The sequence below is a fragment of the Phocoena phocoena genome, chromosome 8, assembly GCF_963924675.1.
Source record: "Phocoena phocoena chromosome 8, mPhoPho1.1, whole genome shotgun sequence".
NCBI lineage: Eukaryota > Metazoa > Chordata > Mammalia > Artiodactyla > Phocoenidae > Phocoena > Phocoena phocoena.
Window position 1 is genome coordinate 101,575,552 of NC_089226.1, and position 60,948 is coordinate 101,636,499.

The window sequence follows — 60,948 nt, forward strand, 5'->3', positions numbered from 1 at the left end:
TACACAGAATCTTTTACATAAATCTTTTACATGTTGTCTGTGAAAAGGGGCAATTTTACTTCTTCCTTTCCAATCTATAAGGCTTTATTTTTCCTGTCTTATTATGCTGGCTAAGAATTCTAGTGCAATGTTGAGTAGGACGAATGAGAGTAGACTTCTGTGCCTTGTTCCCAATATTAGGGAGGAAGCCTTATAATATTAACTATAGATTTTTTGTAGATGCCCCTTATCAAGTTAAGGACATACCCTTCTATTTTAGTTTACTGAGAGTTTTTATTATTATTACTATTATTACGAATTTATCACAAATTATTATGAATGGATGTTGAATTTTGTCAAAGGTTTTTTTCTGCATCAAATGATATGAACATTTGTTTTTTATTCTTTAGGCTATAAATATGGTGTATTACATAGTGGATAATCAGGTATTCAACCAGACTTGCATTTCTGTGATAAACTCTACTTTGCCGTGGTGTATTATTCATTTTGAAAATATAGACATACCTCATTTTACCGTGCTTCACAGATACTGCATTTTTTAACAGATTCGAGGTTTATGGCAACCCTGTGTCATACAAGTCTACCAGTGCCATTTTTCCCAACAGCATTATTTTTTAATTAAGGCACGTATGTTGTTTTTTAGATAGAATGCTATTGTATGCTTAATAGACTACAGTACCGTGCAAACATAACTTTCACGTGCACTGGAATACCAAAAAGTTCCTGTGACTCTCTTTATTGTGATATTCGCTTTATTGTGGTGATGTGGAACCAAACCCACAATAGCTCTGAGGTATGCCTGTAGCTGGATTTGATTTTCTAAAATATTTTTGAGGATTTTAACATCTGGTTTATGAAGGATAATGATCTCTAATATTACTTTCCTGCACTATCATTGTCTGTCTTTGGTATCAGGGTAATGCTGTCCCCTCCTCTATTTTCTGGAAGAGTTTGTAAAAATTGGGGATATTTCTTTAATCTTTCATAGAATTTGCCAGGGAAGCTATCTAGACCTGGATATTTCCATTTGGAAGATTTTTAATTAAAAATTCAATTCCTGTAATAGGACATAGAAATAGGCTATGTACCCATTTCATCTTGGGTTGGTTTTGGTAGTTTGTGTTTTTCAAGAAATTGGTCCATTTAATCTTAGTCATCAAATGTATATATGTAGGTAGAGTGCATAATATTATTTTCTTATTTTAATGTCTGGGGGATCTTTAGTGAAAGCCCTTTTTTCACTTCTGATGTTGGTAATTTGAATCTTTTTCCCTTTTTTTAATTGACCTTTTCAGAAAAACAGCTTTGGCCCTATTGATTTCCTCTTCTGTTTTCGGTTTCCAATTTTATAGATTTCCACTCTTATCTTTATTATTTCCTTCTTTCTGCTTGCTTTGGTTTATTTTGCTCTTTTTTTCTAATTTCTTCAGTTGGAAGCTCAGAATACTGATTTTAAACTTTTCTTCTTTTCTAGTATAAGCATTTAATACAATAAATTTCTTCTCGGCACTTTAGCTATAACACACAAATTTTGATATTTTGGGTTTACATTTTGTTCATTTTAAAATATTTGCTAATGTCCATTGAGACTTCCTCTTTGGCCAATGGATTATTTAGAAGTATGTCATTTAATTCCAAGTGTTGTAGGTCATTCTGATATCTTTCCATTATTGAGCTGTAGTTTAACTCACACTTTGTATAATTTCAATTATTTAAAAAATTTTAATATTTTCTTATGATCCAGAATATAAGCTTTAGTGAATGTTCTGTGGACCCTTGAAAAGAATGTGTACTCTGATGTTGAGTTGAGTGTTCAGTAAATGTCAATTAGATCCAATTTGTTGATGGTGTTTTTCAGTTCTTCTCTATTATTGCTGGTTTTCTGGTCTACAGGTCCTATCAGGTTTTCAGAGAGGAATGTGAAAGTCTTCAGCTACCATTGCATATTTATCTATTTCTCCTTTCAGTTCTGTCTGGTTTTGCTTCCTTTATTTTGAAGCTCTATTGTTCGGTGCATATCAAAGTGTGTTTTAGACATGATACTGTTTCTCCAGGGAAGTGGAGATATTTTGTATATTAATCATGTAGAATAAAAAAAATACGTCGTGCAGAAAAAAAATTACCATGCTAGTCCTGAAACAGCGGTTCTTAGAAAAGCCTGCTTGCAAGGTTGGCTCTTGGCTAGTATCTGGGAATTTAACTGGTAGACAATTCCCTATACTGACATAAAACATTCCTAACTATTAAGAGTGGCTCACTGCGCCTAAACTGTTTATATAAAAATATAGTTTATGCTGAATACCCAGTTTCCTTCTGGGAATCTAGAATTTTGGTACATGCTAGGCAGAGGGTGCCTATATTACTTACCCTTTATAAAAGCCTGAATTTCTAGACTCAGAGAACTTCCCTGGTAGACAACACTGCACATGTCACAACTCATCAGTGGAAGAATTAAGCACATCCCGTGTGAATGCACTGGAGAGAACTTTGGAAGTTTGCCTTTGGTTTTCTTCTGGACATCACCCCATGTGCCTTTTCCCTTGGCTGATTTCACTTTGTATCCATTACTGTAATAAATCTTAGCTGGAAGTATGACTATATGATAAGTCCTATGAGTCCTTCTAGTGAATCAGTGAACCTGGGGTGGTCTTGGGGATCCCCAACACATATGTCTTCTTCTTAATGAATTGACTCTTTTGTCATTTTGCAAAGTCCCTAGTTATCCCTTTACTCTGAAGTCCACTTTGTCTGATATCAGTATAGTCACTCCAGCTTTCTTTGATTAGTGTGTGTATGTTGTATCTTTTTGGCATCCTTTTACTTCTTTTGTTTTTAACTGGAGTATAATTGCTTTACAATGTTGTGTTAGTTTCTGCTGTTTGTGGATCAGCTATATGTATACGTATATCCCCCCCCTCTTGGACCTCCCTCCCACCCCATCCACCATCCCAGCCATCTAGATCATCACAGAGCACCGTTTTACTTTTAACCTATCTGTATCGTTATACTTGAACTGAGTTTTGTGTATATAGCACATAGTTGGGTCATGGTTTTAGTTTTTGTTGGTTGGTTGGTTGGTTTTTTTAATCCATTCTGACAATATCTTTCTTTTAATTGGTGTGTTTAGACCATTTACATTTAAAGTAGTCATTGATAGGTTTGGTTTTAGGTGTACCATTTTATTGGTTTTTTTCTATTTGTTCCCACTGTTTTTTAGTCCTCTGTTTTTCCCTTTCCTGCCTTTTTTTGGGAATACTTGAACAGTTTTAGCATCCAATTTCAATTAACCTATTGTCTTTTCTTACTATATCTCTTTGCATAACTATTTTAGTGCTACCTCTAGGAATTATAATATACATACTTAAATTTTTAAAAATTGTATTAAGATATAATTGACATATAACATGATATTAGTTTCAGGTGTACAACATAATGATTCAATATATGTATATATTGTGAAATGATCCCCACAATAAGTCTAGTTAACACCCACCCCCATACATAGTTACAATTGGTTTCTTGTGATAAGAACTTATAAGATTTACTCTCTTGGGACTTCCCTGGTAGCGCAGTGTTTAAGAATCCACCCGCTAACGCAGGAGACACAGGTCCAGGAAGATCACACATGCCACGGAGCAAATAAGCCCACGCGCCACAACTGCTGAGCCTGCGCTCTAGAGCTTGCTGTCTCGTTTCATCCCTCCCCTATCCCAAAGGGTTACAAGTATTATCATCTCCCCTTAAGAAGTTGTCTCTTGAGCCTCAGGGAGATGATTAGCACCCAAGGACTCTGCTGCGATACGGTGGAGCCAGGATTTGGAAGCAGGACTTGCAAGCTCCGAAGGCCCTGCCCTCTCCTTGGAGCCAGACTGACGCTGTGTGGATCTTTTGCAAACAAGCTCCTCTGGGGACATGTGAGAGGAGTTACCAAACAGTGCAGCGCAAGTTGAAGGGATCTTAATGTGACCCAACAGGCAATTCAGCCAGGGACCAGGACCTTGTGGGATCAAACAGCTGTGTCTGCAGTGGGGTGGACACCTGCCATGTGGCGCTCAAGGGCGATGACCTGCTCAAGGTCACTTGTGTGAAGAGTTCGAGCTGGGTCTTTCCTCTGCCCACATCTCTCACTAGGCACCCCATGGTCCTGACTTTCTTCCCTTCCTCACGCCATTCCTCACCGTCCATGTTCCACCCCAGGGCACCCCAGCTGCAAGAACTAATACTTTTTCTATTCCCTCTACATTCCTGATCTGGGGAATGACATCCCCCCTTCAACCCCTCCTCCAGGTTTCCCAGTCCCAAAAGAGGACCATCCTAAGCCTTCCATCTCCCTAGCACATCCTTTCCCTCTGCCCCTCCTTCACCCCAACTCCTGCCACCTGCATCCAATCACGAAGTCCAGTCAATGCCAACCCTGGAAGTTTCTCCTGAATTCACTGCCTCGTCCATCTCCCATCCACTGACTTGGTCCAGGGCAGCCCCGTCCCTGCCTCTGTGACCCCGTCGGCCCCCTGACTGTGCCCCCCCGCTCCCATCACTCCACATCCAGTGTCCCCAAGACTCTCTGTGACCTGCCTCCTAAGGGCACGTCTGCCCATGACTTTCCTCTGACGTCAGACCACAGGGAAGGTCCTTTGGGCAGCTCACAGCACTTCCTGACCTGCCCTCCGCACCTCTCCTCGCCCTTCCTGCTCCACCCAGGCTGACTGGATGACTTGCCCTTTCCCTGACCCACTGCTTGTCGTTGCCTCTGCTCCTGTGTGCATCCAGTTCTCTCTGACCTCACACCCTGCTCCACACCCCCCTTCCTCTTCTTCCCCATCAGACACCCCACATCTGAGAAGCTGCCCTGCAGGCCCCAGCCTGGTCCCTCACACCCTGCTCCACACCCCCCTTCCTCTTCTTCCCCTTCAGACACCCCACATCTGAGAAGCTGCCCTGCAGGCCCCAGCCTGGTCAGCTGCCATCCTCTGGGTCCCCAGGCGCCCAGGACCTCCCCGTCTCCCCCATGGTTGTGTCGTGCTGTGATTCCCTGTTCCTGTCTGCACCCCTCTGGACTTGCAGCTCCATTCAGGCAGGATTCTGTGTGCTCGTCCCTCCCTCTCTGCATCTCCAGCATCCACTGAGGGGCTTGGCTTGGGAGAGAAGCAAAGCAATTGTGCAAGCAGGAGGGCTGGAGGCTCCGCGGGGCCAGGACTCCTACGCAGCTCCTCTGCTGTCTCATCCCAAGGCACCTTGTCAGCCAGGGCAGGGCCAGAGATGGTCTCCATCTGGAGGACATGTAGGGACTATTCACTCCATCCCTAAATGTCCCCAGATGTCTAAGACCATGGCCAGGGCACTGTCAATAGCAATGCTGAGCTGAAGTCTACACTTGGCCCCCATCTGGATGAAGAAACAGGGAATGGTCACGAGGGGTGGGGAAGTTCCCTCCTGGAACTAGGCCAGACAAGCTCCTTTTTTTAAGATTATGATACATGCCTTCCTGGAATTGTTCCGTTTCCTGGAATAAATGTATGAACGCAACTTATCTTTTTCAGCTGCATACCCCTGAGCTGAATCCGACCCCGCCTAGAACTTCAATCACACAGAAAATCAACGCTGCTGGACATTGCACAGCTTAAACTAGAATGGTCTTGAGCTGGGAGGAAAAGACTGTGAAAGGAAACGGGGGACAGAGGTGCTGTTTGGGGGCTGAGAAGGGTCTAAACCCTCACCAGCAGCAGAGGGAGGCAAGACAGGGATTAGTTCACCTCCCAGAGACCCAAGGTTTTCCCCACAGACTCAGTATCGAGGCTCCTCTGTGAACTGGGCGTGAACAAGCTGGGCCCCGAGACCCAGACAGACGCAGCTTCTAGAACAAGGACCAGATCCCCGCCTGTATCACTCACAGTGCCTCCCCCTCCCCATGTGCCAGACATGTAGTCTGTGGTCACAGAAAAGAGATATCCACTCTGCAAAGACCTCATGGTCCCCCAGGGAAAAGAGGCTCTTATGTAATAACAGAATCCTTATACAAGTTTTCAAACTAGCAGCTGGCGCCCGCTCTTCCCAAGACCAGCAGAGGGAAATGAGGGGGCCAATCCACTAGGGATTTTCCCTTATCAGTCAAGAGGACATAGCGTAGACATCATGGAGCCCAGGCCGAGTGTGCTCTCCTGCCCGGCCTTCTGGATGGATTCCAGCCCCTCACTCTTGGTTTCATCTGCACTGCTCAGTCTATGACTCACTGACCAAACTTTGATCAAAACTCCAAAGCCTGAGAAGGGGACCACAGTATGCAGTTGGCCCATCACACATGGAAGCAGGAAATTAAATTTATGTTCACATAAATACCTGGACACGATTGTTCGTGGCAGCTTTATTTGGAATAGCCCAAAACTAAATACAACCAAAGTTATCCTACAACAAGAGAACTGTTACACAAACAGTGATACATCCACATCAAGGAATATTACTCAACAATGAAAAAGGAACACACTGTTGATGCAGGCAACAACCTGGATGGATATCGAGGGAAATATGTAGAGTGAAAAAAGCCAATCTCAAAACTTCACAGGTGTGATTTATACAGCATTCTCAAGAAAGACAAAATTATAAAGGACAGATAGGCATTTTCCAGGGGTTAGCCATGGTAGGAGGGAGAGGAAGAGCTGTGATTATAAAGAGGTGGCTCGAGGGAGAGCTTTGTTGTAACGGAACCGTCTGTCTTCTGGTGGTTATGGTGGTTACATGAATCTACACCTGTGATAAAATCACATAAAACTGTACACACACTTATGCCGATGCCAATTTCCTGGTTCTGTCATTGTACTATAGTTTTGTTCGATGTAACTATTGGGGGAAACTGGCTAAAGATAACAGGACTTTCTGTGTTATCTTTGCAACTTCCTGTGAATCTCTGAACTATTTTCAAAAGGGTTTGTAGCCACTGGACAGCAACAAAGATCCTGTATAGAAGGGACGTGATGGAGGCAGGGCTCACATGCGCCCAGACTTATGCCTGAGGGTATTTCCCAAACCTTGGTGCAGCTAAACAGCGTCAGACGTCAGACGTAGACTCACAGTCTCATTAAGTGCAGGAAGCAGATCAGAGTTCAGGGATTTTCTAAGACCACTGGGATTCAAGGAGCAGGGGACCAGAGAACAGGGAGCTGCAGAGAAAGAGGCCCCCAAAACTGCATAAAAATGTCCCTTGGAAGAGTGAATGTGAACGTAAACTATACATGTCAGGTGATAATGATCTGCCAATGTGGGCTCATCGATTATAACGATAATATAATACCTAGAGCAACCACCCAAGAAATCTACAAAAACACTATAGATCATAGAATTCTAAACATGTTCAGGTAAGACATACAAAGGCAAGAAAAGTGAGGCAGAAGAACAAATACAGAAGGAACAGAGAAAGTGTTCAAAACAGTGTAATGGCAGACCCATGCCCCTAACATATCAACCATTACATAAAATACAGATGGCTTAATAAATCAATTGAAAGAGAGATCGAGGGCTTCCCTGGGGGCGCAGTGGTTGAGAGTCCGCCTGCCGATGCAGCGGACGCGGGTTCGTGCCCCGGTCCAGGAAGATCCCACATGCCGCAGAGCGGCTGGGCCCGTGAGCCATGGCCGCTGAGCCTGCGCTCCGCAACGGGAGAGGCCACAGCAGTGAGAGGCCCGCGTACCGCAAAAAAAAAAAAGAGAGATCGATAGAATGGATTTTTAAAAAAGCATGTTGTCTACAAGAAACTCACTTCAAGTATTGATATAATGATATGCGTAGGTCAAACGTAAACAGAGAGAAAAATATACACACACAAACATTACTCAGAAGAGAGCAGGGAGACCATAATAATATCAGAAAAAGTAGACTTCAGAGCAAAGAAAATGACCAGGGACAGAGAGGAACATTTTATAATAATACAGGGGTCAATCCACCAAGAATATTTACCAATCGCAAATATGAATGTACCAAACAACAGAGCTTCAAATGCATGAGGTGAAAACTGATTGAGGTGAAAGAGGAAATATATCTCTTATAGTGCAAGAGTGCTGGCAATGAAGTCTCCTACGTGTTATTTATCAGAATACATTTTTCTTTCACTTTTGCTCTTGAAAAATATTTTAGCTGGATACGTACTCTGATTTCTCATTTTATTTTTCATCACTCTACAGATGCTTAATTGTCTTCTGGCCTATTCTGTTTCTGGTGATAAACTGTTCTACTGTGTTTTGTTTTGTTTTTTGCGGTACGCGGGCCTCTCACCGTTGTGGCCTCTCCCGTTGCGGAGCACGGGCTCCGGACGCCCAGGCTCAGCGGCCATGGCTCACGGGCCCAGCCGCTCCGCGGCATGTGGGATCTTCCCGGACCGGGGCACGAACCCGTGTCCCCTGCATCGGCAGGCGGACTCTCAATCACTGCGCCACCAGGGAAGCCCTGTTCTACTGTTTTTAATGTGTCTTTTTCTCTAGCTGATTCTAAGGCTTTTCTCTTTAACGTTTTGCTTTTCAACAATTTGGTTGTGCTGTTGACTTCGTGTGATTTTCTTTGTTTTTGTCCTGCTTGGGACTTGTTGAACTTTGCAAACTTTGAATTTATATTTTTCCTCAGATCTGTAAAATGATTGGGTCCTTGGTGGCCTTGGTGAGCTGCTGGACTGAATCTGAGTCACCTGCCTCTGTCTTTTTGTTACGGAGACACCGACTATCCAGGCTGTCAAAACCCCCTTTAGTTAAGTTCTGCTTCTTGCAGCCCAATGTGTCCTCCAGGGGCAATGAACTCCTGGATCCACGTGCTCCAAGGCCCCCACCTCCTGAAGCCTTGCCCTGTGGAGCGCAGCACCCCATTTGGCCTCCCCCATGGCTTCTGACCTAATATTTCCTGGAGTTTTTATGATGGCCTAGGTAAGTGCACTCGGGGTTGGCACCTCTGTGCCTCTAAAGGCCCCCCTTCCTGGAGCAGGAATAGTTGTCCAGGTTTTTGTTGAAAGAGACCTTGGTTTTCTCAAGCAGGAGCACATCATAAGGTCTCCCTCCTACTCTGACTGCTTTTAGGTGGCTTTGAAGCCTCGGTGATTCCGTGTTTTGATGTAGGTAACTATTGACCTTTCCAATTAAAGCAAATCTTTAGTCTCCCTTAAAAGAAAAGTTTCGTGTTTAAAGCTTTTTAACAGTGTCAGAAGGAAAGTGAAAGCAAAATTCTTAACTTTAACATAAAACTGAGTTCAGGAACAGCTGAACCCCAGACACAGCCCTGGCTTCCAGATGGCTTCGGTAAGTGCCCTGAAAGTTCCCATCACTGACTCTGTGGTGAGAGGGCAGCTCCGCTCATATTAAGGCCTCAGTCTGGCTGCCAGAGCCTGTCTTGAGAAGGCTTTCATGCGAAAATACAGTTGGTGTTTGAAAGTCCCTTTTCCTGTAGGACCGTGAGGTCTTTGGGCAGAGAGAGCCTCCTCTCTGCATCCAGCTCAGTGAGGGGCAGGGACCTCCGCGGGGAGGAGCGGCGGGTGCTGTGGGCGACGTGTCGGGGGGTTGAGGGGGGTACCCTGGGACTTGGGGAGTGAGCGCATCCCACCAATTCTGCCTCAGCCACTGGCTGGAGTTTGGTGCCTCCTCCATCCCCCAAGGCATTTGTCCTGCCCTGGAAAGCACATTTGCATTTCAGTATTCTGACTCTGAAATCTCCCCTCCCAAGTAGCCCAATGTTTCTGAATGAGAGAAGTTTCAGTGGGCGGCAGGCTCCTTTTGCGTGTGCAGCTGGAAAGGAACACGCTCGATTCCTGCCATTACTGAAAATCAACCAGTTCCGGGGAGAGGTGTCTCGGATTTCACAGGAAGGGGGAAGCGGGCAGCATCTAGCCTTGCTCTGTGCTGCTCTGTGCCTACGTCCTGCTCCATTTCCTTTCAAAGCAGAGACACAGCTGAAGTCTTGCCTTTCCACTGGCTGCTGTTGTCAGTGCCCTGGCCATGGTCTTAGACATCTGCGGACATCTAGGGATGAGTCCTTACATGGCCCCTTCAGCCTCCAGCCCTCCCGCCTGCACAATTGCTTTGCTCCTGTTCCAAGCCAGGCCCCTCACTGGATGCTGGAGATGCGGGGAGGGAGGGACGAGCACGTAGGATCCTGCCTGAGATCTAGTCCTCACTCCTCTGGGACTACCAGATGGAATGACACTATCTTTCTATGCCCAGATTGGCCATGGCTCAGCTGCCCCTGGGTTGAATGCTGAAAATTAGCCACCTCGATTGTTAGGTCAGTGAAACTACTCTGCGTGATACTATAACGGCAGGTACATGTCATCACACGTGTCCAAATCCGTAGAACGTACAACACCAAGAGTGACCCATAAGGTGAACTATGGACTCCGGGTGTTTATGATGTGTCTATATAGATTCATCAGTTGTAACTGTAAGGTCGGATCTTAACAAACGGCACCGCGGAACAGAGGAAAGCTTCAAGTCAGCTTTATTAGGGAGCGCTCCCGGGCGAGGTTCACTGGTCCGAGAGAAAGGGGCCAGAAAAGTCGCGCCCGGGCGAGGGTTTGGGCAGAATTTATAGGGGAAGAAGGGAAAGCGGTGTGGTGAATCCGGGAGGGCGCAGGGTATTCCTTATTTGGTGGTCTTTTCCGGTATCGTGGCAATATCTGGTGCCGGTTGCATCAGTCTTGGGACCGTTAGTCCCGCCCCTCGAAAGGCGGGAAGGCTGGGCCGGGTGGAAAGTCCCCAGGTCAGTTCCTGGAACTGGGTGGTCCGGAAAGTCTCCAGGTCAGTTTCTGGAACTGGGTGGTCCGGAAAGTTTCGGTCTGATGCAACCTGTGAGTCTGATTGCGTTCTGCTGCCTCGGGCCAGTTGGCCTTACAGTAACCAAATGTACCATTCTGGCCTGGCATGCTGATAACGGGGGAGGCTCTGCATGCTGTGGGCGTGGACAGGGGATGAACAGAAATCTCTGTACCTTCTCAGTTTTGCTGTGAATCTAAACTGCTCTTACAAAGTAAAGTTGTTTTGGGGTTTTTTTTGGTTTTTTAAAATTAGCTGACTCGGACTATTCCTCTGCTAATTCCCGGCATGTGCTGGGTGTGGCCTCAGAAGGGCCCGATCCCCATGTGCTCCTGCTTCCCCAGTGGCCTCTGCCACCAGGGACCCTCCTGAATGGCCACTCTATCTGGCCGTCCTCCATGGTGTCACCACAGCCACTACCACTCTGGCTTGAGGATTAGGGACATCACCCTCTGCTGGGCTCTACCTTCCCAAGCCTGCAAAAGCTGGTGGGTCCCTTGATCCCCCAGTGCAGTGGAGACTAGGCTGGAACAATTCCCAAGACTCCTCTGGAAGCTCAGGGCTATAAGAAGGTTGAAGAACAAGGAGAGTCACTTACAATTGCTGCTTATCAAGTGGGGCCCTGCTCAGATCCCCAGGCTGAAATGTCAGCCTCCATTTGGGGGTTCCAGAAAGGTCCGTGCCTACCTTGTTTCAGGACTCCCTTTGGCTCAGCGGGCCCTGCTGCTCTATGCAGAGCCCAGGCCCAATAACCAGACGAAGGAGAGAGAGGAGGAGGCCTTCTCGTTTCTTACAGTCTAAGGCTCCCCTCCCCAGACCTCATTTCCAGTCCAGGACCTATGGCTCCAGAGTCATGGACAGTGTGTGCTTGGTCTGCACGACCAGGTCACATTCCCATGAAGAGTCTCAAGTGTCCATGTATCTGCCCTTCGTGGGGATTCTCACAGTTACAATTGAACGTTGATCCATGCGGTTATTTTACTAATATCCCACTCCCCGCTACAACTACAGGGGTCCCAAGAGCTGGGACTGTCTAAGCTTGTTACCATCAGACAGCAGCATCAGTCGCAATGTCTGGCCTACTATAGGTGCTCAATAAACAGTTGTTTCCCTTATTAATAAATTTACTAACCGATACATTAAAAACACAACGATTCTCTGCAACTGTGAGAAAAATTTTGATATGAAAATTTTAAAAATTGAAGCCATCGTTATACAGGTTACCATCCACCAGATGTGTGTTGCTGTGAAGCTTAAAAATATGCTGGACTGGTTCCAGGGCGCTGCCCTCTGGACTGACTTCTATGAACTGGATTCCGCTAAAATGTGAAAAGTATATGTGTACATATAAGTAATAAGAAGCATGCTTTACTTTTTCATAATAAATTCATAAAACGGCTGAGCTATCTCTGGGCAATCCTTGGTCTCAGCAAAACTTGTTTTTAGGACTATAACTTGCTTTCAAGAGCGTGCATATATTTCCACAGCCTGATTTTTACGTCAAGAAAAGTTTAAGAACATGGTGATTGGTGCTGGAGAAATAGGAACCTTGGGGCCTGCACGGTATGACTAGGGTTGCCCTTCTGACGTCATTCTGTCACTTTTGTAAGACAGCATGTCCGTCCCCACTCTGGGGACTGTGGGACAGCTGGCAGGTCACAGGGAAGTCCTCGATGCTGCCCCTCCTGCCTCGTGGATGTCTGGGTGTTTCCCTCCGTGTGCGTCCACCAGAGTGTTCTTTTTTTTTTTTTTTTTTTCCCATGGAAAGGCATTTGATTTTAAATATAGCAGCGTGTAGATGTCAATCCCAAACTCCCAATCTATCCCTCCCCCCGACCCTTCCCCCCTGGTAACCATAAGTTTGTTCTCTAAGTCGGAGAATCATCAGATCATTCCGAAGGTTGTTGAGATCTGAGTCAACAGGGACATAGGAGGATTATGGGAACTCTCAGGGCTGCCAGCTGACTGGATGTACCACAGAGCCATCCTCCAGGGTGAGACCCTATGCTCCCTGGGCTTGGAGGACAGGTACTTGGGGGAGTCACTTGCCAGGGTGACAGGAGTGCTGAGGCCATCTGGAGATCCATGGCAGTCTCGCCTGCTGCAGGGAAAGGACCATCGTCCTCACAGCCAGGTCACGTGGAGAGCTGCCAAGGTCATCACCAGACACTGCCATCAGTTTCCCTGCAGGTTTTGGGGGAAGGCCCCCAACCCTGGGGCCTGAATTTGCCATACTGAATTCAGTTTTCAGCATTTTGTCCCATTCGAGGTGCTGTTCCAAACAACATTGGCATTCAATCTCTTTTAAAGCATTTTAGTAAAAATTAGTCCTGCCATGGCTTTCAGCTCTCTGGGAGGGCATGGAAGAAATGGAGCTTGGGATGGGTAAGTCTTGGTGTGAGTGTGTTTGTGTGAGAGGGCGTGTGTAGGTGGGATCCTGGGTTGTTGGCTGGTGCCGGGGGTGGCCGCGGTGGATGGGCTCTTTGGAAGAACTGGTCAGAGTGGGAATGGGGGAAGCAGTAGGAGGTCAGGACAGGGATGCTGAAGTGGGACGTGGGGGACTTGCAAACGAAGGCCAAGGGGGTCAGCTTTCCTGGGAGCTTTGGGAAGGCTTGGGGGACGGAGGGCTCTGTGCCCAGCCTCAGGGCAGATGTTGCCACCACCAGACTCTCTCTCCACACCCTTCCTCTTGGCTTTGCTCTCTGGGCAACTCTAGCCAGCCTCTTTCTTTGAGATTTTCCAGAAGAGAGTCATGCTCGGTCCTATCCACATTCTCCTGCTGCTCGAAAAACAAAAGGGACAGAAGGTAGGGTCTCCCAAGAATTCCCCAGGTTCCGCAAGCTCTCTAAGCAGGAAACCACACCCTGGGGCAGTAGGCTGGCACCACGTCTGAAAGAGGTGGCTGCTCTTACCTATCTTTAACTCTAATCAAGAGATGTTTTTCAAATTAGCAAACTGAATGCTGGAACTGGTTTTCCCTTGGAAAAATTAAGGACTTAATAATCAGGATAACAGGGGCTAGACAAGATCTCTCATTGGTGAAACGAGTGCCATTCAGGAGATGTACGCTGGCTAAAATATGTTAGAGTCACTCTCCACCCTGGCAGGTGCAGAGGGTGAGAGAGGAAACTGTTTCTCTAGGGGTGCCACCTGGAGCTTGATTCCCAGCCTGCCTATGCCAGGCTCTGGATTGGATTCTGGTTGCCTGATGCTATCTGGGCACCCGAACCCTGCCTTGAGTGAGCCTGTCATACAGCGTGTGGTCACAGCTCCTGAAAGGACGAGGGCTGTGTCTTCATTCTGCCTTCAGAACAGGCTGGACGGATGGCTCAGTGCTTCTTTGGTGAACACATGTTTAATAAATGCCTAGGTGTGTGACGGAATTTGGTCTGAGATTTGCTTTCATCATAACCTGAGGGGGAGGCTTGGGAGAGTATCTAACGTGAGCTCATGTGAACGTTCCAGTGGTTTCCGCTATTGACCAAACAGAAGCCCAAGAGCTGTGCCTGAGCTGATGGCTCAGCTGGATTTGCTCAGAGAGCTGGTTCTGCACCCACCCTGGGCCCCTCACAGATGCTGGAGCTCTTCCTCTTCATCCTGTGGGCCCTCAGTGCAGACAGGACATCTGGCCTGGTGAGGGGTGGAGGTGGAGGGGACAGAACCCTCTTCTCTCTCCCTACTCCTGATGGCTTCTAAAGAAACAGGCATCTGAGACATGAAAAAAATAAATGAAAAGTTTGGATTCAAAGATTTTATTTTCCAAATAGTAGTGGTAGACTGGAGAATCAGATCTTATGAGAGATGTGAGTTCCAGTCTCTAATGCCAGTCAATGAATGTCCTCTGGGACAAGACCCAGGATCTCAGCAGCTTTCCAGGGGCCAAAGCTTGGTGCTGGCCCTGCCCCCTCCCCTGGGTGCCCTGAACCAATCACGCTTGTCTCACCCACAAATCCCTCCGAGTGAAACTGCCTCTCCTGTCAGGTTTGAACTATGTGACCATGCTGCCTCCCGCAGAGCTGATTGGCCTAGTGGGATCCCCTGACCCAAGGACAGCCAATACGTAGGCGGAGATAGGATGCGACGAGCTGAACCAATCAGATTCTCTCTCGTGAACTTGCACTGGGAGCCGAAGGCAGCTTGAGAGATGGAAGTGAGTGGATGCAGGAAGAGTAGCCTCTAGAGGGCATGTGCAATAAGACCTTGGGGGTAGATGGCTAACCCAAGTGGTGAGGAAGCAGGAGCGGGGGCGTGAAAGTAACAAGGCACATGAAAGATGTGGAGAGCAGAGGGAGGTCATGACGCTAATGGTTCCTGGAATCCAGAGGAACAGGAACAGGGAGTTACTGGAGGAACTGGAAGCCAGCAGTCACTGGTGGCTGAGTCATGTTTGTGGTTGAGAATCTTCAACACAATTCCAGCTGCTGAGGTCCCGGGCTCTGGCAGGCAGATGGTTCTGGTTCTTATCCATCACAGGTGTGTCTCCCCTGCCCCTCCTGTACCCTCACACCATGAAAAGAACACAGCCCTCCAAGAGGAAACCTGACAATAGCAGTGAACAGCCCAGACGCACCTCAGTGTAGCTGGGAAGGAGCCTGTATTAGTCAGCTCTGGTGCCATAACAGCACACCACAGACTGGGTGGCTTAAACAACAAACATTTATTTCTCACAGTGCTGGAAGCTGGGAAGTTGAAGATCAAGGTGCTCCCAGATTCAGTTCCTGTGAAAACCCTCTTCGTGGCTAGCAGATGGCTGCCTTCTCACTGTGTCCTCACAAGGAGGAGAGGGAAAGAGAGAGCTCTGGTCTCTCTTCTTCTTATAAGGGCACTAATCCCATCATGGGGGCGTCCAACCTCATGACTTCATCTAAATGTAATTACCTGCCAAAGCCCATCTCCAAATCCCATCACATTGGAGGCTGGAGCTTCAACATGTATTTTGGGGGAACACATTCAGTCCATAACAGAGCTGAACTGTGTCTTTAATAGAATTCACGCTAGTCTGCATTTCCCAAAATAACTCTTCCTGTGCTTTTATTTAGCTCCATTAAAATAAGCCTAAGGACTTCTCTGGTGGTCCAGTGGTTAAGACTTCGAGCTTCCACAGCATGGGGCACAGGTTCCATTCATGGTCGGGAAACTAAGATGCCGGATGCCTCACGGTGCCACCAAAAAAAAAAAAAATTGTTTTTAAAGCCTAAAGGATGATGAAATAGTGAAATTAATAAAGCAAACTCCATACCTGCTGGCTAAGTAAGATTCCTCTATACTAAATGGCTGCTGTCAGGACAATTCCTTGAACTTAACTGCTTTTCCTGCTTGCTTCGGGCTGGCAGGATCCCAATGAGCTGGCGGCCAGACACCTACTGTCACGCCTACAGTCATGACCACAGGAGTGGCCTGCAGCAGAGGAGAAGGGGAGGTCACACCATCAGAGTCCGACCACGGATATGTACGCCAAGAACCTTCATTTCCGGAAAGACCCATCTGGCCCTTGTCCTCTCCAGAGCAACCACAGAGGAAACAAATATTGGCAGAGAAGGGAAACTCAATAGCCCTATGGGTACAGCACATCCACAGCGGGTGGGTGCCCAGGTGATGTAGGTCAGGCCTGACCGACTGGGAGCCTGGAAGCCAGTGTAGAGTGTTGGAAAGCACCCCTGCGACCTCTCACTACCCTGAGCTTGAGGGCAGGGGGCTCGCCTGGATTGTTCTCTGTCCCAGGTGCTCAGCCACCGCCAGGCACATAGTAGGCTCGTGATTTATCTGCTGAACAAATGTCTTGACTCTGAGTAGCACTGAGGCTCTGCGTGTATGAGATAAGATTACCTGGCTTGTATGCTGTCGGGGAGGGAGAGATGCCTGCCCCCCTCTATCCCTCTTGAATTCTTGTGGCTATACTAATAATATAATCGACTCAAGACAGACTCCTGGAGAAAAAGAAAGAAATCTTAATGCGTGCTCACGGAGGCCCCGTGGAAATGGGACCGAAGAAGTGGCCAAAGCAGGCCGCTTTTATACTTCTTTAGACAAAGGAACAATAAATTTGTGAGAAACTGACAGGACAAAAAACAGGTTTTGCAAACTATGGCACGTGGGTCAAATCGAGCCCACCACTTGTTTTTGTAAAAAACACTTCATTGGAACACAGCCTTGTTCAATCCACTACATATTGTCCATGGCTGCTCTGGGGGCTACAAAGCTACAATGGAAGAGACAGAGACCATCTGGGCCACAAAGCCTGAAATATCGACTGTGTGGCCCTTTACAGGAAGAGTTTGCCTGACCCTGACACGACCCTGACCCTGACATGACCCTGACCCCGACATGACCCAGGTTTTTTCCTCCACCTGGTTCACACTGCTTGTTCCTTCTGTCTATAGTCCTATCACCCCTGTTTCCCAGTAAGCCCCAGCTCATTTTCCAGTTTCAGATTAATCAAAAGAATTAAATCAGACTCAGCTCAGGTGTCCAGGTGTCCTGTGAAGCCTTCCTTGATCAGGGCCTTTGGAGCAGAACCCACGTGGGTTCCAATCCCACCTCTGTACCATGGCTGTCATGGTCTAGAGACGCAGCACCTAATTGTTTAATGAGTGTGGACAAGCTGCTTCAGTGCTGTGAGCCTCTGATTCTCCATCTGTAAAGTGAGGATAGTAAAACCTGCCTCTGGGGCTGTGGGAAGGGCCCATCTCAGGGCCTGGTGGCCAAGGAGGGCTCGCCAACTGGACCGAGCAGCAATGGCCATGCTCACGCCCTCGGCCACGCCCCCTAACCGCACTGGGTCTGCAGAGCCCGTCTCCCCACCCCCATCCCCTTCGACTGTGACATCAAAGGCAGGGGTTCTGTCTCTGCTACTTAGGCTTGTTTATGCCTCTGTCTCCACCCCAGCCCAGGATGCCCAGCCACTGTCTGCTGAGGTTCCGGGGGGGCTCATTCTCTGTGTGGCCTCAAGCAAGTCCCTCCTCTTCTCACCTGCTTTTATCATGTATAAATTGAAGGGATTGGGCCTGGTGTTGTCCACGTTCTCCCAGCTCTAAACTCTCTGCTTCGCATCTAAAGGGGACCCTGGCCTCCTGCCTCACCCAGGCTTCCAGGAAGCTGGAACGAGAAGGCCGGGTGATGTCTCCTGGAACCCTCAGGGAGGGGCCGATGGACCTGCCGGAAGCAGCACGGCTCACAGGAAGCCTGCGGTGTAATGCCAATCTCTGAACAGCCGGTTCATCTAATGACCAGCTTCTAAATTCACCTGTGTGTGTGCGTTTAAACTTTAGTTCACCGGTTTGATTTTCTTTGCAAAAGGGCATTTTTAAAAGTCTCTGCCCCAGCTCGCTCCAGCTATAGGAGCAGGGATGGGGGCAGAGAGACCCCCTTCTGAGTCAAAACCAGGAGGGACAGCACCAAGCTTTGCCGGGGCTGCAGATCATAACGAGAAGGGGTGGGTGGAGGAAACAAGATCAACATAGGCGTGAAAATATGTCTCCAAGAATGTATTCTATTTCATGAGAAAAACACATTGTCTCCTCCATCTCTGCTCCCGGGGATCCCCCAACCCCGAGTCTCTCCTTCTGGGTTCATTTTCCCTTTTCTGCCCCTCAGCTCTGAGATGGGCTTCTTCCTTTCCTGGGTAGAGGGCGACCTCTCCTACGTTGCTGTGAGGTACTTGGACAACAGCTGGGCATTGTCACCTCCCATATGACCCCCCAATCCTACTCTTAGGTGTTTACCCAAAAGAAATTAAACTCCATGTTCGTGCACACAAAACAAACCTGTATGGGAACATCTATAGTGGCTGTAATCATTATTGTCAAAAATCAAAAGCCACGCAAACATCCTCCAGGTAGTGAACGAACAAAGGGTGGGACGTCCAACCAACGGGATACCACTCAGCAGTGAAAAGGAGCAAAGCCCTGTCGCTGCTACATTTTGCTACAACATAAATGAACCTCAAACGCACTCTGCTAAGTTAAAGGAGCCAGACACAAAAGGCAACCTTCTGTATGATTCTGTTTATATGACATTCTGGAAAAGGCAAAACTATAGGGCCAGAAAAAAGATCACAGGAGCTGGGGGTTAGGGGTTGGTTGACAACAAAGGGACGTGGGGGAACTTTAGGGGTGAGGGAACTCTCCTATATCTGTATTGTGGTGATGGTTACACGACTATATGTGTTTGCCCAAAGTCAGAGAGCTGTATACTAAAAAGGGTAAATTTTACTGTTCGTAAATTGTTCCTCAATAAGCCTAATTTTTAAAAATGGATTTGAAGATAAACCTACATATTTACACATATGCATACACGTGTATACACACCTGCTGGACAGCTGTTTTAATGGTTACATAGCGTGTCGTTAAATGCAGGTGTCCAGCTCCCTGCTATTGAGTGGGTTCCCGAAGGAAAGGGGGCTGGTCCAGCACCTGGCCCAGCGCTGCACCAGCGCCTCCCCGGGCCCTCCTTCAATCCATCCTTCCACGGCCCGGGAGGAAGGGATTCTGACCTGCTCTGCAGAGGGTACAGCTGAACTAGCGAGGGGGAGTCACCTGTGCACGTGGCACCGTCAGTGAGCAGAAGACCCAGGATTCCAAACTGGTTCTGTCTAGTTGGGAGGCCCACGCGCCTTCCCTTACGCTGTGCTACTCGAAGGAGATAGCTGTTCCTCACTCTTGTTTGTCCCTCCAGAGCAGCTAATACGTAGGAGATTGGACCCATGAAGGGGTGCTTCCCAGGTACAGCGGGTTGCCTGGAACTGAACCCCACTCTCTGATGGAATGAAGGTCAACGGTCTCTCCACGAACTCACTGCTAACGAGGACTAGCCGTTGGTACACCCTGCAGGGGAGAGCACGATGCATTCAGGAAGTGGCGGTTGAGTGCCCGTTGCGCCAGGCACTGAAGTGAGAGCACGCACACGATCGAACAGCCGTTCCCACTCTCCACCTCAGCCCTGGTGCTTGAACACAGCACCTGTCCTCACCTGAGGGAGCCAGATGGACCACACAGCCGCATCCCGAAGAGAAGGCCCAGGGCTCACAACCAAAAGCAGAAATCTCCAATCGGTCTCCAAGTCTCAGTCTCGGCTTGGCCTGAGACAGGAAAACCAGAGACAGGCAGAGGTGAGCCCTCGCAGGGAACATTCTAGAACCTGACCCTCAAGGAGCCCCAGTCCAACCTGCAGGCTCCCTGTGTTCATCACTGGTAGGAAACAGGGGGCAGGGAGCTCTCCTCGCACCGGGGAGAAGCCCCTCTCTTTCCTGAGACAGCTGGGCTGGAAAGGAGCTCTTCAGAGGACAAAGAAGAGAAGGAGGGCGGTCCAGGAGGCGGTGTGGGTGGGCGTGCGGCATGGGTGTGGGTCAGAGTGATGTACACAAGCTGGGTGTGAGTGCATTGTATGCACAGAGCATGTGTGTGTCAGCGAGTGAATCTGTGACTCCCAGGAGGTCTAAAATGTCTCCTAAAGGGCCACCCGCCTCGTACCCAGGCCCGTGTGTCTCTCGTGAGGGATGGAGCTCCGAATGGCACAGCTCAACGTGCCAGACGCAGTGCTCAACACTTGACCCACTTTATCCATCACTCCTTGGAGTAGGAACTGTCACCGCCCCACTTGATAGATGAGCAGACTGAGTCCCAGGGAGGTAAGGCAACTTGCCAAAGATCCTTACCTAGTGAGTAGAGGAGCAAGACTGAAACCTAGGTCTGAACATTTCCAACATTATGCCCTTAACGATCCCAGAACATCCCAGGCAGTCCTGTGGCAGCTCAAGTCTGGGCTCCGGGCCAAGATCCGGGCTGGGGATCACAGTGCGGTTAGAGTTGGCAGTGGGGCAGTGCCCTCCTGGAGTTTACAAGAGCAGGAGGTAGGTGGCCCTGGTCACACTCAGAATGCGAGATACGCCCTTGACGCAGGAGTTCTATTTCGGGAGCACTCTGAGGCCAGCCAGCACCCCACCTCCCCATGCCTCAGCTGAGCCAACTCCACCCAAGCAGGGGGCTGAGCTGCCGTGGGGGGGCACAGAGGAGACACGGTTGAGAGCAAAGCCTTTGACTACAGAAGTCAAGACTCAACTTGGCCCAAGATGGGACAATTTGAACATCAAAAAGGATAACTACACATAGATGGAAAAAGTCCAGTAATTGAAATCTGTGTGCTCATCATGGTATTTTTTAAAAATCTGTCAGCTTTGGAGGGTGCAAAAGACTCACCATGTCATTTGAAAAACTGGTAAACAAAGGAAAAGCATTTCCTAAATGACCTATACTCAGGGAACCAAATGAAAAACTACAAGAAAATGCAAAGTCACAAAACAGCACTGAAAAGGGAGCCGTACCTATGTATGCAAATGAGCAGAAAAGTTATCTGGAAGGACACACACCAGGCTGTATAAAGGAGGATGGAGCATGGAAAGAGACTTTAGCCTTAATGCCAGCAGTTTCAATCTGGGTTGGGTTGGGTTGGGTTGGGTTGGGTTGTTCCTGTTGTTAACAAGGAAAATGTATTCACATATTTCTTGTGGAATCAAAGAAATTGATTGTTTTTAAGGTAGGGCTTTGGAGTCAGACTCCCCTAAGTTCAGATCCCCGCTGCACCTCTTGGGAAGGTCCCTTTACCGGAGCGTCAGTGCCCTCAGTGCACACTTGGGGGTAATTATTCCTGCTTCACAGGGGCGTTGCACAGATTCGAGAAAAGCCTTTCTCGTGCTGCAGGCTGCAGCGAGCACTCAGGAAGTGTGGCTGGTTTTGAGCCACAAGGAAGAAGGAGCATGTGGGTGGAAGGAGGCTGAAGGGATGCAGGGAAAAGCAAAGGGCTGGCGATGTTTGGAGATGAGACAGGACAAGGACGTCTCTGGCGGCCCCCACCTGGGCCCACCACTGTGAACCATTTCCCTGGTCGCACCGACGAGGACAGTGGGACGGAGGAGGTGGGCCTGGGCACTGGGCAGAGGCTGCCCTCCCAAGCCCACCACTCCTGCCCCCTCAGGACGGCCCAGAGGAGCACTCCTCACCCCACCCGGCCCCGCAGGCCTCAGCTTGTGCCCGTGCCCCTCTGTGCCAGAGCTGCAGACCAACAAGGAAACCCCCCAGAATCACCACCAACAGAGCTACTTTCAAAATAAAAGCTTATGTAAGTTTGGGCTTCCCTGGTGGCGCAGTGGTTGAGAGTCCGCCTGCCGATGCAGGGCACACGGGTTCGTGGCCCGGTCCGGGAGGATCCCGCGTGCCGCGGAGCGGCTGGGCCCGTGAGACATGGCCGCTGAGCCTGCGCATCCGGAGCCTGTGCTCCGCAACGGGAGAGGCCACAGCAGTGAGAGGCCCGCGTACCGCAAAAAAAAAAAAAAAATTATAAAAGAATATAAAATGAAAGATAAGCCTCTATACTCCCCACCCCCATCCCCTAGCCACCCAGGTCCCCTACCTAGAGGAAACCTTATCAATTTCTTTCTTTTTTTAATAAATTTATTTATTTATTTTTGGCTGCGTTGGGTCTTCGTTGCTGCGCACGGGCTTTCTTTAGTTGCAGCGAGTGGGGCTACTCTTCACTGCGGTGCATGGGCTTCTCATTGCAGTGGCTTCTCTTGTTGTGGAGCACGGGTTCTAGGCGTGCGGGCTTCAGTAGTTGTGGCTCGCGGGCTCTAGAGAGCAGGCTCAGTAGTTGTGGCGCACGGGCTTAGTTGCTCCACGGCATGTGGGATCTTCCCAGACCGGGGCACAAACCCACGTCCCCTGCATCGGCAGGCATACTCTCAACCACTGCGCCACCAGGGAAGCCCTACATATACTTTTTAATGAGTTTTCTTAAATCTTATATCTATATATAAAAGAACAGTCATAAGTGTAAGACATAAGAAATAACAATAAAATATCCATGCACCAACACCCAGTTGAAGAAATAGAAAATCACCAATATCTTAATAAGCCCCATGACACAAAAAAAGTCTGTACACAAATGTTCACAGCAGCATTATTCATAATTGCCAAAAGGTGGACGCATACTGATGAATGGATAAAAAACATGGGTAGGGACTTCCCTGGTGGTCCAGTGGTTAAGACTCCGTGCTCCCAATGCAGGGGGCCCAGGTTCGATCCCTGGTCAGGGAACTAGATCCTGCATGCCACAATTAAGAGCCTGCAGGCTGCAACTAAAAAGATCTCGCACGTGGCAACGGAGATCCCACATGCCGCAACTAAGACCCAGTGCAGCCAAATAAATAAATAAATATATTTTTTAAATGGGTATATCCATACAATGGAACATTACTTGGCCATAAAGAAGGAAGTCATAATTCATGCTACAACAGGGAGGAAATTTAAAAGCATGCTTGTGAAAGAAACAGGTCACAAATGCTACCTATTTTAAGATTCTATTTATATGTAATGCCCAGAATGGACAAATATATAGAGACAAAAAGTAGATTTATGATTGTTTAAGACTAGAGGCACAGGCAGTGCTCGGAGGTGATAGCTAAAGGGTATGGAGCTTCTTTTTGAAGTGGTGAAAGTGTTCTAAAATTGATTGTGGTGATTGTTTCACAGCTCTGTGAATATACCAAAACCCACCAAATTATAGACTTTAAATGGGCGAAGTGGATGGTATGTGAATTCTATTTTAATAAAGCTGTTATAAAAAAATTAACCCAATTTCTCTCCCTCCTAGTACTGTTGTAGCCACTCTCCTGAATTTTGTGCCTATTAATGTCTTGCTTTTTAAAAGTTTTTACAAATAAAAAGGTATCCCTTAACAACATTTTTTTAATTTGGTAAAAACAGAATCAAACATCATACATTCTACAACTTGATTGTTTTTGCTCACGATTAGGTTCCATGCTGACGGATTGTAGCCATTGTTCATTCACGTTCACAGCATTCCCTTTGTAGAATGTAGCACAGCTAATCATCCTGTCTCGGGTCAACGGACACTGAGGGTGTCAAAACTGCCCCGAGCGTCCTCATGCAAAGCCTCCTGGAGCACCGGGCGGCTCTCCTCTAAGCAGAGGCTTTCAGATCTTTTTGACCAAGACTCACGGTGAGAAATACACTTCACAATGCATCAGGATATTGATGTATACAAGTAAAAGTCTTACCAAAAAATTTGCCAAGAAACAAGACGAAATTCACTCTGACAAATCCTATTCTCTATCATTGTGTTTCACTGAATGATTTTTAAAATATTGACTGTGACCCACTAAATAGAAGTTTTCACTCACTAAAGGAGCACAGACCAGAGTTACTGGGTTGTAGGGTATGACCTTCAGCTTTATTAGAAAAAGAATGGAAAATTAGCTTCCTACCAGCAGAATACCAGAGATATAACTGCTCAATATTTAAATATTTTTCAGCATGGTAGCTGTAGACTAGGATCTTTTAATTCACATTTCTACAAGTACTTAGGAAGTGCCCCATTTTGTCATGTGTTTATTAGACATTTGTATTCTCTCCTCTGTGGAAAGCCTGTTAATACATTTGTCCACCTTTCTGTTGGGTTGTCTTTTCCTTATTTATTTATTTTTAATAGATTTATTTATTTATTTTTGGCTCCGTTTCAATGCTGCCTGCAGGCTTTCTCTAGTTGCGGTGAACAGGGGCTGCTCTTCATTGCGGTGCGCGGGCTTATTGCGGTGGCCTCTCTTGTTGCAGAGCACGGGCTCTAGGCACGTGGGCTTCAGTAGTTGTGGCACACGGGCTCAGTAGCTGTTGCCCGTGGGCTCTAGAGAGCAGACTCAGTAGTTGTGGCGCACGGGCTTCGTTGCTCCGCGGCATGTGGGATCTTCCCGGACCGGGGCACGAACCGGTGTCCCCTGCATCGGCAAGCGGACTCTCAACCACTGCGCCACCAGGGAAGCCCAGAACCTGAACTTTTGAACTGGGTGAAACCACAGATATTCCAAGGACTCTGCAAAAACACTTGCAACTTGTCATAGCAACGGGTTGTTACCTCGCTCTAGCGATAGCCTTAGCAACCCTGTTCAGCCAGGACTAGCTTCTGCACCCAGCTCCAATTAAAATTCTTTGCAATGCGAACCTTCCTTCTTTGCCTTTAAAAACCCTTGACTTTAACTCCCTGGTAGGACACTGTTTAGGTCGCTATCCAAACCTGTGTGCCCTGCATTGCAGTTCTTGGATCCCAAATAACTGCTTTCTGCCGGAACATGGCCTCCTAGTTTTATTTAGGTTAACAGAGCATCATCCCATCCGCTGAAGGACTGAATAGAACAAAGAAGGTGGAGGAAGGACAATCTCTCTCCTTGAGCTGAGAGGTCCATCGTTTCCTGCTCTCAGATATCAGAGTTCCTGGTTCTCTGACCTTTAAACTCCAGGACTTATGCCAGCGCCCTACCCTCCATGTGGTCAGGCCTTCACTGGGACTTAGACCATTGGCTCCCTTGGTTCTCCGGCCTTCGGACTTGGACTGAATTACATCACGAGCTTTCTGTTCTGTGTTTGCAGATAGCAGATGGTGGGATTTCTCAGCCTCCATACCATGTGTACCATTTCCTTTAATAAATCTCCTCTTGCATCTATCTATCTATATCCTATTGGTTCTGTTTGTCTGGAGAGCTGCAACTTATATATTTCCTTTCACATTTAAGTCTGAAATCCTCCCCAAACTGACTTTTTCTGTACAGCACAAAGTCCATATGATTACGCCGTTTTTTGAGTACCGTTTATTGGTTGAGGATCAGCAAACTATGGCCCACAGGTCAGATCCAGCCCTTTCCCTGTTTTCATACAGCCCAGTAGCTAAGACTGGGTTTTGCATTTTTAGATGGTTGAAAAAAACCAGAAGTTAATATTTCATGACCCATGAAAAGTACATGAAATTTAAATCTCAGTGTCCATAGATAAAGTTATGTTTTTATTCTTTTACAAATACAGTTTTATTAGATACACACCCACGTATTACAGTACGTAGACGTGAATTGACTATGGCGGCTTTCCTGCTACAACAGCAGAGTTGAATAGTTGCATCGCTTTGAGGCCTACCAATATTTACTCCCTGGCTCTTCACAAAAACTGTTTGCCAACCCTAAATAGTTCATCCTTCCCCACTGATCTGCAGTGTCACCTTTGTTGTAAATTAAGGTTTCGTATATTTGTGGGGTCTGTTTTAGAGGTTCTACTCCATTCCATTAGTCAGCCTAACTATCCCTGCACCAAAAACGCACTTTTTTTTTTTTTTTTGCGGTACGCGGGCCTCTCACCGTTGTGGCCTCTCCCGTTGCGGAGCACAGGCTCCGGACGCGCAGGCTCAGCGGCCATGGCTCACAGGCCCAGCCGCTCCGCGGCATGTGGGATCTTCCCGGACCAGGGCACGAACCCACGTCCCCTGCATCGGCAGGCGGACTCTCAACAACTGCGCCACCAGGGAAGCCCCAAAACGCACTATTTTGGTCACAATAATAATTTATAATAAATCGGTATTTCATAGTGCAAGTCTCCCTGCCTGGTGTTTCTTCTTAGTAATGAAAAAGCTAACCTTGCCTCTTTACTTTTTCCAGGTCTATTTTAGAATCTGGTTGCAAACTTCAGGAAAGACCCTGTTGGAATTTGGTTTGGAATTGCACTGAATCTAGAGATGAATTTGGAAAGAAACTGACATATTTATGATATTGCGGTTTCCTAGCCATGCAAAGTCCTTCGATATTTTCTCCAGAGAGATCTCATTCATGTATTGCTTGAATATTTGGGAAAACTCCTCTGTAAAACCATCCAGGAATGCCATTTCTTTGTGGGATAAATTTTAAGTACTGATTTAATTCCTTTAATGGTAATAGGACTACTTAGACTTTTTTACTTATTCGTGGTTCAATTTTGATAACATGCTTTCCTTAGAATGTATTAATTCCATCCAAATTTTCCAATTTATTGATTTCTTGTTTTTTGATCTCCTTAGTATCTGTAGTTATATCCCCCTTTTTATTCCTAAAACATTAACTTGTGTATTCTCTTTTATATGCTTATTTTGATTCATTTCTTTTGGTTCATATCTTTTTACTTTCTTCCTATTCTTTTTTCTTTTCTCTTTCTCTCTCTCTCTCTCTTTTTTTTTTTTTGGTATAATTGACATACAACATTATCGTAGTTTCAGAAGCACAACATAATGATTTGATATTTGCATATATTGCAAAACGATCACCACAACAAGTCTAGTTAACATCTGTCATCATACATAGTTACAAAACATTTTTTTCTTGTGATGAGCACTTTTAAGATCTATTCTCCTAGAAACTTGCAAATATGCAATATGGTATTATTAACTATAGTCACCATGTGGTACATTACATCCCCATGACTTATTTATCTTATAACTGGAAGCTTGTACTTTTTGACTCCCTCCACCCATTTCACCCACCCCCAGCCCCCAGCTCTGGCAACCACCAATCTGTTCTCCGTATCTATAAGCATGATTTTTTTTTGAAAGATTCCATATATAAGTAAGATCATACAGTATTTGTATTTCTCTGTCTGACTTATTTCGCTTAGCCTAATGCCTTTAAGGTCCATTCATGTAGTCGCAAATGGCAAGATTTCATTCTTTCTTATGACTGAATAATATTCCATTCTACATGTATACCACAATTTCCTTATCCATTTACCCATTGATGGACACTTGGCTTGTTTCCATATCTTGGCTGTTGTAAATAATGCTGTGACAAACATGGGGTTGCACATATCTTTTCAAGTTATGTTTTCCTTTTCTTTGGATAAACATCCAGAAGGGGGATTGCTGGATCATATGGTAATCCTATTTTTAATTTTTTGAGGAAACTTCATGCTGTTTTCCATAGTGGCTGTACCACTTTACATTCCCAGCAACAGTCGACAGGGCTTGTCTTTTCTTCACATCCTCACCAACACTGGTCATTTCTTGTCTTCTTGATAATAGCCATGAGCTGGTGTCTCATTGTAGGTTTGATTTGCATTTCCCTGATTATTCCTGTTGAGCATCTTTTCATGTCCCTATTGGCCAGCTGTATGACTTCTATCTATCTTCTTCAATTGGATGATTAACTCATTAATTTGTACCTTTTTCTTTCTTAATGTAAGAACTCATGCTACACTTTTCTTTCTAGGTATCCCTTGACCAGAATGACCCAAGTACTGATCTCTAGTATTTTTGTTATCATCCAGTTCTAAATATTTTCTAGCTTCCATCATGTTTTCTTCTCTGACTCATAATTGATCTAACAATGTGTTCTAAAATTTCTAAAAGGATAGAGTTTTTCTAGCTATCACTTTCTTATTGATTTCTAACTTAATTTCATTATGGTTAGAAAAGATGATCTCTATGTTACCAGCCCCTTGAAATTTGTTGCGACTTGCATCAAGGCCAAGGACGTGGTCAGTTTTCATGAGCATTCCTTTGTGTGTGGTCAAAAAGGATCTATATTCGGGCTTCCCTGGTGGCGCAGTGGTTGAGAGTCTGCCTGCTGATGCAGGGGACACGGGTTTGTGCCCCGGTCTGGGAAGATCCCACGTGCCGCAGAACGGCCGGGCCCATGAGCCATGGCCGCTGAGCCTGCACGTCCGGAGCCTGTGCTCCGCAACGGGAGAGGCCACAACAGTGAGAGGCCCGCGTACCACAAAAAAGAAAAAAAAAAAAAAAAAATCTATATTCAACAATTGTACTACATGTGTTCATTAAATCAGCTCGTTGGTTTTTCAAAATTGCTGTATCTTTTGTGTCTTCTCGATTTATCAGTTCCAGAGAGAGGTGTTATTTAGATCTCCCACTATCATGGGGAATTTGTCATTTTCTCCTTGCACTAGGCCAAAATTTTCAGTATCTATTTTAGGACTTTTATTAGGTGCAAACAATTTCAGAAGTATTATGCCTTCCTACTGAATTGAAATTTCTTTCAGAAACTTTTTTGGAGCCTTTGTCAACACCAGCAACTAATTCTCTGATTTCCCAGATACCAACTGGGTGTTCAACAATTCAGTTCAGTTTTGACACTAGCCCCTGGGAGCTGGCACAGGCCTCAGAGCTCAAGTGCTCAGTCCCCTAAGCCTGCCCTCCTTCACCTTTAGACACCTTTCACCATTCGCAGGACCCAGGTCACCTGTACTTCTGTCAATGGGCTAAAAATCAGCGGTTCCCACAACCCTTCCTAAGGTTCAATAATTTGCTAGAACAGCTCACAGAACTCAGGAAGAGGCACTTTAATTATGTTTACCGGTTTATTATAATGTACAGAACTCAGGAACAACCAAATGGAAGAGATGCATAGGGCAAGTTGTGTGGGCAAGGACCTTCCATGCCCTCTTCCGGCAGCCGCTCTCCTGATACCTCCATATGTTCACCAGCAGGAAGCTCATCAAGTCTCCTTGATCAAGAGTTTTTATAGAGCTTAATCTTCAGCTTGCCCACCCCTCACCTCCCCTTCTTAGAGATCAGTAGCCTGAAAGTTCCAGCCCTCTAATCACTTGGTCTTTCTGATGACCAGCCCCATCTTAAGGCTATCTTAGTGTCCCCACCCTAAGTCTCCTCATTAGGACAAACTCAGGTTGATCAAAAGGGGCTCCTTAGGAACAGGAAAAGACATGCCTATCACTTAGGAAATTCCAAGGGTTTTAGGAGCTCTGGCCAAGAACCAAGGATAAAGACCAAATGCATTTCTTATTATGCCACACCTTTTATCTTTTTTCTGTCCAGTAATCATTTTTGGTTTAAAGCCTATAGTGTCTGATATGATTATAGATGTACCAGCTTTTCGTTAATTAGTATTAACTAATTAACCAGTTTTTAGTTAGTATTTGCCTAGCATATCTTCTTTTAATTTAAAAAAATTATTATATAATTTATTTTGAATTAATTCAAAATAATAATAAACTTTTGAAATAATTTCAAAAGTTTCAGTTTATTTAAATTTTCAAGTTCAAATTTCAGATACTTTTCAGATGCTTACTAGGTAAAAATTTTAATATACAAAAAGTACTAGAAAAAAAAAAAAAAAAAAAAAAAAAGTACTAGAAAGACTACCACAGCGGTTACCCATATACCCAATACATAGATTAAAAACTTATTGTTTTGTCATATTCGCTGTATCTGCATCGATTTTTTAATAAGGTCATGTGTTTTCCATAAGTCTCATACCATTTTCACACTTAATAAAATTCATAATTTCTTAATATTCTTAAACACCCAGTCCATATTCAAATTTTCCCTATTACCCCAAATTGCGTTTATAGTCGTTTTTCACACTTAGCTGTTTTGCCTCCAACATGTCTTTCAGTCTAGGACAGTTTATACACACCGCCAATTCTTCTCCTCGATAACAATGTTTTAAAGACATCAGATGAGTTATCATGCACAACGTCCATCTTTTCAACTTCAGTCTTTGTGTCCTTATATTTCAGTTGCATCTGCTGTAGACAGTACTCCCTGGATTAGCTGTCTAATCCAGCATAATATTTGTCTTATACTTGGCAAATTTAGTCCATATATACTTATGGTCATTACCAATATATTTGGAATTAGTTCTTCCGTCTTCTCTGGTCATTTCTACACACCCCACTTTCTGTATGTAATGTTTATTTTGTAATTGAACTGGGTGTCTTAGTTTTGCTTTCTTGTGTTTATTCTACTTCATTCCTTTTTACTCGACAATTAGTTTGGAGGTTTATGCTCCACGCCTCTGCATCACCTTATGCCATGCGACAGAGTGGGCTTCAAGAAACCCACCTTTGGGCTTCCCTGGGGGCGCAGTGGTTGAGAGTCCGCCTGCCGATGCAGGGGACGCGGGTTCGTGTCCCGGTCCGGGAAGATCCCACATGCCGCGGAGCGGCTGGGCCCGTGAGCCATGGTCGCTGAGCCTGCGCGTCCGGAGCCTGTGCTCCGCAACGGGAGAGGCCACAACAGTGAGAGGCCCGCGTACCGCAAAAAAAAAAAAGAAACCCACCCTTTAATTTGGACCTGTGTCCCTTGGGTTTGGGGAGCTTAAGAACTGGCACGACATGGGACATCAACAGAACTGAAACAAAAAGGAAGAAAACTACACTGGGAGACACTACTCTTACATCAACGCTGGGACATGAATGGGCACAAGCTAATACTGGACCAGATGTGGGCCAAGCAGGAGGGAGCTGGCCAGGAGCCATTTGTAAGTCCTGTCCAGGATTCCAAAAGACTGATGGTCCCCAGACAACCAGGGCTGACGAAGGAAACATTCGCAAGCAGACAGAGAAGACGTGCCCTGTGGAGGGAAGGACAGTCGGCCCCAACAGGGTACTTCTGAGGAACCCACAAAAGCCCCTTTCAGGAAAATGGTCACTTTGAACACCTGCCAAGCCCAGCGAGCAACACCAGGAGACCTCAAGGGACCAACCATGAAGGATCGTCCCTTCGCCCCCAGACCCTCCCGCGAGGGCTCAGCTACACCTACATCAGGCATGGGATGAGCCACACCCCCACCCCGAAAGCCCTGAGGCAACTTTGTACCACGAGACCTGGCCCCACTGGGCAGAGCTGATTGGCCTAGTGGGGCCACCTGACCCAATGGCAGCCAATCAATCTGTAGGCTAAGTGTGGTGAGCTGAGCCAATCAGATTCTCTCTCAGGAGCTTGCGTTGGGAGCACCTCGCAGGCCACAGGGAGGGATGAAACTGAGCAGATGTGGGGAGAGAAGCCGCAGGAGCGGGTGTGGGATCAGAGACTTGGCGGTGGGGGGGAGGGGTGTCGTGACAGCCCAAGTGGAGAGGACGTAGGAGTGCTGCGGGGTGGAAGTGATAAGGCTGAGAAAAGCTGTGGAGATCAGAGGGAGATAAAGGAGATTTTAACAAGACTGGCAAGAGCATATAGTCTTTCCTTATGGCTGAGGTTTGAACCCCACGGACATGGACTCCAGCTACTAAGTCCTGGAAGCCAGACTGGGTCTAGCTCCAGGCCAAAGGTCCTGGGTGTGCAGTGGTTCCTGTTCTTGAATATCAGTCAGGTTTGTCTGTCTCCCTTGCTGCCCACCTGTATCCTCACCACTAGAAGCCCCCATTACTTGAGATAACTGGAGTTGGACTTTGTTTCCTGCACGTGAAGAATGCAGCCCACAAATAGAAAGTGAGAGAAAATCACCGAAGAGGCAGAGAACAACATGGCATCATCAGGAACAGAGCGTAGCCGCACCCTCAACAGACCACGCCAGGCAGTTCTTGCTGCACTTCCCCCAAGAAAATCCTCCTTCATTGGGCTTTATTTTATTCTGTGAAAATAAGCCTTATTGTAAAACAGAATAAATCCACAAACCAAACCTCAAACCCTCTAGCAAAGAAGGCCCCCTTAATGTATAAATTCACTGCCGACAAGAGAGTCCCTTCAAGTCATTGCTTTTGTTTCTTGTTTCTTGAGAACATGATTCCAATGAGGCCTATGGCTGCCAGGCCCACTCCTGCGATGCCAGCTACCATGATGGCCTCTCTGACCTGGAAGAGAGAGGAGGGTGGATCAGATTCTGTGTCAGGAATCTGAGTACACGCTGTACGTTCAACAAGAACATCCAGCTCCGGGAGCCTCCCATGCCCCTTGGTCTTCTTGACAAACTCAGAAGTCAACTAACATTGGCAGGGAAATGGGGAGAAGAGGGCAGGATGGGGAAGGAGTGGTGGGTGGGGCCAGCTGGCCAATGACATACACAGGTCTGAAGCGGGAAACTCACTTCACCCTGTGAGTACTTAAAGCACACATCCCCAGAGGGTGGCTGTGAAAAGGACAGGGAGATGAAGCCAGATGGTTGAAATCCTGGCTGGCCAACAGGGAGCTCTCGAAGTAAGTGTGAAGTTGAAGAGTCATTGCTATTGAATCCTCAATAAACCGTGACCTCCGGCAGAGCAAAACCCTCACTTGCCGTCATCTTCGCTGTATTCCCAGCACCCGGTCCTGCCAGGTGCAGAGGTGCTCTTTGCATGTTCTTAAATGACTCAACTATGAAGAGTAGTAATGTTATACTTTAAATTATTAAGATATCTGACTTGTATTGTTTGTACTAGAAAAAAAAACATTGCAAAAGTAAGAGTAAGTTTCAGGGTAAAAATTGAACATGTATCAAATTTCACTCTTTCCAAAATCCAACTAAAAGTAAAATAAGGCATTTGTTTTAGGCATAATTCCACTAGGACCCAAAGAACACTAAATGCAGTGAAGGCACAATGCCCGAAATCATGAAAACTGTACTTTTTCCCACTAACGGTATCATGAACATGGATCAAGAAATCTCACCCTAAAACCAAGCCAAGCATTTAAGCAGCACCAAGAACTGCAAAGGAAAAGATTATAATGATTTTACGCCAAGAAGTCCAATGAGACAGTGTACTAAAACTCCCAGTAATAAAAAGGATGAAAATGTGGAGTTGGTACCCCAAACCCACATCCTTACATGACACCGCCAACTCTGCCCTTGGTACCCTGAGCACAGAGCTTGCCTAGGTTGTGTATGTTGTGGCCGAAAAATTCCCACATGCCCACCATAGAGAAGACTCTGAAAAACTTCAATGCTTAAAAAGAATATATGTTGCCACTGCCCAGGCTTATCCGAGCCATAAACGTGTCCAGCATAGCTGTGTGAAATGCCAGAAATACACCAGTGTAACTAACATCACAAGGTACCCAGAACACATGTCAACAAAAGTTTGCATGAAGCTACTGACCTAAGGTTTGACTGCCGCTCAGTCTTTAGACCTTCCTGTTAAATTAAAGGTAATTAGGCTTGGCTTTGTGGCAACCGTGGTCCTGCCGGGTTCTTGCTAGGGAGCCTGCATAAAACCACTTGGATCCAGTGTTTTCCTTGCTAAGCTATGTGTCAAGGTGGGAGAAATGGTTTGCAGATAATGGAGTAGGAACAATAAGCCCCCAGTTCTTTACAGAACCTCACAGTGTGAGGAGAAACGCTGATGGAGCCGGTTCATACAAAAGGTGCTTTGTCAAGGAAAACAACAATAGCCTCATTGTTTGCGCTCATGCTTTGTACAGAGTCAAATTGTGTCATTAAATACAAGAAAGTAGTATTTAGTTAGCCCTGAGAGTGCAGAGTTTACGGAAAGAATGACCTTCCCAGGAGAGACAGAGCTACCTGCACATGTCATCGATGGTTTTCTTGTTGTAAGGCTGCTGGGTCCAGCCCAGCCACTGTGCTGAAATTACAACAGTTCTGATCGTGAAAATGGGCTACACGGTGTGCACCAGAGGTCTTCGATCAGAATATTATGAAAGAGAAAAGTTGCCCCTCATTATCTTTTCTCGAAAGTGGGCAAACAGTAATCCTATCAGACTGCGGACAATTAGCTGCTTATGCTACACATCTACTATGAGTTAAGCCCCGGAATTGTTTCTGGGAAAAAGGCAATTCTAATGTGCTTTTCTTCACTTTCAGCAATGTTCTAAGTGGATATAAGAAGAGTAATATTATTCAGAAAGCAATTGAATTCAGACTATGAGAGGTTATAAAATAACAATGGTTATAAAATATGTGTACAGAAAGTTGGCTTTAATGTTTACAGTAGTTGCTATATAATACCCTGTAATTTATCCAGGTTTATGTAATTACACAATACCATTGGCCACATCTTCAATTTCTATTTATCTTAAAATTTTATCTGGGCTTCCCTGGTGGCGCAGTGGTTGAGAGTCCGCCTGCCGATGCAGGGGACGCGGGTTCGTGGCCCGGTCCGGGAAGATCCCACATGCCACGGAGCGGCTGGGCCCGTGAGCCATGGCCGCTGAGCCTGCGCGTCCGGAGACTGTGCTCCGCGACGGGAGAGGCCACAACAGTGAGAGGCCCGCGTATCGCAAAAAAAAAAAAAATTTTATCTGACACAGGTAGACTTCAGCATGAGTGTAGCTCCTAGTTGCTTTTTGCTAGAGTACTATTCAGTACAAAAGCTTACTAAGTATACATTTTTTGAAGCCTGAGTATTTTTAAATAGGTAGGTGGAAAATAGGACCGTCTCGATTAGAATACTCTTAGGCATGGAAAGCACAAACAACATTTTGGTTTAAATCCATTGTTTCCCTTTCTACATGGAAACTTAGATGAGTTACATATAGTCCGTTGAAGGAAAATCTAGTCTGCTTCAAAGAGCTGAACACAAATAAACATAATGACTAATAAGATCCTTTTCACACAGAAAATTATCCTCGAGTTAAGCGAAAAAGAGAGCTGCTGCTTTGATGGCTCTTACAAAGCAAAAGCGCTGCCGGACGTTGTCCAGCATCCACTAAATCCACCCTCTCTAGTGAGATGGGAGAAGTGCAGAAGCTACATTTTAATTTGGCCACACCGTGTATTATGACCATTACTCACCTCGGCCAGTACTTCCCGAGGGGGTACAGGCTTGCCCTCTGGGGGAAATTTGGCAATATCTACAGACATTTTGGTTCTTACACCTGGGGGTGGAGGGTGCTACTGGCATCTAGTTGGTAGAGGCCATGGATGCTACTAAATATCCTGCAATACACAGGGCAAGTCCTAACAATGAAGACTTATCTTCATTGCTAATGACCCAAAATGTCAACAGTGCTGAGGCTGAGAAACCCTCATCTAGGCCAAGAAATGAAAGAGGAAATCTTTGGAAACAGTATAAATGGCACCTCTTTTTGTTTCGTAGTATGTTCTGGTTTCATGTTCTGTGAGGGGGTCCAGTAGGATTGTTGATGCTGTTTTATCATTGTTGTGTTGTCACGGTTTTGCCTCTTTCAGGTGGCTGGCTAGCGCATTGGGCTAAAGCCTCAGGAAGAGAATGGGATGTGTCCAATTTGTATTGTTTCATTTTTCAAGAAGGTGCTTGTAGAAAGAGCAAATGATAAAAAATATTTCTTGGTTCTTTCAGTATCTCAAGGTTTGGAATTGTATTTAAGTGCTCAAAATATGTATTTTACTAAATTATGTAACAATTTTGTGAAGAAATGCTCTACTTATATTAAATTGTGACTCTCTTCTTTAGTCTATTAATAATCACTAAAGGATAACTAAAAATGAGATGATTTGGAGATATTTTATAAATCTACCAAATCTTCTTAAAATAGCACCCTGAATTTGGTATCTTATACTTCCCAAATTTGTACAGTAATCTCTATTTGGAGTTTATTGCTGCACGGGAGGGCGGACATTTACCTGAAGTAGAAGCCAGGTGTAATCAACACCTCAATTGTTATGCAGGATCACCCATGGAATCAGATTTATTTAGCATATGTTTCTCTTTTTTATGCTGATATCATCACTGCTACTTTTTAAAAAACTTCTACTGTACCCAGATCTACCAATAAGTGTTAGTTTTCTCATTGAAAAAGATAAATAATTGGAAAACAGGGGAGAGAAGAAAAGAAAATCAGAGGAGCAGTCTAGGGGTACAACCTCTGAATAATCAGTGTTCCCGAATGAGAGAAGAGAAAATGGAAAATTTCCCAGAATTGAAGGAACAGGGTTTCCACATTGAAAAGTGTCATCAAGTGCCCAGCACAATTCATGAAAACAGATCCACACAAGGTTTATCATAGTGAAATCTCAGAACACTGAAGATAAAGAGAAGATTCTATAAGCTTCCAGAAAGATAAAATTGGTCACATACAAAGGATCGAAAATCAGAACCGATTCAGACTTCTCGTAAACAATAGCATAAACTAGATGACAATGGAGCAATACCATCACATTTTTTTAAAAATTCTTTTCAGCCTAGAATTCCATACCCAGCCAAACTATCAATCAAATCCGAGGATAAAATGAAGATGTTTTCAGGCATAAACAATCTTTTTAAAATGCATCCTTTCTCAGAATCTATTAGAGGTGGTATTCCACCAAAACAAGAGAGTAATCCAAGAAAGAGAAAGATGTGAGTTGCAGAGGATAAAAGCATTAATACAGGAGAGAACAGAAGGGCATCTCTAAAGGATGCTAGTAAAGAGAGATACCAGGATGACAGTATGCATCAAATGTGACTCAAAACAAATGTTTTGAAGGCCATTATCCCCCCTAGATAGATATGCTGAGTGCCATCATCCCCCAGATTCCTTCTGGTTGCCTCACATTTGTAATCTGAGTCACGAGGTTCCTCTCATGGACCCGCCCACTGACTTTCCCAGAAGGAGCCTCTTATAAACTGTCAGGGAAATTGGAACTAGACTGTGCCCCAGAGATTCTGGGACTCTTCACCAAACACTGGCAGTATTGCCCTATCCTTCCCTAGCTAGGTGTGTACTTGCTACTAGTCAATTTTTGTATTAATCATCTTTCACATTCATATTTGTATATATATACACACACACATACTTATATTTATTGTATGTATGTACATATATGTATATGTAAATATATGTATCACATATACATTTTTATATATTTACATACATATTATTGAATAATAATAACATGAGTGATTGAAGAAAAAAAATAAGAGAATACCCATTGGAAGATACCTACTGTATCGTCACAGAGCATAGGATGAATTCACCAACATGCAGGTCAGTGTAATAAATAAACACAGCTGATTATCAGCGGTATGAGGAAGGCTGAGCGTGATCCTTGTAGGGGGTGTTGGTGGATGCCTCCCCAGCAAGTCACTGTGGCCCAGACAGGCCAGTGGACAAGACAGTGGGTGAACCAAGAAAAAGAATGAAGATGAGGACCATTATGACTACTTCTACTATTACAATGTATTAAGTGTACTTTCTGAGTTGCCACTCTGCTAGCATAAGGATGCTCTTATTTAATTCACACAGTAACCCTCCTAGATCAGTATTATCACTTGTACTTCACCAGGGTTTAGAGAACATGAATCGATCTGTCTGCCAGGCCATGCCCTTGACCACCACAATGACCAAGGAAGAAGACACCAGATCTCAAAAAATACTGAAAATCAACAACCTGATGGATCTTAAACTCATCCTTTACTGAAAGAAAAAAAAAAAACATACTCTTTTGCATCAACAGGCATCCAAGAACTTTTCCAAACAATGTTCTCACACACACACACACACACACACACACACACACACACACACATAAATGAGGGGGCCGCAGGGAAGGGCCAGAAAAGGAGAGGAGAAAGTGAGAGAAAATGGGAAGGAAGTTAGTCACCCAGGTGAAAAAGCAATTCAAAGAAGAGAGTGGCCATGGCCAAAATCAACTAAGTAAATAAAACACACCTGCATCACCTGGAGCCTCCTGGACTGCCCCTTGGCTTAAGGCAGGGCTAAGCACAGGGCTTTTTATAAGTTACGGCAGACCTGGGCGTCGGCTCCCACCTCTGCTACTTATCAGCACAGCTGGAGACAACTCTCAGGAAAAGAGACAACACAGATTTGTTTGATGAAATGAATGGCCATCAACAAGTGCTGTGAGCCTCAGTTTCCACATCTGTAAAGCGGGATAGTAAAACCTGCCTCTGAAGTTGTGGGAAGGGTCCATCTCAGGGCCAGGAAGCCAGGAAGGGCCGGGCACCAGGCTGACAGTGACGGCTGTGCTCACACCCTCGGCCATCGTCCCCCGACCACACTGGTCCGCGGTGCCCATCTCCCCACCTCCTCCCCACCCCAATTGTGACATCCTTGAGGGCAGGCTTCTGCCTCTGCTGTTCTGTCTTGTTTGTGCTCCTGTCTCCAGCCCAGCCCAGCCCACCCTGATGCCCAGGTCAGCGGAGGAAATGGTCTGGTTCCCGGGGATGGGGACACACTGAGGACGCACCTGGTCACTGCGGGGGATCCCGTAGCGCAGCTCGTTGACAAAGTGCTCGCAGTTCTCGCTGGTCAGCTTGTAGAGAACTTCCTGGCCCACCAGCTCCTCTGCCTGCTGGACAATCTTGCTGGGAGGCAATGGCGAGTACTTGTCATCGTGCTTATTGTTGACCTGGTACCGGTCTCGCCCGGCCACGTCGCACAGCCGATCCTTCTTCACTATGGCCTTGTCGGTCAGCGCAGACATGACACTGGCCATACCAGCTCCTGCGATTTCACCTATGGATTCAGGATGAGAAACAGCGGGATCGGTCCTGAGCCGGCCCACAGGGGCTCAGAGCAGCCCCAAGCCTGGCATCCGCCACATCCACAAGGGGACGAGCAGATGTGAAAGGGCCACAGCTGTGTGGCTGTGAATAAGGTGCTTATGGCCTCTAGGCCTTGGTTTCCATATCTGAAATGAGGTGGAGTGAAGTTCCATGATTTGTTGTGATTATTTTTAACCTAGAGAAGCTGGCCTCGTACACCCTCTTGATTGTGCAAATATGGGCCCTGAGCACACCCACCTCCTTGGAGGAATAGAGTGTGAACTTTTTGTGATCCTAAAAATGCTACACTTCCTTGACACATACAAAGCTGATTACTGCGGAAAAGGTAGATGGATTTGCAGAAGTAGATCCTATCCTTCTTGGAGCAAAGGGACCAAAACCCCACAGCTGCTCCCAGAGGTGTGACACCAGGGAGGTCCATGGGGAGGGGCTGGAAGAGGCAACAAATTTCCAGAAATGAAACTGCCTTGAAGCAAGGGGTTTGGGCTCAGTAGAAGGACCAGGATAGTTGGGAGGGAAAGCTGATGCCAGCACAGAGATTGGGCATACCTCCTGAGGCAGCCAGCCTACACCGTGTGGGGAGGGGCAAGCTTTTGGTATGATGGCTGAAGAGGTGTGCTTGCACGACAGAGGTGGACCCCAGGGAACATCACAGAAGAGGCTCACTGTCCCTCAAGGAGCCTCTGCGGCCCTGCCGCGATCGGGAACCCCCAAGGCTCTTCTCAGCAGGGGAAGCATCTGTTACACTGGGCAGGACCCATCTTCCCCCGTAACACCATGTGACAACAACAAGCAACGGCAAGAGGGTCTGATCAGAGTCCAGGTCCTGTTCTGCTAGGCTTTCCAAAGAGGACTAAACCCCTCTGCCCTGAGTATAATCCTGAGATTTTAGAAAATCAGAAGAATTCAGACTTGCTACTAACAGGGCACAAGGTGCTTGAGGATCCAGTGAAGTAAATGAAAGATGGTGCTGTGTTTGAGCCCCAAATTTACGGAAAGGCTCGGTGTGGTGACTGGATCAGGGGAGCTCCTGAGACCCATCCACCTTCAGCCCCTAGGCGCGTGGGTGGCAGGGCTGGGACTGGGGCGAGGCAAGCAAGGTGCCTGGAGCACAGAATTTCAGGAGGTACCAACTCTCAGGGATGCAAGTTCAGAGTCAACACCTAAGAGTGAGGGCTTCCTTACACTTCACACCCTGGGTGTCACCCTGGTGACTGAGTGCACAGGCTGACAGTCAGAAGCTCTGGGATCTGATTCTGGCTCCATCACTGAATGGTCTTGACATGTCACTTAACTTTGCTGAGCCAACCCTGGGAATCCACAAATACCAGCTAAGGTGGATTCACAAACACACATCCATATAGGAATTTAAAGTTTCTTTTAAAAGAATTATTTTACTTTTTAAAGTTAGTCTACTAAAGAAAATACCAATTAAATTATTGGAGAGAGGGCACAAGGATATGGCAAGCAATCAGTGACTAAATTTTGGGAAACCTCAGACTTGACAGTATAGCAGCATGTGGAAGGGCAGGGAAGAGAGAGTCAGACAGCCAGGGTTTGAGTCCCACCTCCACGACTTTCCTGCTATGTGACCTTGGACAAGTGGCTTAATTTCTCTAAGTCCCCAATTCCTTGTAGAATAGGGTCAGTAAGTTCTACCTGTGCCTACAGTACTGGACGGGGAGCTGCAAGGATTAAAGAAACTGACTAGGTAAGGTGCCTCCACCAGTGCCTAGCACAGAGTGAGTGCCTCATTAGTACTGGGTTGTTCTCTAAGCTTCCTTCCAACGCTAATTTCCACCGTTTTCTCAGTAGCAGGAGGTCAGTCCTCCTTGCCTCACCTATTCCACGGGGTTCCTGTGAAGCTCGAGTGAGAAGATGCAGATAGAAGCATATTTCCCTTTGAGGAGCACCACTCACCCAATGAAGGGTGTCACACCTACCCACCCAGATCCCCTGTCGTGCCATCCCCTGCTTCCTGTCCAGCAGTTACACCCACTCAGTGCAGTCAAGCAATACTGGTGCTGGTCCGAGGTGCTGAGCACAGACACGAACTAGACAGCGCACCTGCCCTCAACGAGTTTACACTCTAGTGAAAGGACACTGACAAGGAACAAACAGAAAAAATAACACTTTCAGGTACTGAAAATGCTATGGAGAAGATTAAGCGAAGTCACGTAAGGAGAGGATGACCAGGGGAGGCTGCTCTCACTCGGGGTGCGGGGGGGCCACGCCCAGAAACAGGCATTTGAATTGAGACTTGAACGATGAAGAGGAGGCAGCTGTGCTGAGAGCCAGGAAAGAGCATCACAAGCAGAAGGAAGAGCAAAGGCAAGGACCTCGGGAAGAAAGGCACGTGGCGTGCTTGAGGCTGCAAGGAGGCCAATGTGGCTGAAGTCTAGAGACCCAGGAGGAGAGAAGAGGAAGCTTCAAGAAGGTCAGAGAGGCAGGCAGAGGCCAGACCACGCCAGGCTCACAAGCCACAGCACAGATCTGAAACTTATTCTACGTGTGATGGAAAAGCCAGTCGAAATTAAAAGAAGGCGAGTGACATAATCAGATTGATACTTTGGAATGATCACACTGGCTGCCCAGTGAAGGAAGGACTGACCGTAAGTGGACAAGAGGCAGAGAGACCAACCAGAAGCTGCAGTAGCATCAGGTGAGAGAGGATGGTAGCTTACCCCAGGGCACAGCAGTGGACATGCTGAGAAGTGATCAGGTTGGGGGTCTGTTTTGGAGATAAAGCCAACAGGATTTCCTGATGGATTAGACGTGGGGTGAAAAGGATCAAGGATGATGCCTAGACTTTTGGTCTAAGCAACCGGATGGTATTGTCCGCTGGAGCCCTCCATTTGGGGTGTGTCAAGTTCAACATGCCAATTAGATACCCAACTGAAGATGCCAAGTCGTCAAGAGGTTACACACATCTGAAGCTAAGCAGGGTTAAAATCAAGTTAAGGGAGACATCGACAAATAGAAGGTGTTAGAAGCCAGTGGACCGGATGAGGGAGAAGTAAGGATTAGAGGTATGGGAGAGGAGGAGCCCCCTAGACACAGGAGGCCAAGAAGGAAGGGCCCCGGGCTTCCCTGGTGGCGCAGTGGTTGAGAGTCCGCCTGCCGATGCAGGGGACACGGGTTCGTGCCCCGTTCTGGGAAGATCCCACATGCCGCGGAGCGGCTGGGCCCGTGAGCCATGGCCACTGAGCCTGTGCGTCCGGAGCCTGGGCTCCGCGATGGGAGCGGCCACAACACTGAGAGGCCCGCGTACTGCAAAAAAAAAAAAAAAAAAAGAAGGAAGGGCCCAGTGGGAAAGGAAGGCAGCGCCAGGTGAAGAGCAGAGAGGCCACTGCAGAGAAGCCAAGTAAGCCTTGACCAGGATATTGATTGTATTGATTTAGCCTTGATAAGAGCTGCTCCAGGAGGGGAGTAAATACTCCCTGGTGGGGCTTCCCTGGTGGCGCAGTGGTTGAGAGTCCGCCTGCCGATGCAGGGGACATGGGTTCGTGCCCCAGTCCGGGAGGATCCCACATGCCGCGGAGCGGCTAGGCCCGTGAGCCACGGCCGCTGGGCCTGTGCATCCGGAGCCTGTGCTCCGCAACGGGAGAGGCCACAACAGTGAGAGGCCTGCGTACCGCAAAAAAAAAAAAAAAAAAAATACTCCCTGGTGGAGGGAACAGAAGAGAGGATGGGAAGTGAGGAACCAGCAGGGGCCGTGGCAGACAAGAGAGCTGCTCCATGGGAAGTCAGCTAGAGAGGTCGAAGCGGTGTTTGTTTGTTTTATCAGTGGGAGATATTCCAGTGGTTTCTAGGCCAATAGGAATAATACAGAATTATTATTATTTTTTTTTTTTTCTTTTTTTTTGGTACGCGGGCCTCTCACTGCTGTGGCCTCTCCCGTTGCGGAGCACAGGCTCCGGACGCGCAGGCTCAGCGGCCATGGCTCACGGGCCCAGCCACTCCGCGGCATGTGGGATCTTCCCAGACCGGGGCATGAACCCGTGTCCCCTGCATCGGCAGGCGGACTCTCAACCACTGCGCCACCAGGGAAGCCCCAGAATTATTATTAATTTGAGGGTACAGTGCTTGTGAAAGTAAGAGAAGGGGGTCCGGGGCCCACACCTAAAGGCTGGCCTTTAAAATAAGGGCAGGGGCACATATATACAATGGAATATTACTCAGCCATAAAAAGAAATGAAATTGAGCTATGTGTAATGAGGTGGATGGACCTAGAGTCTGTCATACCGAATGAAGTAAGTCAGAAAGAGAAAGACAAATACCATATGCTAACACATATATATGGAATTTAAGAAAAAAAAATTTCATGAAGAACCTAGGGGTAAGACAGGAATAAAGACACAGACCCGCAAGAGGGAAGAGATATGGGAACATATGTATATGTATAACTGATTCACTTTGTTATAAAGCAGAAACTAACACACCATTGTAAAGCAATTATACTCCAATAATGATGTAAAAAAAATAAAATAAAATAAAATAAGGGCAGGGGCACATTTGCACCGTAACACAAGAAAAGGCAGATTATGTGGTTCTAGATGTTGGTGGTTTGGTTGATCAGGGGTGGGGATGGTGACATCTACCCTGGTTACTTCTAGATTTCTCTATAAATACAGGGTGAGGTCATTCATTTTGCTACCATTCTTGGTCAGCAAAAGACACATCCAAGAATGTCCACAGCAGCTGCACACAGAGCAGCCCACTAATGGAAGCATCCGATGCCCATCAGCGGAAGAATACATAACAAACTGGGCGATGTCCATATAACCGAGGACATGCAGCAATGGAAAAGTAAGAACAACACAGATGACCTCACAGGCCCAGGGAAAGAGCCGGACACAAAAGAGCACAAGCTGTGTGATTCCTCTGCTCTGAAGTTCTACAACAAGCACAGCTAACCTACAGCAGGAAAACCCAGAAGAATGGTTGCCTCTAGGGAGGGAGAGAGCATACTGAAGAGGCATGAGGGGGTCTTTTCGGGGAGTGGAAATGTTCTAGGTCTTGATCTGGTCATTGTCACATGGATGGATACATTTTTTTTAATTCACTGACTATACACCTGACAGTATTGTGCCCTTTACTATATTTCGGTTAGACCTCAGTTTAAGTAAAAAGTTTGAGAAAACGGGTGGGGAATTCTCCCAATAATCCTGCGCATTAAGGATTCTTAACATCAGTTTACAAATGAGGAAACCAAGGCCGGAGAGTGAAAATGGATTCACAGACAAGTCTGCTGCCCAAACACCTGTGCTCTTCCCAGGAGATTTGCACTTCAGGATCCAATGTGTTTTATACGAAGTCATAATACACAAAATACATGAAAAGCAGAACTGCCCCCTTGGAAGCCCACCTCAGTCTCTCTGCATGGCCCTGGTGTTCCAAGGTGCAGAGTCTGAAAACCACTGCCCCACACCGAGCTGTCCTCCTTTAGCAACCAGGAACCAACCGTCAGTTGGGGGCGATAGAAGAATATTGGGGTCCCCTGTGAACCACAGCTCCCCCATCTCCCTCTGCTCCCAGCCCCAGCACAGTGGAGCGCTGGGCACCCTTACTTGGTGGGGCCAGGTGGATCACATATCCATCGCCAACGTAGACGGCCCAGTGTCTGTAGAAAGGGCGGAAAATCTCGATCAGGTCTCCAGGCTGGGGCTCTGGCTGCAAAACCAAGAAGAGTGCTGTTTCAGGTGACACGAGAGCTTGGAACCAGGGGCAGGGCTCAGCTAGGAGGGTGCAGCACCGCGGCCTCCAGCTAACAGCTCTCCAGGGTGTCCTCCTGAGCCCTGCCCGGCCAATCCAATGCCAGTCTGACTTCACAAGCCTGTGTCCCACACCTGCAGGGACTACGGGCCTGCCCACCTGTCATTACAACCTGCCAAGTGCACGCCTAAAGGGTTTCTTCATTAGCCGGGGTTTCTGCCTTATTGTTCCTCTTTCCAGGAGTATTATTTATTGAACTCTTACTCAGAGCCAAGCGCTCTGCTAAGTGTTTTACAGGCGTAGCTCAATAAATTCACACAACCCTCCTATGAGGTGGGCACTGCTGTGACCCCCATGTTATGAATGAGGAAATCAAGGCTCAGAGATGCAAAGGAATGTCCTCAAAGCCACACAGCCCGAGTGGCGTGGCCAGGACTCAACACTAGGCTGCCTGATTCCCAGGCCCAGTGACTTGACCACAGGCAACACCACAGGTTATGTGATTAGAGCCATGCATCTGGAGACTCTTCCAGGGGGGTCAAATTGGGGGGTGTCACACAGACACTCCGCGACCTGGCCCGGGGCCTGGCAGAGAACTGGTGTCAACCTCTGGCAGTAATGTGCCCCTGGCTGCTCATCCCAAGGATAAGAGGGTGTATGTGTGTGTGTGTGTCAGTGTGTGTGTGTGTGTGTGTGTGTGTGTGTGTGTGTGTGTGAGACAAGCACTGCGCTCACACCAGTACTTCTGACACTGGATGTGTGGGTTTTCCACACTAAGCGATTCAATCCTCGGTGCACACTGACTGGGCACCCACAGTTTACCTCAGTTCTGACACTAACGGCCCGGAGTTAGCACAGACCCACAGGCTTAGTCCCAGAAGACTGAGGCCCCACACACACTTTAGACGCCAACTGCAAGTTGCAGGTTGTTAGCTGTGCTGTGAACAACCGGCTGTAAATTGGGGGTTCCCACAGCCCCCTCCTTGGGTTCAGTACTTTGCTGGAACAGCTCATAGAACTCAAGAAAATAGCTGACTTGCTAGATTACCAGTTACTAGAAAATATACAACACAGGAAGAGCCAGAGATGCAGAGGGCAAGCTGTGGCGGGAGGGGCACGGAGCTTCCATTACCCCTCTGGGGACCAGCACCCCCGTGCTTTCACCAACAGCCTGGGTTAGGGGTTTTATGGAGGCTTCGTTACGTAGGCACAATGGATTAAATCACTGACCATTGGTGATTAATGCAACCTCCAGCCCTCCGATCACCTGGTCAGTTGAAAGGGGCTCATTATGAATGACGAAAGACATTCCTCTCACCTCTACTGCTCAGGAAATTACTTGGATTTTAGGAGCTCTGTGGCAGGAACCCGAGACCAAGACTAAATATCCATTTCTCATTATATCACAGTGAGAGTGCGTGGGAGTGAGGGTGTGTGCGTGTGTGTGCAGGGAAAGGTGGGAAAGATGCTGAAATGCTCCTCAGAGCCCCGCCCTGTTAGGGGAGCACAGCAGCCCAGAGCCTGAGAAAACCTGGGGAGGTTCAAGAACACTTTCATTCAACCTATTGAGGTCCCAATGCCAGACACCGGGCTAAGTACTGCGGGTGGGGACACTCCGACCTGGGCCAGGATCAGGGCTGATGAGCTTCCGTGGTCCAAACCAACCTTAAATCTCTTTAGAACACCTGGAGACAGAGCCCATCGGTGGTCGTTCCAGCCCTCTGTCCTTTCCCGCTCACCTGCTTGCTCTTAGGGGACAGACCCATAGGAGTTTGCCCACGTCCCACCGCCAAACTCTGTGGGCCTGAGAGATTCCATCAAAGATAAGGGGGGAGCATGGACTCCCCCTTGTATGGCCTCCCCTGGGATAAAAATGATGGGCAGTGGAAGAGCCAATCACAACTCTATAATGGCTAGGAAGCAGGGTCAATGACAGTTCATTTCTACTTATAGAAACAACAAAACTGCAAACAAACATCCCACGTGGAAGGAAAAAAATCTTTTCACAGGAATTTTACAGATAAATCATATTGTCTTATTGCAGTGATTATAATTTATCTTCCCAGAAGAAGGCGCCCAGACCTTACTGGGAAGCTTTCAGAACACTGGACAATGGTCACAATTGATGAATCCCATTTGTTTTCCAGAATAAAAGAAAAAGTATATATTAATTGTTTGGTGAGAGTTATGGGGTCTTCAAGGACCCCCAAAGGGCAATTTAACTGGACATTTCCATGAATAAGCCAGGACACAAAAGCAAGGCTGAGACCCAGCCCTCAGGGAGGCTACTGATTAGAAAAGGAGACAGTTGGGACATCAGGAATATGACATCAAGTAATAAGCAGCCAGTAGGTACACAGACCCAAGGAGCTCAGGGGCTCACTGTGTTCCAGACAGATATCAATGAAAGATATTGATATACAGAGAAACATGCTTGCAAAAATAAATAAATATATATAAACACACACATACACACACACACACACACACACAGTGACAAAAATATCTACAAAGAAACTCAGACTTTATAACACTAAATACTGATGCTAAGTGAAAGAAGCCATACCAATAATCAACGTACTGTGTGATTCCATTACATGTCATTCCAGAATAGGCATCACCATAGGACAGAAAGGTAATCAGTGATTGTCAGGGGCTAGGAGTCAGGAGAGGGGTTGACAAGAAAGGGGAATGAGGAAATTTCAGAGCAATTAAATTTTCTGTACTGTTCTCTATTTGATGGTGGTGAATGGTTACTCAGTTGTCCATGTTTATCAGAACTCATCGAACTGAACACTAAAAGGGTAAATTAGACCATAACTTTTTTAAACACTAATTGTTTTAATAAATAAAAAATTTTAACTTTAAAAAAATGGATATCCACAATTTGAAAGCAAAAAAGCTGTGATTTTTTTTTAATACTCAGTCATATTGCCTGTCTCTTGTAATGGCAACAGGCACATATTTCCAAATATGCACTAGCTTAAAACATGACATCACTCAAGGAAACTTCTTTTTAAAAATGAAGTGAAAGGTGCTGGACTCGCCCACGGAGCCCTGTGCACTAGTTAGAAGCAAGGACTCGATGTTCACATGACCATGTGGATAATCTTTCAGATACAGTGCTGAGTGAAAAAATGAGATTGAGCTCTGCAAAATACCACTTATACGTATTAAAGATACCCACACACAAACCAATAATACATGTCTTACCAGAACCACACCCAAAAAAACAATTTCTAAAAACAACAACAAAAGAATCTGAAGAATACATACTAAATATATTAGGATGCTACCTAGCCATTGGGAAGATGAAGAGGGAGACGAATGATGGTAAAAGGGAACTTAATAAAAAAAAAACAGAAGAAAAGGGGTCTTGCAGGGACCAGTGAGGACAGGGTGCCATGAACAGGGATATAAATAATTCACACCCTTTCACTAAACTCTAATTGGAGAAACAACTGCTTAATGATACACACAGCCAACTGAGCTGAATCAAAATTAAGAACTCAAGAAAGCATGTTATAAAATTAGAAATATGAGAACAAAGTCCTTGGGCCAAATTTGTGCCTCTGCTTATTTTTGTATGAGGCAAAGAATAATCTTTACATTTTTCAGTGGTTGGGGGAAAAGTCAAAAGAAGAAGAATATTTTGTGACACATGAAATTATATGAAATTCAAACTTCAGTATCTATAAAGTTTTATTGGCACAAAGCCACCCCCATCATTTACCTTGTGGCCGAGGCTGCTTTCTCTCTACAGCAGTAGAGTAGTTGCAACAGAGACCAGAGATAGTAAAATATTCACTCTCTGCCCCTTCAGTTTGGATCAACAGTGATCCCTCTCTCACTCAGCTTCATCCCCAGTCCCAGAAACCTAGCTGTACCCTGTTGTCAGGTGGTTCTTCCCCCAGGAACAAGGAGAGCCAGCAGGAAGCCAGAAACTCTCCAGAGCACAGTAACCATGGCTCTCCCACACAACACAGCCAATGACAGCGGCAAAGCTGAGACTCTGCACCCACAGGATTTCAGAACAAAAAGTCTTTATTCTCTCCACAAAAGCACAGTTTACAAAGAGCTGTGTAACAGCCATTTTCCTTAGCAAGCAAATGGAGAACAATATCTGGCCTCTGCAATTCACACTGGAAAAACCACCTAAACAACCATTAATAAGGACCAACTAAATTAATTATGTTATATTTATATGTACAAACAGCCAATAGAGAGAACAAGTTGGATTTACGTAAGCAGACATAGAAATAATCAAAACAAGTAAGTTGGAAAACATTATCCCATTTTTGTTTAAAAAACATTGTTATACATTCACATGCAAAATGTATTATACACTATGTATGAGCTGAGGAAAATACACCAAACTGTTGTGTATGATATACAGTGGGGGTTGGGATTCAGAGACTTTTATATTTTGCTATATTATTTTATTATAATAAAAACTTTTATTATTTTTATAATATGAAATACTGTTTTTTGTTTTTTTGTTTTTTTTTTTATGCGTTACGCGGGCCTCTCACTGTTGTGGCCTCTCCCGTTGCGGAGGACAGGCTCCGGACGCGCAGGCTCAGCGGCCATGGCTCACGGGCCCAGCCGCTCCGCGGCATGTGGGATCTTCCCAGACCGGGGCACGAACCCGTGTCCCCTGCATCGGCAGGCGGACTCTCAACCACTGCGCCACCAGGGAAGCCCCTAAAATATTGTATTTTTATAATAAAAACTTTTTTAATAATAAAACTTTTTATAATAAAAACTTTTATTTTTATAATAAAAACTTTTATTAAAAGAGCTTTAGATGGGAAAACATCCTTCTTATTGATGAACTTGCAGTTTTTTAATTGAAAAAGGGGGATGTTATCTGTCAGCAAAACCTCTTGAAATATTGCATATTACCATGTTAATGATGCTTAAAAATCATTAACACTTAAATGTAACACATAAAAGCATAAAATAAAACTTTAAATTATATAGATGGATATGTTTCAGATCTTAGAATAGAGGAAGAAATTCTAAAGATAAAGTCCAAAGAACGAGGCATAAAGTAAAAGATTGAGAGTTTTTACAATTGAAAAATGTTACAGTTCTTACTAAACGTTTCTATCATTGCCTGTTACATTCATACTCCCTTTTAAGAGAAAATGACCACCCACAATCCCGACTGCCCAGGCAGCCATATTTTATACCACGTGACCACTTCATCCTAGCCTCCATCAGCTGGACTAGAAAAAGGCACGGTTCCCAAGCAGGTCACCAACCTATGATCCTCCATAAGTGGACCTGGGCCAACCAAATTTTCTCTCTCTCTCTCTCTCAAAAATCTGAACCAAGTAATGAAAAAGAAAATAGCTTTTGGCAGAGGGGCTAAAATTGAAAAGTCATGACAAAGAGGAGGCAAGGGAGACCCCAGTGAACCACAGGCCAAACCGAGGGTTGGAGTTCTCACACCCACTCTGACCAAGTAGAAGACCCCTGTTGACAGTGGGAGAGAAGGAAGCAGGCATATCAGGAATGGCTAGCTGAGTCACACCAGTGGCGGAGCACCAGAGGAGAGATGCACCATCTCCAGCTGCTGAGTGCCTGGAATCACCGTGATCCTGGACTGCCTCCCAGCCCCTGGGAGGCCGAGCCTTAACACAGCTCCTATACTTAGATTTTCAAGAGAATCCCCTTATTGCTCCACATGTGTCCTTAGAATAAACTTTTTTCACTTGAGCTAGCTTAATTGGGCTGCTGGTTACTTATAACCAAAAGAGCCAGACCAGAACATTCTGTGCATTGAAAACACACCACAGACAAACTACCATGACCAACTGGAAGAAAATGACAGCTTTAATACATAAAGAGTTTTTATGAATCAATAAAAAATGTAAACACCAGGCTTCCCTGGTGGCGCAGTGGTTGAGAGTCCACCTGATGATGCAGGGGACACGGGTTCGTGCCCTGGTCCGGGAGGATCCCACATGCCACGGAGCGGCTGGGCGCGTGAGCCATGGCCGTGCTCCGCAACGGGAGAGGCCACAGCAGTGAGAGGCCCGCGTACCACCAAAATAAAAAAAAAAAAAAAGTAAACACCAAAATAGAATAAAGTGGAGAAAGGGTATAATAAATAATTTTAAAAGGAGAAATACATATTACCACTAATACAAGAAAACACGTTCTATCTCACTAGTAATCCAATTAAATTAAAAACTGGTTTGGGGGAAGATTAAAATACTAATACTAAATATAGGAAAAGATGCAGGTAAGCAGGCACCCTCAGTCACTGCTGTTAGGAGTCTAAATAAATACAACTTTTCTGAAGGTCAATTTGGCAATCTGTATCACTAACCTTAAAAATATTCATATCCTTTGACCCAATTTCTATTTATAGACCAGATCTTAAGGAAATAATCTGAAATGCCTATAAAAGATGTCACAAAGTCACATCTAATGGCAAAAAATTAGATACCTAAATATCCTACAAAAAGAGATTAAATATTGCCATAATTATATACTAATATACAGTTATGTTTTAAAAGTTATATCTTAAAAGAATACTTAAGGACAAGAAATGTCTATAATATAATGGTAAGTAAAAAAGCTTTACAATCAACGATAACTCAAGTTTTTTTAAGTAAAAATTTAAAAAGCTTTACACGAAATGGTATTTTTTTTTAAACTTTGTTCAAAAAAGATAACCAACGCATGTTTTTTGAAAACTGTGGAAATACACCAAAACATAAAGTGTTTATTACTAGGTGGTGAAACTTGGGGTATTAATTTTCTTTTTAATTCTGTTCTAGTTTTCCAAATGTGTAAATACATATATATTTGTTTTAGAATCAGAAAACGACATAAGGCTTGACAAACATCAGTGTGTTCAATCTGGGGTGATCCGTACAATTACTATTATGTAACAAAATAAATACACACAACAAAAAACTAGAGGGCTTCCCTGGTGGCGCAGTGGTTGAGAGTCCGCCTGCCGATGCAGGGGACGCGGGTTCGTGCCCCGGTCCAGGAAGATCCCACATGCCGCGGAGCGGCTAGGCCCGTGAGCCATGGCCGCTGAGCCTGCGCGTCCGGAGCCTGTGCTCCGCAACGAGAGAGGCCACAGCAGTGAGAGGCCCGCGTACCGCAAAAAAAAAAAAAAAAAAAAAAAAAAAAAAAAAAAAAAAACTAGAAAGATGCATACCAACATCCTAACAGAGATTCCCGCCAGGGGCCAGGGCTAAGCGTGGTTATTGTGTTTATGTTGCTTCCTTCTATTTTTCTGCATTTTCCAGCTTTTCTGCAACAAGCAGAAAAGTTTATAACATGCTTCGCAACACTGTTATGAAAATTTTTCAGACATTAGTTTGAATTTCCAAATGTTCAAAATTGAAAGCATTTTTCAGTAAACATCTGTATACCCCACCACCTACATCTACTGTTAGGCTACTGAAGTGGCTGTATCACAAATATGTCCACCTACTCCGTACAAATTACAGGAGGGGAGGTTGCTGGCATGCATGCAGAATCACCCTGCCCTTAACAAACGCCCTCCCCCGCCCCAGGGAAACGGTGTAACTGGTCAACGACACTCCTTGAGAATCCCTTCACATTGGGGATACACACCTCTGCCTGAGAGGGTCAAGGAACTCTTTCATTTGCTCATTCGTTCTACAGATGTTCACAGAGCCGGGCACCTGGGCCACGCCTGTGAACAAAGGCCGAGATACCTGACTTCACGGAGTCAGGTATCAGGTATTTTGTTCAGCATCAAGGAGAGAGACAGAAATTTTTAAAAATTTCTTTGAAGTCTTAGTAAATGAGTAAATCATCCAGAATAGTAGAAGAGATACCAAATAAAAACAAAAAGAAAGAAAGAAAAGGTAGGGCAGGGTTAAGGGGCTGGAGTGGGATGGGAAGGGGGAGGGGATTGCAATAGCAAAAGGGGGTCAGAGAAGGCAGAGAGTGGGCCCTGCAGATGTTGAGAAGACCCAGGCCGAGGGAACAGCCTGAGCAAAGGCCCCAGGTAGTAGTATGTTAGAGGAACAGCCCGGAGGCCAGCGTGGCTGGAGTGGAGTGGGGAGTGGAAGAGGGGAGGATGGAGGATGGAGAGAGAAGTTGATGGCTCAGACAAGATGCAGGGAGCAGGGGATGAGAAGTAATGCATTCTGGATTTCTTTGAAGGCAGAGCCAACAGGATTTGCTGTTGCAATGAGATAAGGTGTGAAGGAAAGAGGCGTGAAACGTGACTTCAAGGTTTCGGGGAGGCTGAATGGGCAGGCTGCAGACACGGAGGGCACACTGGGTTGAAATAGCCACCAGGTAGCCACCTGGAGAGGCAGGGAGGCAGCTGCATGCATGAGTCTGGAGGTCAGAAGAGGGGTCTGGGGTGAGGGTCACTGTCGATCTTTAGGAGAACAGGTCCTATTGGGAGCTGGAGGCAAAAGCCGGCTGAAATGGGTATAAGAGAGACTAGGAAAGGACCTCCTCCTAGAAAAGGGAGCAGCTGAGATTTTGCTGAAGTCTTGAAAGATGACAGGGAGCATGTACATGGTAGACACAGACTTCAAACCCAAATCCTGCACTTCTGTTTTTTGTTTTGTTTGGCCACACCTTGTGGCATGTGGGATGTAAGTTCCCCGACCTCGGATCCAACCCGTGCCCCCTGCAGTGGAAGCTCGGAGTCTTAACCACTGGACCACCAGGGAATTCCCCCAAATCCTTCACTCTTTGTTTTTCCATATATATGGAATCTAAAAAAAAAAAAAAAAAAAAGTTTCTGCAGAACCTAAAGGCAGGACAGGAATAAAGACCCAGATGTAGAGAATGGACTTTAGGACACGGGGAGGGGGAAGGGTAAGCTGGGACGAAGTGAGACAGTGGCATGGACATACATACACTACCAAATGTAAAATAGCTGGGAAGCAGCCGCATAGCACAGGGAGATCAGCTCAGTGCTTTGAAATCCTTCACTCTTAACCCTCACACTCTCCTGCAATCAGAGGAGGCAGTGGGGAGGAAGCGGCCGGAAAGGAGAAATATGGAGACGGGACAGACAGGAGCAAAAGCACAGCGGTGCGGGCGCCTCAGGGTGATCTTGCAGTTGGGTCAGAAGCAGGATCCCTGGGGTGGAACCCAGGCCAGGTGTAAGCTTCCAGGTGATTCTACAGTGCAGCCAGAGAACCACAGGAGAGACGGGTTAGGCAGAGAGGGGCAGTCATACCTCACTTTGCAGGTGGGGAAACTGACACTGAGGGAATGAGGTCACTTAGGTCAGCCCGAAAGTAGCAAAGCAGGAACTTGAACCACAGCCTGATCCCCACCACAAGGAAAATCTGCCAGCCTTCTGGCAGATTTCACCATCTGCCCCTGCATGTTGATCCACATTCACTCCTGCAACTCCGATCCAGTGTGAGACCCTCAGCTGTGGGCACTGGACAGGACCAGATGGAAAAGTAAGGGCACTTCCAGAAGAATTTTCAACACAAGGGTTGAAACAAAACAAAAAGAATGTTTTTCTTTATTTTTTGTTAATTTTACTTTGAATGGGGTACCTATATTTTTAGTTAATTTTACTTATTTATTTTTTTAAATATTTATTTATGTATTTATTTTGGCTGCGCCGGGACTTAGTTGCGGCACGTGGGATCTTCGTTGTGGCAATGCAGACTCCTTAGTTTCAGCATGTGGACTCTTAGTTGTGGCATGCATGTGGGATCTAGCTCCCTGACCAGGGATCAAACCCCAACCCCTGCACTGGGAGCGTGGAGTCCTACCCACTGGACCACGAGGGAAGTCCCTAGAATGTTTTTCTTTCATTCAAGGCCGCTAAGGAAGCATTCCAATCCGCCTCCACTCAGCTCCATTTAGCCTCCTCATCAGAAGTTTGCAATTTTTTTATTTTGATGAAATATTTCAGGCATACGAAAAATACAGGAAGTAGGCTAATGAGCATTACTGCTCTGCCTTTAAATTAGGATGCACTTGGTTTTCAGAAACTGCATACTGATTACAGCCGTGGGCTCTGAAGCCAGACAGCCTGGGTTCAAATTCTGGCTCTGCTACTTACTAGCCGGATAGCCTTGGGCACGTTACCCAACTTCTCCCAGCCTCAGTTTCCTCAGCTCTAAAATGAGGATAATTACAGCACCTGATTCATGACGTTGTCCTGAGAATCAAATAAATTAGTACCTATAAAGCACTCAGCAAATACTACCTGGCACATAGGTAAACGGCAGTTTTTGCTGCCACTGTTCTTGGGGGTGCTTTTATTATTTTGGATTTGGGAAGGTCAGAGGCAGCTCCAGGAGTAGCTGGAGACACTATGGAGGATGTGAGACCCAGCCTGAGAGCAAGTTTTCCTTGTTCCCAAATCACATGCTCTGGTGAATGTGGAAATCCCTCAACTCACCCACTTCATTTCTGATACTCTGGGGAAAACATCTACAAGCATGTAATTCAAAAACCAGAAGTCCAGGGAGGGTGCTGAAAAGGGACTTTTCCAGCACAGAGTTGGGAGTTTTGATGCCAAGGCTTTAAAAAGAAAAGAAACCCCTGAGGAGCCCACCATCAATCCTGTCTATCTGAGGCTGCGTTGTCAGAAGCAGGGCCCAGGCCACCTGCAAGTGAGGCCCCTCTGCTCTATTGCTGTGTGACCTTCAAGAATCATTTAACCTCTCTGAGCTTCTCTGGTAAAACAGTGCCATTAAGATCCATCCAGCAGAGTCTGTGTGAGGAATAAGTGAGATAATGGGGGTGAAAAGCTGCAAAACCCCTTAACGTTTATTAGAGGGTTGAGACCCTGTGCCCCAGGCTGGGTGGGTCTGGGGAACTCGAGGTGGGGGGCAGACTCCCCAGCCTTGGGCCCAGTGAGAAGGTAGAGGAGGGGTTAGGCTGACACATCACCTCTTCCCTTGCCAGCCGCCGGGAGAGGGACAGTGGCAGCTCCAGTGGGTACCAGGTCCAGCCACAGCAACCCAAAGGTCATGTGTATCCTGGAAAAAGGAGGCAAAACTCATTGGCCCTCCCAGGCTCTTGACCTCCAAGCCTCAGACCTGTTCTACATGTTGAACCTCACCCCACGGGAACCAGGACTCCCCCTGAACTCATGTGGGAACCACCACCGCTGTCACCACGCACTCCTCGGGGTTTTCACAGGTTACCTGGAATCCTTACAACAGCCCATTTCACTGACCAGAAAACAGCTCAGATGTAGGAAGTAACTGGCCCAAGAGAACTCCCTGAGAAGCAATGCCAGGATTACACTGAATCCTGAAGGTCTTCCTGAATCCAAAGGCCCAGTTCTTTTCACCGCACCCAGTAATTCACACGAAGCTACTGACATCTGCTCAGCATCCCCATGGTGAGCTTTGCCTCCACATCACTGTGCTCTAGTCCGGAAATGCCCCTGACTGTTCACTGGCAAATTCCTACTCATCCCTCACGTCTCCACCTCCTCAGTGCCTCCCCCAGACTCCAGGGCTGAGAGTGTTTATCGGCCGCAGCCCCGTTTATCCGATGACTATAATTGTTGGGCTGAGCCCCTGGGAAGGAATGATCAGTTTCCCTGCCCAGCTCTCCAGCTGGACTGAGCAACCAGCCAGGCACATACAACATTCTCAGCAGAGGTCTGTGGGCAAGAGGGACACGTTGCTTCCTCCTCAAGCCCCTCCCAGCCTCTGGCCCCGTCCCCTCCCTTTTGCACCTTAACTAGCCCCACAGAGATCTGTCAGATCATCAGGCAAACCTAGAGGGTCATAAAGAAGTCAATAAGCGAGTCTAGAGTCAGAGACCAGAGCAGGCCCATCGATTTCTGCATATCTGGAGCCTCAGATGCTCTTTGGAGCTTCACGTCCCCAGCAGCCGCTGCTCAACAAGCCACAGGTTTAAGGGCAGGGTGGGTGGAGAAGGGAAGGCAAAGCTCCTGGCCCACGAATTCTAAGTAAATTTAGAACACAGAGGGGAGGGAAATGGTCAGCGCTGGCCCTGACCAGGAGGACTCAGGGCTGGACTAAAGGGCTTGGAGAAACGTGGGCCCATATGGTAGACACACAGCCTCTCGGTCCCAGGGAGGTCCAGGCAGCTGCTTTAACAACAACTAACATTTGTCAAGCCCTAAGAGCCAGGCAGTGGCACACCCAGAGTGGGAGAGCGAGAGCCGAATCCTCTGGGTGCAGACAAATAGGGGAGGGTTGTCCATAGAGAATTTTAAAACCATGATAAGAAACACCAAAAATCAGTCTGCTGTTTATTATCACCATGTGCCAACACTTTTAAACAATATCAGTGATATTGGTCTAAGTTCTAACTCATGCACTTCCTGCTGAGAGTTAATAATATAGGGACTTCCCTGGTGGCGCAGTGGTTAAGAATCCGCCTGCCGATGAAGGGGACACGGGTTCGAGCCCTGGTCCAGGAAGATCCCACATACCGCAGAGCAACTAAGCCCGTGTGCCACAACTACTGAGACTGCGCTCTAGAGCCTCCGAGCCACAACTACTGAAGTCCGCACACCTAGAGCCCGTGCTCTGTAACAAGAGAAGCCACCGCAATGAGAAGCCCGCGCACCGCAGCAAAGAGTAGCCCCCACTCAACGCAATTAGAGAAAGCCACGCGCAGCAACAAATACCCAACGCAGCCATAAATAAATAAGTAAATTTATTTTAAAAATAATAATATATATGCGAGCTTTAAATTAGTACACTTTCATTTCTTATTCTTTCAGTCTTCTACATGGAAGTTTAATCAGAGAACACCCAGCTATACAGTCAACCCCCAACATACACAGACTCAGCTACATGTGTCTGTTCCAACAGTAAGTTCTGAATGGCTCAGAATGGTTCAAGTTCACTTTCAGCACAGTTTGGGCCACCAACCCCTGTGATCCTACATTTTCCTGTGTTTAAACAGAAGACAAGAGTCTGCTCTCCCAGTGCCAGAAGAAAAGTGTTTCAAAGAGAAGTGCTTGAAAGTCTGGATCAACTTCACCAAGAACTAGACTCTCATTCTAAAGCAATGGATTAAATAAATGTCAAAGTTTACCATCATTCAGCCATTTCCTCTGATTTTTGCCAAGGAAGAAAAACTGGGGAGAATTTTGCCAAATAAGATAAAAACTTACAATGAATTTTCTGGTGAATATGTTTCAGTGAAAATGTTTTAAATGTGGATATATTTTAAAGCCACTAGAATGAGGACTTCCCTGCTGGTCCAGGGTTAAGACTCCACGCTCCCAATGCAGGGGGCCCGGGTTAGACCCCTGGTCAGGGAACTAGATCCCGCATGTGGCAACTAAGACCCGGCATACCCAAATAAATAATAAATGTTTTAAAAAAATCATAATAAAAAAATCAAAATAAAAACAATTAAAGCCACTAGAATGGATAAACAACAAATGTCCTACTGTATAGCACAGGGAACTATATTCAATATCCTGTGATCAACTATAATGGAAAAGAATATGAAAAAGAATGTATATATATGAATAATTGAATCACTTTGCTGTACAGTAGAAACTAACACAACATTGTAGTCAACTATACTCCAATAAAATAAATTTTTAAAAAAATCAGGAATCCCTGGTGGTCCAGGGATTGGGACTCCACACTCACACTGCCGAGGACCCAGTCCAATCCCTGGTCTGGGAACTAAGATCCCATAAGCCATGTGGTGTGGCCAAAAAAAAAAGAGAGAGAGAGATAGCTAGAGATCAGCAAAAATAAATAAAACATAGAAGCCACTAGAATTAATTTTTTTAAGACATAGGCAGCATTGCAATTTCTCCAATTTATTATGAAATGGGATTTTTATGAATTTCTGACAAACTTATCCTAATGTTTAAGGTTTTTCCAATTTGTATATCTGTTGTTTCATATGAGAGAAGTTTTGAAATTAAAATTAATAAAAAGTGTCTTCTCGACATATACACACTCCTATATATGAAATAGATAACTAATAAGGACCTACTGTGTAGCAAGGGAACTCTACTCAATACTCTGTAATGACCTATATAGGAAAAGAATCTAAACAGTGGATATCTGTATATGTATAATTGATTCACTTTGCTGTATAGCAGAAACTAATGCAACATTGTGAATCAACTATACTTCAATAAAAAAAATTTTTAATAAATAAATTTTAAGTGTTCTTCAACTGTGAATAAAGATAAATGGACAAATCTAGCTCTACTGAGTGTTGAACATGAATATACAAAGAAGATCAATTTTGTCAAAGTCAAGGACAACTTTTCAGAAACTAAAGTTCCAAAACAGAAACTGTAATGGCATTATTATTCACTACTGTGACCAACCTATATGTAAGAATACGTTTTCTTCAAAAATACACTAATGCAATTAAAAGCTATTAACCCATTGCTTCTATTTTTCTCTATAACACCTACTTTATTTTTCAGTTTTTATATTTTCACTGGCATGGTTTCATATACAAAGCTCAACAGAAGAAACTTGACTGTGTTTCTTTTCTGGCCATTATTACTATTCATTTCATGATTATTACTGAAAATAATGTTGCTAGATAAAGGAGAGGATGTTTTCAAATGACCACTCCGGACGTCAAATATTCCAGGTACACGCTAATACCAGGCAGTGTGCTAAGCCCTTTACATGGATTAAATCATAATCATAATAACAATGAATTACAGTTGAGCACATAATGTTCTGAACACTTCGTAAGTATTAAGTCATATAATCCTCACTCTGGGGAAGACAGTTGATTTGAAACTTGGTCAAAGTGCCACAGCTAGGTGCTCAGCAGGAACACAGTCCCGGGGGGAGTCTACCTCAAAAGCCGGGCTCAGAACCTCTCTGGAGCAGGTCCAGCTAGGCTGAAAGGAAGCATTTGCTAAGCGCCTTTATGATTTCTGAACCATAGGAAAAGTGAGAGTTGGGAACTTGCTGGCAGGGCTGGTCATGAGGTGCATCAGCTGAGGCCGGAAGAATCACCTGTTGTCAGACCCAGGCTCGCGGGGGGGGGGGGGGGGGGGGGGGGGCGGGCAGCAGGTGCAGCCCCAGACACTCAGCCCCAGGAGCCCACCCAGGTGTTCTGGTCTGACTCGGGAAGGCAGCACAGGACCTTGGCGGGGCAAATCTCTCCTTGCTGCCTCCCCGCTTCTGGGGGCCTGTTTCAGGCAGGGCGGCCTCCCCACCCGCCCACGCAGGTACTCACATTGAGACAACTCCAACGGATACCCACCGACGCGCATCTCACACCTGATGCCCACCGGCCAGTGGGGCATCCACATCTGGAGGCCACATCCTCAAGGACCCTCTCTCTCGTAAGTGATGACTCAGACCCACCGAAACACGGCCCCCACTCCCAGCCCACTCGCCCCGCACTCAACTTACCACGGGCGCGCGCATCTCCTTCGGTAATGGAGGCCCTCAATTTCACGCTGGAGTTGGCTTTATCAGCTGAGTAAACGCCTGAGGCAGCGGGGGAGCAGGGATTCATTGTCAGTAGCAGGAAACAGAGCCCCCAAGACCCCAGGGGACTGTGGCTTCTGGCGGGGGAGACCGTGCCCGGTTGGTCTCTAACCCCTCCGAGAACAACGGGCTCACTCCCTGCGAATTCCTCGCCGGCCCCCTCCCTGCCGCTGCACTTGGCCGTGAACGGATGAATCCCTTGCAGGGGCCAGGGAGGTACACCTGATACCGGAGAGCCAGGCGGCGCAGCGGCGGGGAGCGCGAGCCGTGTCACCTACCAGGGCGCGCTGCGCCCCCAGAGAGTCAGCGGGGCCGCCCTCGCGCCGGGCCCTCCGTCCCCGGCCGCTGCCCTCAGCGGCTCCCTAACTTGTTTACTCCCGCCTCACCCAAGCTCTCCATCCCCCACACAGCCTGTAACACCTGAGAGCCCCCCGCAAGCGTCTCACCCTTCCTCAAGTTCCGGGAAGTACCGCTCCCCCCACCTCGAGGACTTGGAATGCAGCGCGGCCTCCACTGAAAAGGGAACCGGCTAAATGGCCGCAGAGTCCAGACCAGCGTGAGGTCAACTGGCCCCTCCCCGTGAGACTAATTAGAGCCTCGCAGAGCTCCCTGCCCCGGCGACAGTAACAGCCTGCTCCAGCCTCTGGGGCAGACATACCAGACATACCAGGACGCTCCCCGCTCACCCCAAAGCCTCTCAGCCCACCCTCCCCTGCGCGGAGACGCCTCCAGAACCCAGCGCAGGGCCACCGCCTCCTCACCTCGGCTACGCACGCGCCGCGGCCCGCTCAACTTAAGATCTTGTATACACATCACACTGGAGTGTCATCAATCTGCTCATTTCCTCCACTCCAGTGGGCTTATACTGTAGTTTAAAACTACAATAGGCCTCCGTTACCCGCGGTTTCTTTTTCTGCAGTCCGCTGAGTTAACAAACAAGGAGACAACACTGTGGATAAGCGGGGACTATCTTAACGGTTGCGTACTTCCTACGGTTTCAGACATCTGCTGGGGGCCTTGGAACGTATGCCCCTAGGAAAAGGGGGGACTACTGTATATTAAGCTTTA

The 60,948-nt window shown here is 46.4% G+C and overlaps 1 protein-coding gene across 1 annotated transcript; it reads right to left on the reverse strand.

Moving 5' to 3' along the window:
* Positions 1-31,928: 31,928 nt before the first annotated feature.
* On the reverse strand, positions 31,929-60,394 carry LOC136126724 (phospholipase A and acyltransferase 3). Its single transcript, XM_065882091.1, has 5 exons — positions 60,363-60,394; positions 59,803-59,880; positions 44,314-44,416; positions 38,425-38,693; positions 31,929-32,176 (listed from the first exon to the last, which is right to left on the reverse strand). The coding sequence occupies exons 2-5, from the start codon at positions 59,815-59,817 to the stop codon at positions 32,075-32,077; spliced, it is 489 nt and encodes a 162-aa protein (XP_065738163.1). The 5' UTR covers positions 59,818-59,880; positions 60,363-60,394; the 3' UTR covers positions 31,929-32,074.
* Positions 60,395-60,948: the final 554 nt, after the last annotated feature.

Bases quoted from the DNA above. Each gene is read 5' to 3' on its own strand.
- LOC136126724 (XM_065882091.1), bottom strand. The intron at 38,694-44,313 runs GTAAGGGTGCCC...CTGAATCCATAG, and splicing joins GATCCACCTGGCCCCACCAA to GTGAAATCGCAGGAGCTGGT. The intron at 32,177-38,424 runs GTGCGTCCTCAG...TCTCTCTTCCAG, and splicing joins GGATCCCCCGCAGTGACCAG to GTCAGAGAGGCCATCATGGT.